At 43.7% G+C, this 55927-nt stretch overlaps 6 protein-coding genes and 1 non-coding gene across 8 annotated transcripts in view; 3 read left to right on the plus strand and 4 right to left on the minus strand.

Moving 5' to 3' along the window:
- Positions 1 to 6615: 6615 nt before the first annotated feature.
- Positions 6616 to 7635, plus strand: LOC133914499 (transcription repressor OFP12-like). The gene has a single exon (XM_062357601.1). The coding sequence runs from the start codon at positions 6712 to 6714 to the stop codon at positions 7303 to 7305; it is 594 nt and encodes a 197-aa protein (XP_062213585.1). The 5' UTR covers positions 6616 to 6711; the 3' UTR covers positions 7306 to 7635.
- Positions 7636 to 16987: 9352 nt separating this feature from the next.
- On the minus strand, positions 16988 to 18370 carry LOC133916885 (uncharacterized). Its single transcript, XM_062360764.1, has 2 exons — positions 17870 to 18370; positions 16988 to 17609 (listed from the first exon to the last, which is right to left on the minus strand). Exons 1-2 carry the CDS (start codon positions 17928 to 17930, stop codon positions 17356 to 17358), a joined length of 315 nt encoding a protein of 104 aa, XP_062216748.1. The 5' UTR covers positions 17931 to 18370; the 3' UTR covers positions 16988 to 17355.
- Positions 18371 to 19832: 1462 nt separating this feature from the next.
- Positions 19833 to 26656, minus strand: LOC133916886 (uncharacterized). The gene is made up of 3 exons (XM_062360765.1): positions 25854 to 26656; positions 21762 to 22069; positions 19833 to 20667 (listed from the first exon to the last, which is right to left on the minus strand). Exons 1-3 carry the CDS (start codon positions 26579 to 26581, stop codon positions 20315 to 20317), a joined length of 1389 nt encoding a protein of 462 aa, XP_062216749.1. The 5' UTR covers positions 26582 to 26656; the 3' UTR covers positions 19833 to 20314.
- Positions 26657 to 30136: 3480 nt separating this feature from the next.
- On the minus strand, positions 30137 to 33396 carry LOC133914500 (probable serine/threonine-protein kinase PBL16). The gene is given in 6 exon segments (XM_062357602.1): positions 30137 to 30834; positions 31105 to 31228; positions 31501 to 31637; positions 31966 to 32101; positions 32231 to 32547; positions 32973 to 33396. Coding segments are annotated over 6 exon segments (1125 nt in total). The 5' UTR covers positions 33040 to 33396; the 3' UTR covers positions 30137 to 30490.
- Positions 33397 to 40172: 6776 nt separating this feature from the next.
- Positions 40173 to 44264, plus strand: LOC133914870 (subtilisin-like protease SBT3.18). Its single transcript, XM_062357854.1, has 10 exons — positions 40173 to 40259; positions 40348 to 40439; positions 40882 to 40979; positions 41102 to 41263; positions 41596 to 42266; positions 42445 to 42512; positions 42616 to 42858; positions 43012 to 43126; positions 43313 to 43526; positions 43621 to 44264. Exons 1-10 carry the CDS (start codon positions 40173 to 40175, stop codon positions 44262 to 44264), a joined length of 2394 nt encoding a protein of 797 aa, XP_062213838.1.
- Positions 44265 to 50417: 6153 nt separating this feature from the next.
- Positions 50418 to 54780, plus strand: LOC133916887 (YTH domain-containing protein ECT4-like). Of its 2 annotated transcripts, none has more exons than XM_062360766.1 (9): positions 50418 to 50771; positions 51140 to 51222; positions 51333 to 51453; positions 51633 to 51706; positions 52098 to 52643; positions 53041 to 53628; positions 53714 to 53926; positions 54017 to 54163; positions 54272 to 54780. In XM_062360766.1, exons 1-9 carry the CDS (start codon positions 50672 to 50674, stop codon positions 54485 to 54487), a joined length of 2088 nt encoding a protein of 695 aa, XP_062216750.1. In that variant the 5' UTR covers positions 50418 to 50671; the 3' UTR covers positions 54488 to 54780. The 2 variants fall into 2 exon arrangements, with proteins under 2 accessions (XP_062216750.1, XP_062216752.1); XM_062360768.1 differs by having other exon boundaries at positions 51336 to 51453.
- Positions 54781 to 55854: 1074 nt separating this feature from the next.
- The window catches only part of TRNAL-CAA (transfer RNA leucine (anticodon CAA)), an 84-nt gene continuing 11 nt past the window's right edge, over positions 55855 to 55927 (minus strand). Inside the window, exon 1 of the tRNA in view lies at positions 55855 to 55927. This exon is cut by the window's right edge and continues 11 nt beyond it. This is a non-coding gene — a tRNA (tRNA-Leu).

The raw sequence follows: 55927 nt of genomic DNA on the forward strand, positions 1-55927 counted from the left end.
TTCATGTGCTATACCGCACAAACTTACTAGCTTGCAAATTAGCGTCTTGCATCTTGGAGGTATTTCTCTCCTCCCTTCCTTCTTTCTTTTGTATTCTCTCGATGATCAGAGAACAATTACTCTTTTATGTGCTATGAGCATTTGCCTTTATTCTATTGCTTATGTGCTAACTATGTATTTTTCTATGCTGCAGCACACATATATATACTTGATGTGCATAAGCTTCAAAGCCCTTTACGTTTCATCTTGCATGAAAGCGAACATTAATTGTTCAATTGTTATTATGTGAAATTGAAGGGTTAATATCCACGGCCAGCATTAAGACCTCTTTTAAACAATCTAGTAAAACAACCATTAGCATTTAGTGCATGCATGCAACCAATTCCATTACAAATGCTTAATGCATTATGTTTTTCTTCGAGAAACATGCACAACATACTGTTAGTTCTTTTGAAGGGAGAGGAGAGAGTATTTTTAACCTCATGATTCTCATTCTTTAAGTCTAGTAATCATCACACTAAGACCTTTTTCATATAAAAACCATTTTTTCTTCAGTAATTACATGAGACATTTTCTAACATTCTCCCACTTGGCCCATGTGATGACTTGAGTAATTAGATAAACCATAAGTGCACATTTTTCATCAAATTTATCAAGTCGGCATTAAGTTGAAAATGGGCGATTGAATCATGGCAGTCACAAGTCATCGATAAGATTCCTTCCATGTATTATAAAGCGACCCAATTCAAACCAACTTAGGGAAACAAATATTGTTATCACACCTCAACCATAATTGTATACATATTCATGTGGATAACATGCAAAATAAACTTTTATTGAATTCGTGTAATAGTACAAGCAACAATATTCATGTGTACACATCATACTAATAAGATTTTATCTATAATGTCCATCCTTTCTACGTGGCCAATGAAAGTCTTGGGCGTCAATCTCTTTGTTAGTGGATCCGCAATCATCAGATCTGTACCAATATGCTTAATTGAAACCTTTCTCTTTTGTACTTCTTCTTTGACTGACAAGTACTTCAAGTCTATATGTTTTACACCCTTCGAGTATTTGTCATTTTTAGAAAAGAAGACCAAAGAGGAATTATCACAATATATCTTTAATGGTCTGAAAGCACGCCACAAATTCTGCCTCTATAGTGGAAGTAGCAATTACATATTGCTTTCCACTCTTCCATGAAACTGCTCCTCCAGCCAATAGGAACACATAGCCGAAAGTGAATTTTCTTGAATCCACACATCTGGCATAGTCTGAATCCATATAGCCTACTACCTCCAAATGGCTTGACTTCTGATACGTGAGCATATGATCCTTGATTCCTTATAAACAACGAAGAGTCTTCTTTCCAGCTATCCAATGAACTTTTCCCATGATTACTTTGATAACGACCAAGCATCCCAACAACAAAACTAATATCTGGTCGAGTACATGTCGAAGCATACATTAAGCTCCCAGCAAGCGATGCATATGGAATCGATTCCATTTCTTTACATTCCAAATCATTTTTTGGACATTGCATTTGGCTAAATTTATCCCCTTTTTGAATTGGAACCAATCCCACAGAGCAATTTTCCATTCTAAACCTCTCTAATACTTTGTTAATGTAACCTTTCTAAGACAATCCCAAAAATCCTTATTTTCTATCACAGAATATTTCTACTCTAATAACATAGGATGCCTCTCCCATATCGTTCATTTCAAAATTATTGCAGAGAAACTTTTTTACATCATGCAACAAAGACTTATCATTAGTAGCAAGCAGAATGTCATCAATATACATGACTAAGATAATGAACTTGCTCCCACTGACCTTTATGTCGATACACCGATCAACAAGATTTGAGCTTGATGGTAAGGAGGTATTTGTATCCATGGTTGAAGTAGAGGATGAACCACATTTATAAGCAGCCGCCTTCTTATGCCGTTGATCCACCTCATACTTATCATATAGCTTATCTAACTCTTTGCGAACATCTTCTATCTCAATTTCAACTTTTGAGGATTCATAAATCCTCCTAAAGCACCACTCAACATATTTCATCTTGTATCTTGGGTCTAGAATAGTAGAAATGACCATAACATTATTCTTTTCTTCCTAATACTTGTTGAACTTATCCATGATTGCAATGCTCATACCCTTCAAATGTTCATTACTATAAACACTTGCATCCCTCAATGCAATCTCGACATTAGCAACGTGAGGATATAATATATTTGAAGTATGATATGTTGAAGTGAAAGTGCATCTAGGCCCCTTGTGGGTTTTGGCTAATTGATGACAAACGATTAAGGGACTAATGAGTTTATCGAGTTTATGATCAGATTTTAGTCCCATTGAAAAGGTTAAAAGAAGTCGACATCCCTCAAAAAGAAAAGAGAAACGGTATGAAAAAACTCATAGGGTTTAATTTATTTTACTTTTGAATTTGAGTTTAGGAATGTCGTACTATTAAGAGGGATGCATCTTGGTAGTCTTGCTAGTGTCTCAGTGCTCAAAGTATCTTGTTAAAATCAAATTTTGAGAGACACAATCACTCATGTACATCGGAAAAAAGGGCAGAGTTGTCTGAGCCTGGAGTCTCCAGGTTAGCCCGGAAACTCCAGATTCTGTTAAGTGTTCTGGAGTCTCCAAGTAAGACTCCGAGAGGAGGTCTCTGTCTGGCTTTAAGTTTGAGCCTGAAGTCTTCGGGTTAGCCCAGATACTCCGGACTGTGTTAGTGTCCCGGAGTCTCCGAGTGAGATTCCGATAGAGAGTCTCTGTCTCGCTTCAAAGCCTGAGCTCGGAGTCTCCGGGTTAGCCCGGATACTCCGGATGCTGTCAGTGTCCCGGAGTCTCCGAGTGAGACTTCGAGAAAGAGTCTCTGCCTACCGAGGGTGCTAAAGCTGGAGTCTCTGAGTTGGTCCGAAGTCTTCGAGTTGGTCCGGAGTCTCCGGGTCCTGATGCTTCCGGACCTTCCGGGCATCCTCCGAAATAGTGTCTTGGGCGTTTTTCTCAAGTGTTACCCGGAGTCTCCGGTTGAACCCAGATATTCTGAGTCAGTGTAACGGCTAGTTCTGATAGGTTAGGTGCATGTGTTCCTGTGCTACCCGGAGTCTCTGGGTTAATCCGGATACTCTGGGTCTGTCTGAAAAAAACAGTAATAGCTAGTTTTGGGGGAAGGGTATAAATATCTTTTCACCCCCTCCATTCAATGCTGCTGAGCTACGTGTGAACCAACCTTCTCAAGAGCATTCAATAGCCCTCCCAAACCCCTCTAGTGATTGGTCTTTGCAAGATTTGAGAGTTAGGGTTTGGGGAGTTAAATTTAGAGCAAGAGAGCAAAAAGCAAACCTTTGAGCATTTGAGTTCTTGCTAAGCTGCGATTTGCGTTCTTTACTCTTGAAGCTTCGTGCTTCTAGACGGCAAGAGGTCACCCGTAGAGCACCTAATCTTTGTGGAGTGCCACGGGAAGTTTGTATTACACGTGATTTGAGTAAGAACTCTAGCTCGATCTTTGTAGTCGCTTGGGTGATTATAGGGTTGAAAAGGACCCGGCTCTTTGTGAGCTCCTCAACGGAGACGTAGGCACTTCTTTGTGAGGTGAACAAACTTCGGGAACAAATCTTATCTCCATTTACTTTCTTGCACTTTACTCGTTCAAATTGTATTTGGGGATTTGCCTCGATATTGTTGCTTGTGAGTATTTGAGTGTAGGTTATTATTGAAAAGGAGCATATACATCTTATAGAGGTTGTGGTAATTCGTAGACAATATTAGACTTACTTAGATTTATTTTGATTTAGAGTTCCTGTATAGTCCGGATAATCCGGGTGAACTCGGATACTCCGGAACCCGAAGGATTCAGATTGAGCCGGAGTTTTCAGACACTGTCTGATCCGCTGCAGAGTTTTAATTTTTAGAAATGACTATTCACCCCCCTCTAGTTGACATCAAGTACTTTCATGAAGCTAAAAATATTATAGTTAGTTCTGCCAAATATCCAAGTATTGGCTAAATTGTTTCAAATAAATCCTACTCTTCATAATTAGGCTCTCATCTATAGTTTGCATCTAAATTAGCATAAGACAATAATGCCTCCTTACAGGCAATGGCTGTTTTTAACATATTGTATGTTGAATTCCACCTTGTCGATACATCAAGTTTGAGCCCCTCTCCAATTTTCAATGCAAGAGATTTACAATTTTTTACAAACTTGTGCATGTGTGATGGAGACTTCTTTATGTACTTCACAGATTCTCTTACATTGCTTATCAAAGATGATATGACCGTTATCCCATCATTCACAATCAAATTAACAATGTAAGCACAACAACAGACATGGACATATTTTACAATGAAAGAAGTTGATTGTCTAGCAGCAAACTTAGCCTTTAAATCCCGTACAACAGCATCATTGTTGGAAGCATTATCTAGAGTGATTGAGATGATTTGATCCTCTATCTTCCATGCAGCAACAGATTCAAACACAATTTGTGCTATCACAGATCCAGTGTGTGCAGGGTCTAACTCGATGAAATTCAGCACACGACCTTGCATATTCTAATTTTTATCAATATAGTGTGCAACTAAACACATACAGGAAAGTGCCTGGTTGGATGTCCACAAATCAGTAGTTAAACTTGTGCTATCCACACCTTTAAAGCTCTTCAAAAGGGTTTCTCTCTCAGACTTAAAAACCTTCATGCATTCATTTCTTATGGTCTTTCTACTAATAAACTCACAAGCTAGATTTAAGTACTTCATCAAGATGTTAAACCATGTGTGCTCTACAATCCTAAATGGATACTCATGAACTATTATCATCCTAGTAATTAATTTTCGAGTTTCCTCATTGTTATACTCACTAGGAGAGACTACAACTGGAAGACCAGAATCACCTACCTTAGATGGAGCATAATTGAGAAGAGCTTGGTTTTGTCTTTTTGCCAACTTGTTCAAGTATGCAACACATTTCTTCATGTGTCTTTCAAAGATGAGAAATATTTTATCCTTGAGTATAAGAATACAATTTATGGCAGAATAAACACATCTTTCTCTGTCTTGAATGGTAATTTGATATTCTCAAAGTTGTTCCAGACTTCTGAAGAAGATCGAGATCGCTTGCCAGCCTTCACCCCTTTTTGTTTCTTACGTCTTGGAGGGATCGAACCATCATCAGAAATATTAATCGAATCTCCCTCAGGTGGTATTGACATAGTATACATGTCATCGTTCTCGTCAAAAAAAATCTTCTTGGTCTTCCTCGTCCAGGTTTGACAACTGCAAATACAAAACAAACATCGTCATTCATCATTGCATAAACAAATTGATTGATGTAGAAATCTGCAGAAACAAGATAGTGAGACTCCAGGACTTAGTTTTAAGAGTTCAAGTCATATTAGCTACCTACTGTTGGAAATTATCAACCATCCACTATAGAAAAAGTCAGAAAGTAAGGTCCAGAACCAAGTAACCCAAAAGTTTAGGTTTTATGCTCTCATCAACACAAGATAATAAGCTAGTGTAAATACAGAACTAAAACACATGTTCATGAGTTAAAGGTGAGGCTGGCTCATAAACACTGAAGTTGGCAAAATCAGCATAATATGAATTAACAAAACTGTTCTGGCTTCATTTGTTTTGAGCTCATGTTTCACACAATCTCCGAACTCATCGGACCCTGTAACTACCAAATGTTATACTATGGTTTTGCATTAACGTATACTACAATTTCCATCCATAATATGTTGCCACATGCACACATCCTAACCGGTAAGCTGGAAAAAATTACAAAAGATATCGCTACAAAAGAGGAATTCATGAAAATAAATAATTCAATCTTAACTCAACTAGCCAAGAGATATCACTGCACACATAAATGAATTGTTTCTAATTTTGAAACAAATAAACTCATAAGTCATAAGCAGTTTCCTACAACGACCTTGCCCAAAATCCCGAATGGTCCATTTGTGCGAATCAACTCTGTGGACACTGGTGTACCTGATCTGTATCGGCTACCAATGAAGAGTCCATCATGGCGCCATATCAGGATGTACCGGCCTTCACAATCACGACAACCTCGGCACCGGCAGAGAAAGCATGCCCCTTCCCTCCTTGCGTGGCGACGGCGACGCGTGAGATGACGCTTGACTGCTGCTCTGGTTCCATGGACTGCGACGGCGCGTCGGCGTGGATGGAGAGGTGACGGGTGGACAACAGCGGGTGGCAGCGGGTCAGCGGCACGACTAGAGTCCAAAAGGGCAGTGGGTCGGTGAATCGATGGCGTCCAGAAGGGCGACAATGATGGTCTCTAGGTTTTGGCAGGTGGCGGCAACGGGCCAACGGCCTTAGGTGGGTGGTCATGTACATCGCCAGGAGGTGGAACCCTAAACACACGCAAAAATATATGCCAGGGCGCTGGCTAGGCTGTGGGCTACGGTCTGATCGTCTGGGGTGCTGGTCAGGCTGGGATGCCCGCGAGCCAGCTCAGGCTCAACTAGATTTACAGCCGAGTTAAGCTGAGCCGTTTCAAATTGAGCTAACTCACCAGCCTCGAACTATATTTACGGCGTACTCACATAGCACCTTCTCACTCCACACTCCATTAATTCACGAGCCTCTTTGTTTCGAGAGGCTCCTCCTTAGTGTTCAAGCCTGCTGAATAAAACCAAAGCACTCGCACTAGTGGCGCAGAGCAGCACACGATGCTTGGTTGCTTCTCCCGGCTGCGGCGGCCGGCGGGGTCACCAGCTCCGGAGCCCATGCCGGCGTCGGACGACGCGTCCACGTCGGCGGCGTCGACCTCGGAGAGGTACACCTCCCCGTGCTCGTCCTCCTCATCGGCTCGCTGCAAGAACGCAAGCAGCTCGCCCCCAAACGGTGGCCGCGACGACGGCTGCGACGGCATGGTGGGCAAGAACCCGTCCGCGCTCTCCGAGCCCGGGCTGTCCTCGGCCATCGCGTCCCGCCGGTTCTTTCTCTCCTCCCCGGGCCGCTCCAACTCCATTGTCGACTCCGCGCACGGCGCCGCCGTGGGCGTGGGCGTGGGCTCGGCCGGGGTGGCGGTGCCGACGTACTCGCCGGACCCGCACGCCGACTTCCTGAGGTCTATGGAGGAGATGGCCGCGGCGCTGCGGCTGGACGCGCGGCGGCCCGGCGACAGGGCGCGCCTCCACGAGCTGCTGCTCTGCTACCTCGCGCTCAACGACAGGCGCGCGCACAAGTACGTCGTCAGCGCCTTCACTGACCTCCTCCTCCGCCTCACAGCCACCAACCTCGACGACGAGCACCACGATTAACTTGCGCTAGCATTCTTTTCTGGCGGTGTGATGTGTACGTTGCAATGCATGCATACGGACAGATTTTGGTACGAAAATCAAAATTCTTTGCAATGATTGGCGAGCAACTTTTTAAGCTCATGCAGATCGACGTTTGAAGACCTAACTGCAAATACGTGCTGTGTAATTCTGTAGCTGAAATCTGTTGGTACGCATAACATTTGTGTGGCCTTTTTTTCAAGGTGTGAGCAGTGAGCATGCTGGTGAAGATAGAATATGTCAGCTTCTACAAACAAAGGTGTTTGCTTGGTTTGCTTTGTGTTTTTTGGCCATCTCTGCTCTTTTACTGTTAAGTCAAAGCTTCTACAAACAAAGGCCTTTGCCTTTGTCTTTTTGGCCAACTCTGCTCTTTTACTGTTAAGTCATTTAGCTTTCTGTTCTCTTTGGGGTACCTGAAGGCTAAGTTTGCTTTTGTGTTCTATAGGAGTGTAGGCCATGCCAAGTATGGTTGTGCCGTGATTGTAACCGTTATGATGTTTTTTTTTGTTTTTTTAAAAAGTGACTTTAATTTTTGTCACTGTGAAGATTATATGAAAACTGACTCCATCTTAAAACACAGCCGACAAAAGTACGAGAGCTAAGGATCAAACCCTTCAACTCCTTGGTTCTCTCCCTTTAGCTTACCAATCGAACATTCGCTCGTTCGCAATAACTGTTATGATGTTCTGTCAAATACTAATATATTTAAAAGTGTAGATACAGTTCCTTGGGGCTTCAACTGCAACTTAGAACACGGGAAATTTCGTAATCTTGCGGGAATTAAACAATTCCGTTGAGATGCCTAGGAAAACCCTGTGATATTCCTGCATCCTAATTACTAAACAAGCCCCAGACATTTAATTGATATCTTTCGGAAGGTTTTCGCTACAATTAGCTATAAATAAGTTGAACTCTCAATCGTGCAGCCAAGCGACAGGATTAAAATTTCGCCAAGATTTTGGTAAGATTTTATAAATTTCGGGAATTTCATATGAAAAAATATTTAATTCTATAATTTTATTTCACTGACACGTGAGACCCAGAAAGCAGAGGATCAAGAATTTGTAGAATTTCGATGAAATTTCGCGAGTTCTAATCTTTTAACCGATGAAAAAAATTGTAAAACAAATTTTAAATCCCTGCCGACAACATCACTCCCTTCTAAACTATCCCATAAACGAGGTCTATTCCCTTGAGACGAGTGAGGTCTTCGGATCCAGCCACAGGCAGCAATAATAAACAGATGCCGTGCAAAACCAATCGGTACAGGACATGGCAGGCTGCTTACACATGGCTGGGGTGCAGCTGGATGGATCGCATCTGTAGAGTAGAGCAACCATCTGTTATTACGTTTTCCCTTTTCATTCAGTAGAAATAGTGCGTGATAAGATTCATGGACACACAAGTCGTAAATAACGAACCACTCAAAAAGAGTCGTACCGACAAATAGCAAAGCAATCAGGCCGTTGAGGGTAGGCATTGACATGGCAACCGCGAGCAAGATCTGCACAGGTCTGCTTTGTTCAGAAATGTTTCGTGTCCAGACGATGGATGGCTGTCACAGCAAAATCAAGCCGTGTGCCTGTGCCCTGACTGCTCCATAATATGGGAAGAAAATTCAGACCCAAGATGAACAGCACTAAGCTTGTGCACCCATGTTGCGATCCCTGCAACACCATTGACACCGTTCGAGAAGCAACTAGCGCAGCATCCTGCAAAGCAGAATCATGATCGAAGTCCACCACCGGCCATCACTATGCTCCAGGCATTGTCACCTGTGACCCTCTCTTTCTGACCGGCAGCGACACCGACAAAATCCTCTTCGATGGGAACGCACACAGCAGGGAGGGATATGATGCCCAGTGCACACGACAGGCAGCATTACGATGTACGACAGACATCAACAATGCAGCACTCACACCGACAAGAGACACTTTGGCACCCTGCCAGTTCCCGGGATGCACTGCAGTCCACAAGAAAGCCAGGTGCGTCGTTCAGCAAAGCACTAGTTACTAGTTACAAACCTTTACGACACCTTTCCTGCTCTGGAGCTCCAACTAGGGCTGGACATGGAGCGCCTGAGACCACAAGTATCTTATTCTGAATAGCGAAATAGTCGACGATGGTATACGGAATATCTGTAGATTACATCCGTATCTATAGTCAGAATGAGAAACTAAGTTAAGATATATCTTAGTTTATCTTGTGGTTTTTATCGATTAGTATATGTATAGTTATATATTACAATGTTGATTTCGTCTAACTAAAGTTGAAAAAAATTTAAGTTTATATCGTTGTCTCGGTGCAGGAAGCTTACACTCACTGGATAGTCCGTTGTGATGATTTTTAACCTCATCGGATAGTCCAGTGTGTGATAGATATGAGCATCAGAGCTTTTCAATGCAGAGACAGAGAAAATTTCATTCACTGGAAGGTCCGGTGTGAGTGAGAATGAGCACCGAACTAATTTTTCTAGAGAATGTTGCAAATATGAAAGTCTGGTGCGGTAGCATCACTGGATGGTCTGGTGTGTACACGGGTGATCACCGGAGGCTTCACCGGACAAAGATTTACAGAGAGGTTGAAAAACTAAGTTCAAGTGAAGATGTACTCACCGGATGTTCCGGTGATGGACGTGTGAACACCGGAGCTTTTTCAGTTTTGAGGCAAATGTTGAGGTATTCATAGGACTATCCGGTATTGAGATTTTGTGATCATCGGACTAATTTTTCTAGAGAGGAATGCAAATCAGGTTTCAGTGGAATTGTACTCACCGGATGGTTCAGTGTTGCACTGGTGTGAACGTCGGACCATTCGGTGTTCACATTTTTGTTACGTTCGATCTTTTTCGTATTGATTTCGATTTAGACTAACATGTGATGATATTATATGTTCTAGAGATGCATGTTTGCTGGTCTCATAGTGTGTAGGTGATGGATGCAACTTAGCAATCGACGGCGAGTAATCGGGGCTAAGCGGGATGCTTGGTACCGGATGATAAGGAGGCCAAGCGGAGTCAAGGATGATCCAGCGGTACATGTGGATGTCAAGCAAGACAAGAGATGAAGATTGATGAAGACGACATTGTCTTTCTGAGTATTTTGCTTTCGCTCAAACTTTGAGGTGCGTTGGGTAATTAAAAATAGAAGAAAATCATCTATTTCAAAAGAAAATATTGAGACGCCTATTCACCTCCACTCTAATCGTCACTTTCGGTCCTATACAAAACAAACACATATTTAAGCTTTCAGTTTTCTTCAAGCAACTGTCATATACGTTAGCACTTTTAAAACAGAAGATCGTTTGAGATCTAACAGATATCTGCAACACTGCATCTAATCTCTATCCAATTTTCATTGCCTACTGTTGAAGTCCCGTTTTTGAAAGGAGGGAAAATGTAGCAATCTCGGAGGATTCAATTTTCATTTAATTTTTTTCTGCCATGACCTTTACAACAAATAAAAGGAACCGAAAAATTCCTAGTTAGGAAGTCCAACCTCATGTTTCCTTACATCATGTCTTGAATTCTTATGTTTTCATGTTCACTGTCCAAATACTTCGCTATAAAAAAAATTCTTTCTAAATACCTGTAGGGTTTGAAGCGATATTTCATGTGTTTTCCGGCCTATTCGAGTCTCCCCCCCCCCCCCCCCCCGGGAAGAACGCCAGTGTGGCTAAATCGCTGCATCTAAAAAATGGTCATGTTACCTCGGGAAACAAAAAAAAGAGGGCCATATTAGAGCAGGTCTTACATGGGCTGTCTCACGGCCTCATGGGCCACGACCCATTGGCGTATGCCACTTAAGCACTGGGCCACTAACTTGCACATATGACATAATCTTATCTCGTGTCGTGTGCGGATCTCCTATTTCGCTTTGACGTGGCAATGATGATTTTTTTTTTTATTGTGAACTAGCAACGGTCCGAGTAATCAGCTGGCTCAAGTAGCACTCGGGAGCTCCAGATTTGATCTTCGAGCGAATGAATCTCGGGACTCTCATGCAGTCATGCATAAAGAGTGGGGGCAACGCTTCACGGTGGAGCTGAATCCAACGAAAATTTGATCCTCTGTTTTCAACTTTAATCCGGGCCTCAAGAAAGATCGTATAAATAGAATCGTACTGTTAAAAAAAGAACAGATATTTACATAGTGAGAGTTCAAGAATAGATATTGAAAGGCAGCTTCTGGTTTATCCAGACAATATGATCCTGGTATCCGACGATTATATGCATAACAAACTGAATAGTATCCTATGCCATCTGGCCAAACAAAGAAATGCAGAGAAGGTAAGAAGAGTGCCACCAAACCCTACCAAGTTTGATATTACCAAAATATGGTTATCAATTTGGCAACTTAATCTTATGGGTTTGCCAAACTTTGGTAAGGAAATGAACTTGAGAGTTCAAATGGAGAAAGGAATCTCACAAAATTTGTAACATTCTAGTTTTTAGCCAAAAACCAAATCTCAAAATCTTTTTAAAAATCAGTTCAAAATTATCTCAATTTATGTTCAAATCAATTTCCCAAAAATCTAAAATCTTTGCTTCTCTTCCTAGGCCAAATCCATCCCTCTTTTCCTTTTATCCCGGCCCGGCTTCCTTTTCTCTTTTCTCTTTTCTCTCCCAGCCCGGCCTCCTTCTTTCTTTCAGCCCGTCTCCCCTCTCTCTCTCTCTTTTATTTCACTCTCTCGGCTGCTCTCTTTCCCCGGCCCAGCTCGCCTCTCTCCCTTCTCCCCTTTCTCTCTTGCGTCGTGCCCTAGTCCAACCCATGCCGCTCCTTCTCCTTCCTCGCGCGCGCCCGAGCACACGCGCTGGACCCATCGCCCAACTGCCAACCGCCGCCGATTAACTCCGCTCTCTTGTCGCGCGATGTGCGCACTCATTGTCGTGCTCGCTCTACCCCCTTCCCTCTCTGCCAGTCACTGCGCGCAGGGCTGGCGATGACCGAAGGGTAAGGCCAACCGTCGGTCTTTTCCAACCACTGTTGTGTCGTTCTCTCTGCGCCTCTCTCTCCTGCTCCCATCGTACCTGTGCGCATGCGTACGAAGCCACTGTGGCGAGTTAATCGCCGGCAACCACATTCACGCCGCCTGAGCCGAGCCATGCCTCGCCGTACCCACCTCTACATCGGCGAGCCCTCCCTCATTCACCTATAAAAGCTAGCGCTTGAGCTCCGCCACACCTCACCGCATCCCACTCAAGCTTGAGGTACTCTATTCCCTTCCTCTCTCTCCCTCCCCGCTGCTCCCTTCCTCCGTCATTTGAGCTCAACGTCGATCCACCTCGGGAAGTCACCACTGGCCAAATAGGCCTCACGGCGAGCTTCACCAAGCCCCTCTCGACTTCCCGAGCCTCTCTCGACCTCCCCAGCCCCTCTGTCCCGCACCTTCGTCCCTCTCCCAAGCCACCACCGAGCCACCATAGCCGTCGGAGCTCCTCCACCATCATCGATAGTCGTGGGTGCCTCTCCGGCAAAACCGAGCACACAGACCACTTCATCACACCACGTGCAAGCTTCCAGTGCTCTCAAACCTGAGCCAAATCATCTCCCCACGCGATTCCCATGTCAACCACTGTCGTCACCAACTCTGACGTGCCACTGGCGCTACTTCGTCCGTCTTTGTCGACAACATGGCCCACCATCGCCTTCGTCATGTCGTGAGGATTACCAAGATCTAATCCCTGTCCCAAACCGACACGGGGAACCACCTGCGGCAAGTTCTCCAGCGAGTTTCCACCGTAAATCCCCTGGCGTCGCTGTCTCCAAGCTAGCCTGACCGCCGTCCGCAAACCCTGTTCCCCGTCGTCGTTTCTCCCTCTCTCTGGTCAAGGGCTCGGCCGTAATGGCTCTGGCCGCCGTAAGGGCTCGGGTTGGGAATGGGATGCCTCGGCCCAGAATTCAGCTTAATTGCTGAAGCCCACCTCCACAAAACCGGCCCACATAAATAGTGTCATTTCTCAATTTCTCAAAAATTGGATTTTAAGAGAATATCTCAGGAATATTCTCCTCTTTTATTTTTCTCGATTCAATATGCCGACCAACTTTCGAAGCCCGTATTTCTTCCGTTTCAACTCCAATTTCGACGCATCTTCTACCAATATTCATCTAAATTCAAACTCTATCTCTTCATACCAGCTTCTTGTTTAGTTCAAATTTATATTTATTTTATTTGAATTTATTTGTGTGTTTGCTTTGTTGTGTGCCGCGTTTAGAGACTGGAGAGTTCGTCGAGGAGGAGTTCGTTCGAGCAGAACACTTTCGAAGACTTCGATGAAGGCAAGTCTCAATCTGTTTCTCTTTTGATCATATTGGACCCAGTTTTGTCACCACGACCCGTAGCAGTCGTTTTTCACCAAATGTTTGCATGAAGTATTACTTGTATAGCATAGTTTAAATTGTTGATCTAGTTATGACCTAATGTAGATTAGCTAGCATGTTTTTGAATATCCTAAATATTATCTTGGTAACCCTAGGATTTTTGTCTCGACTACTTTACTTATGCTAAGATGATTACCTTGTTACTAGTATGCTTAGGATGATAATCGTTACTGTTTCTTCATGCTTAATCACAATTAGTTTTGCAAAATAGGTAAAACCTAGCGCTCAGTGTTGTGTGAGTTGTTTGGATGGGAATATCCATCGGTTAATGATAACAGTTGAGAACTGGTTAGAGTTGAGGTAAATCAGGGTTCCCGTGGGGAATGCCTTGGGAGTTTTGGATGCTGCATGTGTGGCAGGCCCAGTGTGAAAATGTTTTTCTCGACTCGATTAAGGATTGAGTTGATGTGATATCCTACCTAGTTTTTATAGTACAGACACTCGACCCTGTATGAGTAGAGCTTACCTAAATCCCACTAGCTAGTCTATTATCGTCTAGAGGCAGGTGTGCAACGGGAGGCCATGGAGTAGGTGCAGGCTTAGCAACCCGGTTGGAGACCTAGTTTAAGGTCATGAACCCCTAGTTAGCTCCCGTAGGCGGCTAGTGAGGTTGTGTTAGGTAACGGCTTTGTTGAGTTGCATTGCTATGACGGTGATATATTGCTAAACTCATCTTGTGGGTAAGTGTACCACTCTGCAGATGTTAAACTATTCGAATTGTTGTGTTCACGGTCATAGACGAGCTATGATTCGATCACAACAACTAGCATGGGTTGTGGGTGTCCCCTTAGTGTGTGAGTGAGCAAGGTATGCCCATTTTTGAAAAGTTAGGTTCGACCGTGTGCCATAGGTTGCCGTGGATGGGGTGTCTGGCAACAATAAAACTTAGACCCTGGTGATTTTCCATTATGGCCGAAAACCCTCTTCATATAATGATGCTGATATAATATTTTCATAACAATTGTCTTATGAAAAATGAACCTTGCATGAGTAAAATTAGCCTTTCCGCAAAGATAATCCTTCAGTTTATTCCTTGTCTATCCATATGCATGTATTTATGCCCTTGTCGTAGGGCAAGAGTTGAGACTTGCTAAACACTTTTGTACTCACCATTTCTTATGCTTTCAGAGGATGACCCGACTTCACCGAAACAGACGAGTAGGCTTGGTCGTGTTCGCACCTGAGTTGCCTGGAGTGACGTGTCCCTCATATTGTCTCTACGGTGTACTCTGATGTCGTGAACTTTATCGTTTATGCACTGTTGCTTAGTGCTATATGTTTTATTAGGTTGATGGAGTTTACCGCCCATTATGTTATATGACTACGATAACACCCATTATAAGATTTTTATTTACTAATAATTGATCAGTGACTAATATAATAATAGTTTTTAAGCACCGACATAACCCGGACGCTTCAGAATTTTAGTAAGAAACCAAATGCTTGCCAAATTTACCAAATTTTAGTAAGGCAACCATTGGTTTAGAACCATCTCTTTGTAATTAACCTATATAACTCAGACGATTTGTTATTATTTTCAAGAAAAGCACTGGCCATCACATCATCAGAGTACAAGACGCTTTTCTTGCTTGAACCACAGAAATGCTACCAACGCTGCTCATGAAAGCATCTTGAAAACGATTTTTAAGGAGATCTTTATCAAGCATGGATGAGTATCTACTAATAGACTGTGTTTAAATTTAATTTCGACCATGTTTACTTTTAAAAATTTGAGCTATTTTTTACTCCTCATTTATAACCATAGCTAGACTTTATAATAATAATAATTTATAGTAATAGATGGTTAAGTACATCCCTTATGCGCGGACCGAAATAAAAGTATTATTTTTTTCTAAGAAAAATACTGCCTTGACTTGATTAAGAATTGAGTTAATGTGATATCCTACCTAGTCTTTACAGTACAAACACTCGACCCTATATAGGCAGAGCTTAGCCTAAATCCCACTAGCTAGTCTACTGTTGCCTAGAGACAGGTGTGCAACAAGAGGCCATAGAGCAGGTGCAGACGGTGCAGGTCTGGCGATCCGGTTAGAGACCTAGTTTAAGGTCATGAATCCCTAGTTAGTTTCCGTAGGCGGCTAGTGAGATGATGTTGTGTTAGGTAATAGTTTTGTTGAGTCGCACTGCTATGACGGTGGTATATTACTAAACTCAGCTTATGAGTAAAATGTACAACTCTACAGATATTAAACTATTTAAATAGTTATATCCAAGGTTATGGATGAGCTATGGTTCGATCATAGCAACTAGCATGGGTTGTGGGTGTCCCCTTAGTGTGTGAGTGGGCAAGGTGTACCATTTTTGAAAAGTTAGGTCCGACCGTGTGCCATAGGTTGTCGTGGACAAGGTGTCTGACAACAATAAAACTTAGATCTTGCTGACTTTCCATCATGGCCGAAAACATCCTTCATATAATGATTGCCTTATGAAAAATAAACCTTGCATGAGTAAAATTAGTCTTTCTGCAAAGATAACCCTTCAACTTATTCCTTATCTATCCATATGCATATATTTATACCTTTATTGTAGGGTAAGAGTTGAGACTTACTAAGTATTTTTATACTCACTCTTGCTTATGCTTTCAGAGAACGACCTAAATTTCACCGAAGCAGACGAGTATTGGTCGCGTCCGCACCCAAGTTACATGTGGTGTGGTGTGTCCCTCATGTTATCTCTGCGATGTACTCTGATGTCGTGAACTTTATTATTTATGCATTATTGCTTAATGCTCTATGTTTTATTAGACTGGTAGAGTTTATTCACTGCCCTTTGTGTTGTATGACTGCGATAACATCTATCGTAAGACTTTTATTTACTAACGACTAATCCAATAACTGATATAATAATGATTTTTAAGTACCGAGATAACCAGGGCGCTTCAAAATTTTAGTAACAAACCAAATGCTCGCCAAATTTACCAAATTTTAGTAAGGCAACCATTGGCATAGAACCATCTCTTTGTAATTAACCTAGATAACTCAGACGATTTGTTATTATTTTCAAGAAAAGCACAGGCCATCACATCATCAGCCGTTGATTAATACTGGGTACAGTTACAGTACAAGACAAGAAGGCTATGCTTTTCTTGCTTGAACCACATAAATGCTACCTACGCTGCTCATGAAAGCATCTTGAAAACGATTTTTAAGGAGATCTTTATCAAGCGGATGAGTATCTACTAATAGACTCTGCTTAAATTTAATTTCGATCATGTTTACTTTTAAAAGCTTGAGCTATTTTTTACTGCTCATTTATAACCACAGCTAGACTTTATAATAATAATTCATAGTAATAGATGGTTGAGTACATCCCTTATGCGGGGACCGAAATAAAAGCATTCTTTTTTCTAAGAAAAATACTGCCCGTGGAAGCACTCTACAGAAATTGCCTGCTTCGATGAAGACAGGCAATGCTGACATTTTGCTTCGATCTGGAATTGTACTCCACTCCACTCGACTCCTGGGAAACAGGAAAACAGGGGCGCCTACTCTCCTCCTATGCTACCAGGTGCGCCCGATCGATGGATAATACAAAAGTAGCTCGTCTTAGCTAGATGGATTAGGATAAATCCGCCACGTCATGCATCCCCAATGATGCAACTAATTTATTGATTTTTCCTCTCCTTTTGTTTTTCAGCTCCATCGTTCGTTCTCCTGGCCGTCGGCGGAGGTTGATGCCGGCAGCTGCGAGTAGAAATCGTGGTCCAAATAATCTTTCTTGCTGCTGTTGTTGTAGTAGTGCATCAACGCAGCTCCTCCGAGGACGGCGAGCGTGAGCGCCTGGGCGTGCATCCTGGCGTGGATCAGGCGCAGGCTCGTCGTCCTCTGCGGCGCCCTCTTCCGGCTGTACGCCACCGACGCGCCCACCGCCGTCGCCCACACAGCTCCTGCACGCACGCCGCGGTTTCAGAACAGAAAGCAAAGCCGAGATTGTTTTTTCAAAGCGATCGAAATCGAGGATCTGACAGCTTGATTTTGTAGTACATCGTAACGAAAGAGAGAAAAAAACAAATTAATCAGGAGAACAAAGGCAAGGGGGCGGATCGAGCACATGAAACAAGAGGATGTATGGATGGATCGATATGGCGATCAATTTGCTTGCAAATGATTAGCTAGCACTGGTTGGTTGGGTTGCTTAGTTACTCACCGATGGTTGTGAGCTTGTGCTCCTCCACCCAGGACTGCACCGACGAGCTCACCCTCTCCATGATCTCTCTCTTTACTTGGATGGATCGATCTTCCTCTGATCACGCAACAGCAGCAAGAAGAAGCAATCGGATCGGACGTCGGGAAGTCAGGAAAGGCTGTTCCTTTGGATTTGTTGATGCTTGTATGGATGAAAGGGGATCGCGAAGTGATGGGATCGGCAGGTCAGTTTGGTCAAGTACTTATAGCTGTGGAGGAGCAGAGTGTGTCTGCGGTGTGCCCACTGGTTCTTCCGTGCCAGTGGAGAGAAAAACCAAGGGCACCGTCCCAGCCATGAGCCATCTGTTTCTTGCGTGCTCCTGGTTTCCGTGCCTGCTTCTTGTGGGCTCCTCTCTCTCTTGCGGATTAGGTGAAGGTAAGTAGTCTTGACCCAAGGTTTTAGACCCACCTTTTCCACTTGCTGCCGAAATAGGTTTATGTTCCCTGCATACATGTGGACTTAAATAATGTGTTTAGTAGGGATTTTAATTTTGTTTTATAAAAAGACCGAGATTTCATTGAGATTTTGATCACTTTTTGTCTTCTACTCTATTGGTCACATACATAAGTGAAAGAAAATTTTAAAATTACATATTTGATCTCCTAAAAAATTCACACAAAAATTTGATTAGGTGAAGGTAGGTAGGCACCTAAGGTTTTAGGCCCACCTTATCCACTTGCTGCCAAAATAGGTTTATGTTCCCTGTATATATGTGGGTCTTGAATAATATGTCTAGCAGAGATTTTTATTTCATTTTATAATTTTTTAAGTGAATTTGTGTCATTTGTAATACAAAACTACAAGTATTGTGACTAGTAACATAAAATTACAAGTATTGTGTACTAATTTCATATAAAATTTGATTTTAATTGGATTTACCAAAAAAATGGTCTTATATTTCTTCAAAAATCATGAAACTTTTTGTATGTGTTCCGTAATCGATGTGCAACCTATTTTAATTGAATTCACCCAAAAAAACATATGTATAATTTAAACTAAAATTATCCAAAAATGCTACTTTTATAACTCCTATCTTAGGGCTTTTTAGTTTAAATTCTACACATATTTTTTTTGATGAACCTAATTAAAATGGATTGTATATGAATTATGAAACACGTACAAAAAAGTTATAAATTTTTTGAAGAAACATAAGACTATTTTTTGAATGAATTCAATTAAAATCAGATTTTATATGAAATTAGTGCACAATACTTATAGTTTTATGTTACTAGTCACAATACTTATAGTTTTGTGTTACAAATAACACAATATTTGTAGTTTTGTACAATTCACTCTAATTTTTTCTTTACAAAAGATTGAAATTCGCAAAATTTTATTAAGATTTTGATTATTTTTCGTTGTCTACTCTGGTATATTAGTGAAAGAAAAATCTAAAATTACTATTTTGATCTTAAATTTTTTTCCAAAAATTTAATAAAATATTAATTCTTATGCCCGGACGCCATGGCAGTGTTTCTTCGGATTTCTCTATCGTGGCTCCTCCCGTCTTCTCTTCCTGCTCTTTCGCTCTGCTCTCCTCCCTAGATCCAGCCCAATCCCCTCCCTAAATCCTTACTGACTTTATTTTGATCCAACTTAAAAGAGTGATTAAACAAAGTTCTAGAATGTCGGATGGCGCCAAATCGTCGCCGTGATGCACCACCCCACTGGCATGCACCATGAATCCATGCAATCACTGAGCACCATCACTTTCGTAAATCGTAATGCATGCATGGCATGGCAAGACATGACGGCCTCTTTGGATGCGGCGTATGATAGGCACCGCCATTCTCTGATCAGCACTAATTGGCATCTAAGCGGTTTTACCATCTTCATTTTCCATACAAACATATTGCAAACGGGCTCCCGAATATAGAAATCAATATAGTAAACGGTAAGGATGTCCAAGAGCATGGCACCAACCTAGTGTAATGATATACTGAATAGTATTGAGAAACAAGAACTATATTACATCTTCACTGCCAATATTCAATGAACAACGAACCAACACCAAAAAGTAGTGACAACCCTCTTAAGGGAAATGCACCATTGTCTTAAAGTAATATAAGGCATTGAAAAGATCATCTACCGGGCATACTCTACGCAAGACCAACATCACACTTCAAATAGGAAGCAATCAATTATTAGTAACGAAGAAGATAGAACTCTTCCAGATGACAATTCAATCAGTGAGCAATAGACGCTTGCCAGAAAACACACTTACTATAAATATATATATAGTTCCCAGAAAAATGATCATAACCCTCCTAGGTGCAGGTATTATATTCAGGGTAAGATGTCTCGTGCATAGCAGCAGCACAAATCTATGAAATTGGCATCAAAGATAGGTGTACACCCTTCGGTGCAAAGCAAATAAACTGATGAGGTGGGCCTTGTGACAAGAGACTAGTCAGTTGGGTCAAATTCAATTCTGCTCTTGAGGAAAGCCCTTTTTCTCGAATCTGAGTCTAATTCATCCAGGTCTGATGCAATAGCTAGGTATCCATAAAGTATCCTGTTTCTCTCACCTGTTCTATTATCAGTCTCGACCAGTAAAGGGTTCTGATCAGAATCTACAGAGCGTGCGGCTTGTGCACGTGACCAACCTACACGTCCATGATCTTGCCTCTCAAGGAACACAGCAAGACGCTCAGCCTCCTTCAAGCCAGCTGGGCTGTTTGCGAACTTGATAAGTGTCAAACCCAAGTGCCCTTCCTTTCCATACAAGGACTTCGACTTGCCACCAGAAAACCCTAGCTCTGAAAACAAAGATACAAAATTGACACAGCAAATATTACCGTGATATATATGGCATTACTCCATAAACATGTACTCAGATCCATAATTTCATAACTGGGAACAGTACGCTTTATTTCTCGATGTCCAAATATGGATTAATTCTAACTTGCAGACTTGCACACCTAAGGATCGAATGGCACTGCTACTTTGCTAGATTAGATATTTAGTCTAGCAATGAATATGAACCCCACAAAGGCGCTACAGTTCTCCCTAACTAGAGAGGTGGCAAGGCAAAACATTGGCAGAGAAATGTTGCTTCCCAGATCTGACCAACAGGAACAAATTAATCTGCTTGAAGTAGATCAATCGCGTGCCTGTCACACAGACATGACAGGACGTAATCAACCTCCTTGAGGACAGGATGATACACGCCTCATGTTCATGTAACAGAGACCAAAAACGCAGCAAAACATTGTTGCATAGACAATGCAATACCTTATTATCTGTGCAGTAGTCTAGGCATTAGTTGCATTTAACTGCAGTAAATTTAACAGAAACCATCCAATCAAGCATTGGATGCAACTACTACTTGTAGCCTAACAAAGCACTTACAAGTAGAGGACTAGAGGTACCCTACAACCCAGCACTACTCTTTCTGAGGTCAAACTGCACTATGTCACTGAGAAATAAAATTAACAGCAAAATCTTGGCCTTGCTTAGCAAAAGTAGCAATTGTAATAGTATATCACTGAGAAATATTTAGTGTCCTTAGGCCCAGAAGTTTGGTCAGCTATACAATGTCACTATGACATTCCTAAGTTAATATGATGAATTTTAAACCTAACAGAAATGGGTTAGTTTAATCATCTTCCATTGGGCTATGAAAGTTCATGTTAAGAGAGCCTGAAAACATCAGTGCACATGCTAAGATTCCCATACCCCAGGGGTTTTTCTGCAAATGTGTGATATGATAGGAATAGCAACCACAAAGAAATGTAAAACACAGAACTCCTTCATAAATTTATCCAACCACTATAAAGCACATATGCAACAGGCACTTGTATCCAAACACTACTGTTCTCACCACAAGTTAGAGGCTGCAATATAAATATACCTGTCATTTTCTTATCCATGTCTTTGTTCCCTAAACCCTCGAAGCGACCATCTTTCTTCCTCCCAGTAGCAGTATTGTGAATGATAACAGTTGGCGGCCACACGATAAGGTCCTCCCTACTTGCTCGGACAAGGTCACCAGGTAACGATTGGTATTCCTTGGAGTTTTCAGGGACTTTTGTATAATCCCATCCCATAAGGACACATAATGCCTTGTGCAAACCAAGATGATCAACAAATGAATCTGCATTTGGTGGGTTGCAAGCATGCATGACAAGTCCATGCACATCAACAAAGTCCTTAGAAGACCTGGAATTGGGTACATCGACCAGACATAATCACAAATAAATTAAGATCCGGTGAATAGCAGCTGAAAACTAGCGAACTAAACACAACCTTCATTATATATGCAGTATGACAGGATCTACAAACGAGAATGAATCTCAATTGTCAAATCCCCAAAACATGTCCATCAAAAATATAACATAAGAAAGCAGAAACAAAGGGTTCCATGCCAAAGAAACATCTGTCAAGAGAAAAACAATTTTAGATATATTCAGTCACTGGTGTAATGACATACTCCTATAGATTTGCTGGCAGCTCTGGGACTCTAAGGATCGTATGGGATGAAGCAGCCTAGGGGGCACACAATGGATCTTCCACTATACATAAGGTAAGGAATGGATATGAGCTCCCACTGGAAAATATAGTCATACAAGTGATTCTATAAAAGGAGGTCTGTACCAAGGCTTGGATACTTGTTTCCACACCAAATCCTACTGCCAGAGCGGTAACGACTCTCAGCTGGAATTACCTTTACACCAGCTGAAAACTTTTAATCAAAATGTGAACTGTCAAAAGCGGTTTAAGTTGAGGCAAAAAATGGATTTTACCATTAAATCAGGATGCAATTGGCTTCCTTCATCCAGTTAGGCAGCAACTGTACAGTCAATTTTGCTTCAACATGTAGGCATTTATTTATGGAAACAATGGCTGGAAATTTAGATGGGATGTTCCCATGCATACAGTGTTTTTTTTTCTATGAAAGGAAGTGACTCGATCCCCAAATAGCAATTTCATATGGAGTGTGAACATAACAGACGTGGGAGACAAACAACAATAAAAAAATTCCATTGGTATTGCTGCCTCCTTCATCAAGATGTTCTTCCTCACAAGAATCAGGTTTCTCATCCCGACTCTTCTATTGTTCGTTGTATCCTCCTCACAAGCATTGCTCCTACAGCTTTCACCCTTCCTCTCCATTTAGGACCAATATGAAATAAAGAAGAGAAGAGAGGAGGGAAGGGGGGACACAAACCCAATGAAGCTGGTGACAACGGCTGTTAGGGCTGCAATAAGCCTCCTTCCCTCGTTATCGCTCTCGACTCTCCTAACCTCTGTAGTCTAGTCAACCACCCCTGGCACCCACCATTTGGGTGCTTGGATGCCTAGGCAACATTGAGGCAACGTTATGAAAACTATTTAGGGTACAAACCTCCTCACATAACATGGAACTTCAGACATAGGAAACGAAAATAAACAAAGAAAGGACCACTGAAGCTTATTTAGAAAACTTAATTGCCGTGTTTGCAATTGATATTTCTAAGGGGTCATTTTCAGTAGTGTTCGACTAAATAGTGACTTCTGCAGTGCTAAAAGGCTAATTTACAGATGAATAAGTAATTGAGTACGAACACTAGAACAGTGAAACATTAGTACTAGAAGCCATAGCAGGCCTTGTGCCCTTATCAACAATTTAAGCTAAAAAATTGATTCAAGCTCTACATACAAAGCTACCATTAGGAATAAGGTAATTAGCATGCCAATCGATTGACATAAACCATGGAAGACTTTTAATATTGCATAGCATCATGCAAAAGAGACCAACAATACACAATTACAACGAACAACAAAATGAAATAAAGTGGCACAGTTTCAGGAAAACTAAATTATAAAATAGTGTCTGAACTATAGCTTAGGCATATAATATTCCAAACAACCATGATACTGCACAGAATGGCTTCTCTTAAATCTCCAAATAATTTAGATACTACCAATGATGCACTTGATACGTTAACGAAGCATAAAACAATAAATGAATGAAGCACCATACTTAGGACATGAATGAAGTGAATGTGACTCGTCAGTCGCCAAACTTGCTTTGAGATGCTGTGGTCACAGACCAAACATGCATAAGCCCCTAATTGATTAAAATGCTACACAACCACTATCCTCTTCAACTTATCCAGTATATGATGAAAATATGGCAGTAAGAGATGACAGTCCCCAAAGTTGGACTAATCAAGATATTGAACACATGAACATTACAATTTTTATAGCCTTGCCTTAATTGCCACTTCTACAATGTACTTATGAACAATCAACATGACAGCTAGAAAGAGCATACAAACAATTCATGCTTGTGTACTCATGTTAATAATAGAATATTATTGACATATCATTGATCAAATAAGTCCTGCACAATGAGCAGTATATCCAGAAAATGATAAGCATGAAGAAAACTTATGGGCCTACAATATCCTGGTGTACAGTGATAAGCAATATTTCGCATAATATACAGTACTGAACTACTGATGTGCGTAGCAGGCCTTAATATGATGCTTAGATAAAAAGCTAAAATTGACATCTACTGTAAATGGGGAGTCTAGAAAATAAGAACACAACACTGTCAGACATCGATGATGCAACAAAGCATTTTACACTCAACATACACGTGTATGCTTCAGAAAACTGGTGGCCAAGCTTTGATGGAAACAACAATATTCAGATCGTAAACCATGCCAGCCATACAAAGTATGAAAACATGGGGTAAAAGTAGAGTCAAGAATACAAGCAGTTAAGCATAATGTAGTACTCCTAAATTGAGATAAGTTACTTCTTGCACTACATGCTAGACAACCATGAAAACTGAAAACCACACAGCACACGGGGAGATATCGCCTCAATAACCATAAAGATGCATGTGGCTGTCATAATCCGCCTAATGTCCGTATCTAAAAGTACAAGCAAAAAATTCTGCTACAAAATCACATAAACATTCACAAGTACACAATTGCAACAAAGCAAGCAATGAACAATGATATCGATAGCAAATCTACACGATCAGGACTTGCCAATATGTAGAACAACACTGCTGCAAGAAGTGAAGCAGGATATGCAGTTTTTTTTTTTAGAACACTGTTCTTTGTAGTACGCTGAATCAGAAATCCTCACACAACAATGCAGCTCTTAAAAATAATACAAGGATAGTTATATTCCCAAGTTCCAAATAACGACAGCATGGAGTTTCATACTAGATGCCAAAGGTATAGACGAAGGCATTGCAGTTCTCTCTAGACTTCTGATCACACTAGTGAAATACCACTTTACTTCAATCTTAGTGGGCAGTGGGCAGAAAAGAGGTATCAGAAAACATATATATTGGCTGTAAAGCAAGCTCATACAGAGACATTACAAAGTCGAAAGAGACGCAGCAAGCACCGGTAATAAATAGATGGTTCGGTAGAATATGATATATCATTACTCACACACCACGGAAAAGAAAAACCTTGAATAATTCGAAGTAATTTTGGACGGAATGATGGCATTATTGATTATACCTAGTAGCGAAAAGGCAGAAAATGCAGAAAACAGAAACGAAGCAGTGCAGAAAACAGAATTAACCACAACACTCCTAGTACTGAAACGAAGCAATGCAGAAAACAGAATTAACCTCAACACTCCTAGTACTGCTAACTGATATCTAAGTGTTAGTCAGTGGTCACCCACAGATAAGTTCACCTAGATAGAATTCATACAAATCAAGCAACATGAAAAACTAAGGTGAGACCTATTGGCACCAAAAAAAAAAAAAAAAAAACAGAAATGAGATATTGCACTGTGGATTTCTCCAGTCAAACATAAACATAACATAATCAGTGCCAATTTACCTAGATAACTGGGAAAAAGATATATAAGTCAAACAGTAAGAGCAGATTCAACAACAGCAAGAAACCAGCACAAGAACCTGACTACGAACAGTACTAGAAAGCTTGCCAGGAAGAAGGTGGCGAGTAATGCGGGATCGCCAAACCTGCCACAGGCGAGACAAGGGACACGGCCGCCCTCGAGGTAGCTCCGCCTCTGCGCGGAGCTCTCGTTGAGCATCTTGGCGTACTTCAGGAACGCCCTCCTGAGCGCGTGACGGTCCACCGCGGCATGTGGCGGCAGCTGCGGAGGGTGATGCGGCGCGTCGAGCCGCGGCTGCTTGGGGTGCCTCGGGAAGCCCTCGTCCGGGTCGGCGGGGTGCTTGCGCTTCGCGTCGTGCGGCGGCATCGGCATGTGCGGCGGCTGATGCGGCGGCCAGAGGTCCGGGGCGGCGCGAGGGAGGAGGTGCGGGAAGGGTGGTAGGGGTGCGGGCTCGAAAGGGTAGTCGTGGGGCAGGGCGAAGTAGGTGCGGACGGTGCCATCGGCGAGGAGCATGGTGCGGCGGTCGAGGTTATGGAACCCGTAGGGCGGCGGGGGAGGGGTCTCCCCAGGCGGCGGCTGAATCTGCGGCGACCGGAGCGCGGCAGCTGCCGCCGGCGACGCAGGGTTGCGGGCGAGCGGGGAAGGCACGGGAGGAGCCGGATGGCGCCTGGAGTCCGCTGAGTGAGTGGGGGTCGGGGTGCGGGCCGAGGTGGACGCGGCCTTGTCTCCGGCTGGGGTGGGGCCGGCAGTGGCCGGCGGCGGTGGACCCCAGCGAGACTTGCGGGGTGCCATGGCGGCGGGGGGCTTGCCGGCGGCGGGGGGCTTCTGGGGACGAGGGTTAGGGTTCTTCATCGCTTAGCTGGAGAGGCAATCGTGCTGAATATTGGGTATCTGGGGGCATGGGATTGGATTTGGAGAGAAAATTTACTGTTTTGACAGTGCAAAAGGTGGTTTTCAATTATTGAATCTTTGCTATTTTATCTAAATTAATTGGTTTTGATTTTCGTTTATCTATTTAAGACTATATTAAGTGACTATTGTACCCTCTACTCAGTCCTCCGAGGTCTGGACCCTAAGGCCAACCAAACATATTTTTACATGAGGCGACAACTTGGTGAGGGGCACGAGGAAGGTTGGGAGCGTCGATGGTGAGCGCCGGCCAACCCCACCGCTGTCGATGGCAAGCGCCTCCCCTCGTTCCCTATTTCTCGGACGCCGATGGCGAGCGCTAACCACCGCAACCGCCGTCAATGGCGAGCTCCGACCGCCCCCACCGCTGGTGATGACAGATACGACGCTCATCTTTGGCAACCTGCACCCTTGCCGCTTCTAGAGCTCGGGGTTCAAACCGTACCTCCGGTGAAGATAGCCGCCGGAATCGCCTGCTTCTACGGTTGGCTCCCCTCCGGCGAGCGCCAAATCTTAGGGAAACCCGCTCCTCGATGTTGCGGCGACCACCAACTCCAGCTAGCTTAAAGCTCCGGGGCTTGCTCGTTGCTCCCGTCCTCCCTCGCCCTCTCTTTGGTATGTCTCAGTTGGTCTCGGGTCTGGGAGACCGTTTGGTGGAGAGCTCTGGTCGAATCAATGGAGAAAAGTGAGGTAAGGGGTAGAATAGTCATTTGACATGGCCAGAATGGATGAACAAAAATTACTCCCCTGAACTATGGCCAGTGTCTGAATAACCTATTGAACTTTAAAACCGTTTATTTAACCCCCCCCCCTCTCGGGAACTTTAAACACTGGATCATATAACCCCTGTAGTGATTTTTCTCGGTGGTTTTGCTGATATGGCGGCGGTTTCACCACGTGGCAACCCATGATGTCATTTTTGCTAACATGTCAGTGTCTGGTGGTGGAGGGAGTGGTCCAAGTGCCATAGGCGACAGATGGCGGAGGGAGTGGTCGCTGACGGCGAAAGAGGCGATGGCATGCTCGGCTGTGGGTACCCTAGGCACCCCCTGCACGATAAGTATTCCATTCTTGGGGTCTTTGGTTGGTAAGCCCGACCAGAAGACAACCATCGGCGAATCGTAGGGAGGCGGCAGCACTCAAAGTGCGCGGCAGCCATACTGGTGACAGGGCAAGGTGGAAATGACGCGTGCAAAAGCTATAGTTGGGAACAACAAAGCTCATCGTGTCATGGACCAGATGGAGGAGCTACCGCAGTGGTGCATCGATGGAGCACGGCAGAAACTGCTTGTCAGAGTTGGAGAAGAAGGCGTCGCCTAGCTCAATTTGCTTAGAAAACATCGAAATCAGGTCGAGCTCCGGCCGGAGAAGCTACACAGGACCTCCTTCCTCGCTTCTTTGTGCTTCAGGCTCGTGGATCCGGTCTCTGCTCCCCGAATTCAACCAACAGTTGCAGGACAATGTGTGTGGCGGCGCTGCTGCTCTATGGCCTGAAAGAGAGAGTGAGGGAGAGGGAGAGGAAAGGGGCAGAGAGGCGCTAGGTGGGGATAAGGTGGAGGGGCGAGGCCAAGCTGCATGGCACCGCCCACCATGGGCTATCGCCGGCAACCTTTTTCTTTGTCTTTGACCACCACCCGATCCACCCTCACCATCGAGCCACCCCACCGCTACCTCTTCGCTTCAACCAACCCCACGGCGAGCTTCCCCTCGCCCTCCTCCTTCTTGTGTGCGCGCCGATTTGGCTCTAGCCCAATGTTAGCACGCCTGTTCGCGTGAGCCGCCCGTCGCCACCCCTCTATGCTCGACGTCGGCCACCTTCCGATTGAGCCCCACCATAATGGGTTTCCCGCAACGCTCTCTTGCTTTTGGTGTCCTCGATCTGGTCGATTAGGTCACCGCTTGCTGCTAGTGAACTTCGTGTGCGTGTGCGTGCGTGTGCACATCACTCCGGCCAACACACAGAGCCATCACCGCCAGCTCCCTCCATCTCCTCCTCCCCCCACCGCTTCTCCACCTGCGCGCCACCACTATCTCCCCAGGCCGACCACCCTCCGGTCAGTTGCCCCTCTAGCCATCCTCCTCACTGGCGCGGCTCTTCCTCCCCTCTGGCCTCTCCCTTCCTCTGGGAGCCACATGCACACCGAATGGCAACTTGCCACGTGTCATCGGGTACTGCCATGTCAGCGAAAATGACATTATGGGCTACCACATGGCGAAACCGCTGATATGTCAGCAAAACCATTGAGAAAAATCACTCCAGTGGGTTATGCGATCCGGTATTTAAAGTTCAGGGATTAAATAAATGGTTTTAAAGTTCGAATGTTATCCGAACACTGGCCATAGTTAGGTAGTAATTTGGACTTTTTTCAAAGCAATTAATTTGGGTAAAATGGCAAAGAATCAATGTGGATATAATTTTTAGTGGTAAATTGTTAAAGCCAAAATTTTAGATGGTAAATAATCAAAGCCCACCTTTTGCTATGTCAAATAGTCAATTTTCTCGGATTTGGATTGTGTGGGAGACCACAGAGCAACGTATCAAGCAGCAGGTTAAAGGGGTTGATGACGAGGCGCTGTTTCACTTGTAGGTGCATGCACAACACTTCGGCTTGAAGGTGTATCCATAAGTTCACGCTAATCAGGCTGCAAGGTGTACTTTTTTATGTGATCGGCCGGCTCTACATGCTTTGGTCTATACCAATATGGAGCTTGTATTATTTCCTTGATTACAGGATGAAGCAAGCGTGATCCATTAGTGCATCTCCTGTTATAGGATGAAGCAAGTTCAGTTCGTGAACATTAAGGGTGCAACTTTTGCATTTTCTAGGTTAACAGGTTGATCTAAAACTAAAAAAAAATAAAGATTCACTCCTACCTAATTAATTAAGAAAAACATGAACTAAATAACAAATTTAAAACTATTTTTTAATACTCACTTACATCTCTAATGGTTGGAGTCGACGAGCAACAACATTAACGTGGTGAACTGGATGAAGCGATAAACCCTACCCTAGCTAATATATTATTGTGGTGTTGCCCACTAAAGTTGTTGCCAGTAGGCGATGCCTAACACCAATGACAAATGGGAACCACACAGCAGTTAGTGCATCTAATTTTTCCTTTTAGTCTTTTACCTTACCAAATTTTATTCAACATGATCATACAACCATGCTTTCCGTTAAATGCCAAATATACTTGCACTTGATTGAAAAAACATACTTGCACTTTTAATCTTTAGAGTGAAATCGTATGACGAAACAAACTTACAACCAAATTTAGCCACGCTATTGCAAAAGAAAACGAGGGTCGGTCGTTTGTCTTGCCATCCATTTCACGGTAGACTCTGCTTTGGTGACCCGTAATGCACATGGAAAAGCTCGACATCCCTCTGCCTCGCCATCCTCTTCGTGGCGGCACAAACAAAAAACTATTTGATTTTTTCCAACAATGACCATAAACATGTGATTTTTATGTTAAAATAAATATTGTTTTTTCCACTCTTTCTCTTAAGAAAAATATATCAACATCACTGAACATACACAGATCATGAGCTACACAATGGTCGGTTACAAACACGGTGGCAGGCAAAGCTTCCCTGGTGGGCAAACAAGCATTGCAGAGAACACAGAACCTTCCCACATCCAAAATGTCAAAACTTACCATGCCAAGACTAAATACACAAACGAACCTACGGAGATATATACTAACTTCCTGCTCAGCAAAACTCTTGTCTCCATGAATTAAAATAATTAATAAATCATCTGCATATCAAGAACACTAGCCAACCACTATTATCACACATATGAAGTACATGTCATATCTGTGTTCTCTGAGCTGTGTGAAGTGAGCACTTCAACTGCCACTAGCCACATTGTCACTGGGGTTGTCCTCTAGCTGCTGAACAGTCTCCAAGGTGGCAACAATGTCGCGCATCAGCAGCCTAGCCTTTGGGTTGCGGTTAAGGCAATGGTATGCCAGCATTGCTGTCTTCCGCACCGCCTTCACTGGGTAGTCCTCGACAAGCCTGGGGTCTACTATGCCAAGCACCTTCTTCTTCTGTGTCAGCAATGGGGATGCCCAGTCTGCTAATGTCTGTTCCCTGACCGGTCGGGACTTGTCCAGCAACTTCCGCCCTGTCAGGAACTCGAGGAGTACAACACCGTAGTTGTAGACGTCACTCATCACCGTGAGATGCCCTAGAGTTGCAAAAGAGCAACAAATTGGTTATTGATCTATTATTGAAGTTTCTTGAACCAAGGATCTAGTACTGAAGTTAGAAGCCTAGCAATCTATGATTTTCAAATGTCAATCCCTTTTACGTTTCTGTAAAGTTTAGTCCCAGGTTATGACCACAAGGGCTGGAGTAAGCAGTTGCATTAACCTAGAGTGACTAGCCACAGTTTTTGAAACTCGCTTCATGGTAGTTAGGCTTATTCTTGAGTTAGAGAGCGTGAGGAGCAAATTACCTGTCATGATATATTCTGGTGCTGCATAACCGTATGTACCCATAATATGAGTTGAAACATGGGACTTGTCGCCAACTGGTCCATCTTTTGCAAGCCCAAAATCAGAAAGTTTTGCATTATATTCCTATAAATAATATTTTTGTGGAACCAAAGAATTGTTGGTAATCAAGAAACCATTGAAAATGATAGTTTAGCTAAAGTGAAATGGTTTGTTCTTGTTTCAGGCCCATTAGAATAATTTTAGTTGACAAACTATAAACAGAGATGAGGGCACAAGTGAATAAGAACAAAAAATATTACAACAAAAAGAGTGAATTTTCCCTTTGTTTCTTGCATTTTAATTTACAACAACTGTTATTGGCATGCAACAACATCAAATATTTAAACTGAACCAACCTCATCTAGCAATATGTTTGATGTCTTGAAGTCCCGATAAATGACTGGCTTCTCTGCTTCGTGCAGAAAAGCAAGTCCTTTTGCAGCACCAAGCGCAATTTTCATTCTGGTAGACCATGGAAGTGGCATCATAACCCCTGCATTATAAGTGCAAATACTTCAACAATTCAACAGAATACAGTGGCTGATCTCAAATAAATGAATAATAATATGTAATTGACCACATAGTCATGCAGAAATCAATAATACTGCCACTTGAGGCAATGCAGAAGTGCAGTTAAGTTCTGCTAGCTCAGGATAGTATAGTGTGGACAGTTTCATGTTCTTTTGAAGGGATAATACTTTTCAGTTCTCAATATGAGAACTTTGCATGAATGTCATGTAATCACAGTTAATGTAAGGACAAAATGAACAAAAACTTTAACGAACCAAGCAACGATCCGGCAATAATAGAATCAGACTTACTTGAGAACATATGTGACTCCACACTTCCCAGTGGCATGAACTCATAAACGAGAACCATGTGGTCGTCTTCACAACAATACCCAAGCAACTTCACTAAATTTGGGTGAGAGAGATGCCCAAGAAATATAACCTTAGCCTGCAAACATGGCATAAAAAATTTTATATCTGACAACAGTAAAGCAAAGCATGCCAAAAAGAATTGAAGACAACAATTGAACACAAGCATGCTTTTCGCAGTATATATTCAGAAAAGTAGGCTAATCACCAGCCACTCCCTATGGCCTTGGTAGCTATTGTCTCCATCATGGACCTTAACTGCAACTCGCAGGGGCTCTTCTATCTCTAACCCTTCGCAAATATCTTTGGTGATGTACCCTTTGTAGACTCTGCCAAATCCACCAACCCCTATTAATGAATCTTGCTTGAAATTTTTGGTAATTCTCCTGAGCTCCTCAAATGTGAATGCTATCAAAGGGTTACGACCCGAATCCCTTCTCAGTGCCTCCACCTCTTTTGGGTTGGATGGAAGCTAGCTGTCTTCCTTTTCACTTCTCTCTGATGGACTCTGAATTTTTGGAGATTCTATAACAAACAAATAGGCAAGTCATATATGCCACAAGCTTTATGGAGACTGAACTATAGGTTGCAAATGACTCAGAATACTTTGTGAAACAAATTATCAAGATGAACAAGAATTTCATATGGCAGAACAAAAACCTCAGATCATTACATGGAATAGCCATAAAATCAAATGTCAAGATAAAAGAAGAATAATTGAATTGGATCAGATTAAATCTTCAGTACTGAAATATCCGTAATTTGATTAAGCATGCCGACGAGCATGTTGATTGACGTCTATTAGAGATGAGAGAACATTTTTCTCTGCAAAATTAGCAACAGTTTTGCAAGTTCCTAAATTGAGGGATCAAACAAATAACCGAAATTTCTGCATCCTACAGCCGCAGCTACACAATCACAGAGATCAAATCAAGAAAGATGAGTGATACCTGATTTGGTTGCTTTGGAAGAAACCCTGTTAAAGTATGGATTCCCCCTAAACCAGCAATTGCCCATAGTGCATAATTCCTAAAGAACAAACTCTGCCTCTCCTGTCTCACCAGGAACAGAAAAGGAGGCAAAAGAGTGCTTCCAATGAGCTGATGGGTTGATGGTTTGCTTATTTAGCACAGGAAGAACACTAGAAAAACAGAAAGACACCAACATATACTCCCAGAACTATATATCATGCTCAGGAATTGAACCAGGAACAGGCTTTCTTGAAGATCAACCCTAGTTATCAGTAATAAAACGAAGGAAGAAGAAAAGAACACCAGTAGGAGAAGGTTCAAATTTCAATTCTCCTGAAAGCTACACAGAAGGCACAAACACAAAGGAAGGCCTCAAGTGAAACATTCCTTTCTCTATTTATCACGAGATGAGGAGAAAAAGATACTAAAACGCCAAAGAGGGAAAAAAAAAAGGAAAAGAGACCAAACAGTTCAGTTCTGGTAGACCGTTTCCTCTATATAAATCCTTTATAACAATGGCATAAATATTTCATTTAAGAAGGGTATGGGAGATTTCTCTTTCTCAATAAGACACCAGACCACTAAGAAGAGGGAGCACTTGAGTTTGAGTGGCGCAATGGAGGTTGTAGTTTTTTTTTAGGTAATGGAGATTGTATTTGTGGCTATCTCTGTCCCTCTCCCCTCCCCTCCCCTCCAATCCTAGGTTCCATTGTCTTGTCCTTGAGGCCCTTGACCCTAGTTGCTTTGCCCTCACTCCTTTCCAAATTGATTTCTTGGTTATGGCTAGGGGTGTTTGGACTTGCAAGGGATGCACTTATCTAGCCTCACATGCTTGATCTTTCAGGGATATGAAATGATGGGGTTTCTTGGTGTAGCAGTGGTGGTGGTCCCCATCCCACATTCTCACTAGCCAGTTCTCAACAAGTGCAACCACAGGTAAGACTAATGACTGCACTAATTCCCCCATTTCTTTCCTCCAAGAAGTAAGTAATTTTCTTGCGGAATTCGCTTTCTCCCCCCTGTGTTGATTAACCTTCGTTGCTGGGCAAGTGGATGTCTGAATCACCGTGCCAATTTTGCTATCTCCAACTACTTTCCTCCACGGGAGATGTTGCAATCCTTGCAGAGTTGTGTTGCAGTGGGAATTTGCTTGTACGACTCACTCGCCAATGCTCTTTGGCTGCTCTTTTGGCTGAGGGAGTGAGGGGGGAAACATGGACCAGTGCCAGTCTTCCAAGTCCAATACCCACCAACCTTTGTTCCTTCCCATCGCATTAGGTCAGAAATATTTACCCTTTGTCTAAGTTGGGAGTGTCAACATCACAATCTTCATCCTCCCCTTTCCCAGCCAATTGCCGTGCTCAGGTTAGGCTGATCTCCTCATTAATTAAGATCAAGAAAGGTTCATGGCTTTAGATTACTTAGAAATGTGCTTCATCTGGGCTACAAATTATAACACAAAGGCCCACCCACTAGAGGCAGTTACAGTTATGTTATTCCTACATGTGAATGGTATAGTTACATAAAAGATTCTTTTTTAGTAGTAGTTAGTGATCCAGCAGCTGCATTCTCTCATATTCTTAGTCTTCTGAGTTCGCAGACTTGGGGAGGTGTTTGCCATTCATGTCCCCTTGAGGTTTAGCAGCACAATGTGAATTGCTTGTTTCCATGAGCATAAATAGTTTCTCATTCATTCCTTATCGCATTGTACCTTAGCGAAGAAGTGAGCAGGTCAGTGTGATTGAAAGGTTGTAGGATCAAGGATACCGACTAGGGGGGTGAATAGGCGGTTTTAAAACTAATAGACATGTAATCAAGAAAACTTGCGAAATTAAACTATTGATCACTAACAATAAAAGGGGACAACTAAGAGCTATGACAAAGGTTTGTAAACTAGGGTGACATGCAACAACTTAAAGACTAGGAAAATAAATTGCTTGAAGTAAATTGCATGAAAGATAAATAGCTCAACAATAAAGTAAATGCTCAAGGAAATACAAAGGATTTTTCCCGTGGTATCGGTGATTTGCCGATCACCTCTAATCCACGTTGAGGTGAGTTCAAGCTACAATCCGCTTCTCTATCAAGTATTCAATTCTCCAAGGAGAAAATTCTCTCACAGAGCAACTTGATCTTAAACCGAAATTGACAAGAACTACTCAAACCTCTATTTCACTAGTGATGCACTTTGCCACTCCGGCAAGGCGTGCTCAAATCTCTCACAACCACCACCGCGGCTTCTTCACAATCTTCTTGAAGAGCTCAACGGTGCCACAATCTTCAAGCCGTCTAGGAGGCGGCAACCTCCAAGAGAAAAAAGCCGATGTCGCTTGCTTGAAGAATCACTAGTGCCCAAATGCTCAAACTCTTTAAATTATGCACTAAATGCTCTCAAACCTCTCAAGGATGCAACACTAAATAAAGAGAGGGAGAGGAGAAAGTCAAGAGCTCCAAGTGTGTGTATTGAATGACTAGAGTGCAAGAGAGAGCTCATAAGGACCAGGCAACCTCATATTTATAGCCTTCACATTAAATTCGATCATTACAACCGTTCTGACACACACGCAACCCTGGCGGTCTGACCGCAGGCAAACTCCTGGTCAGACTGCCGGCTTCCCAACGGTTATTTTGACTTCGAACATAGGGTGGCGGTCGGATCGCAGACCTTCTTGGTCGGAACGCGGACCACCACAGTCAGACCGCGGACCCGATCGGTCGGACTGTCACAGCCTAAAACCTTCTACGCCAGGACGGTTGGACCGAGCTACACGGCCGGTCAGACCGACAACCAAGAAAGTCCGACAACTCTATACAGCGATCAGACCGGCTGGAGGCACGATCAGACCACCATACTGAGATACAACGGTCAGACCGCCTTCAGGTCGGTCAGACCGCCAAGAACCAAAAACTCAGAAGCAGCCATATCATGGGGTTCTTTAGAAGCTAAGAATTTTCAATCTCTATATGAATGCAAGTTTGAGCAAATTGGCACTATAGAGATCTCAAGTAAATATACACCAACCTCTCTTTATAGTACGGCATTTATAATATCAATCCGGTCATTTTCTTCTCAAGACACCTTTGATCGGCAAAAATAAAATGCCATACAAAAATACCTTTGTTGAGCTACCCTTTTTATGCCTTTCACTCATGCATTTTTCTAGTTTCGCAACATCTTCGTGCCTAACCTTTTACAACTCAAATAACAAAGTTAGTACACAAAGATATATTATCATTAATTATCAAAACACAATTTAGAAGTCTAGATGCTTTCAAAGGTTAGAACTCATTGGTTTGGTGTGGACTGTCTGCTTGAGGATAAGCTTTGTGCATCCACCACATGTTCGATTGATTGCCTGTGACACTATAAGGTGCCAGGCTTTGCATATAGCGGGTAGCCGAGTAGTGCGCTTTTAGGGTGCTAAGTTTTGGGCTCATGAGGGCCTAAATACAGCTTAAATTTTTAGTGTTAGGACTTTGTGAGATCCAGCTAGTAGAACACTACTATTGTCCTGTCCATTTTATGTTTTTCCTAACAATGTCAACGTTGGTTGTTGTGATGTAAGAATTCAACTAGTCTTTGGATTTTGTATGACGACATGCACCTTGAGGGTGCCGACAGATTTGTCTGTAACCGGTGCGGAAAGAAGTTACTTGACTAGATTGGCTATACTGTGGTGTGACATCTTGGGAATATTTTCATTGGGTTAGAATGTTGCCTGTAGCAGGTCATACTTGACGTTTTACCAAATTGTGCATTTTCATAGTCACACGTCAAGGAAACAGGCTTCACTTGGGCTTCCTTAGTTGTCTGATCCTAGAAAGCCCTAAAGGTAACCTAATTTGTTGGTTGCACTGAAAAGATGATTGTCTAGATTCCCCTACAAGGCAGCATGCAAAAGTAGTGTTTGTGAAACTTGTCATTTGGGAATTAAAATCCTATTCATTTAGCTCTTAGTTGTCTAGTATTAGTACTGAGGATACTGTTTTGCTTTTTGTGGTCCTGAATCCTGATTATAACCTACAGGCTACAATAGTCTGGTCCATTCTTCTTTCGTTTTGCTCCTACATCCCTTCCATGTTATAAGACAACTTATCAACCTAGGTTTAAAAAAAAAATCATTCAGTGAATGAGTTTTACCCTGTTAAATAAGTTTCGAGCACACTCGGTTAGCTTTTGAGTTTGGAGTTTTGACTGAAATTTATTGATTGAAATTATATTGGAAAGATTCAAGGTGTTGATTGCAAAGTAGTTGGTGGCCTCTGGTGATTTATTGTTGGGTTGGTCTGATACTAGCTTTGTTGTTTTTTCGTTTCTATTGTTTGTTTATTTAAAAAAAACTCGATCAAAAGGGAGAGACATCCTGAAGGCAATGCATTAAGGTCGAGAAAAGGCTACAAAAACCGGTTACAACCCGTACGCTATCGCTGAGCAACTGCGCAACGACCACGGGGAACACACATCAAGTGACCTTTTTTTTTTGCGAGAACCAGGATTCGAGCCCTAGTTGATAGTCTCACACCTGGAGATCTTACCACCGTGCTATTTGCACGTTTTGTTATTTGTTTATTTGACTTGTAAAAACTTGTTTCTTTCCACCTTAATACAAAGATGTAACCAAATTCTTCAATCTATCTCGATTTGTCTGAGAAATAATGCCATTTTCAAGATATATGGACTTTTTAAGGACTTTTGGGGTAAAAACCTAACTTTCTTTTAGGTTAAAATAGCTTCGGGGAAACTCAAAATTATGTTCCCCATGTTGTTTTTCCTTTCTGATTTCTTGTGTATAACTTTGACTAGTCTATTCAAAAGGCTTTTGGAGAGAAAAATCTAACATTTTCTAATGCTACCAAGGATCCTAATGTCATCCTGATTATGTGTGGAAACATCTACACAGGCAGAACGGGGCTCTGCTCATATCCGTTTTTTTATGGTAAACAAAATGCATATTGCAACATCATCCTAGAGGGTGCTTTATTTCGGCTACAATCGTCTTTGCTGCTTTGTGAGGGATTGGGAAAGACAGTTTGAAAAAAGTAAGGAGCTCATACAGTCATAAAAGGAAGAACTTGTGTGCACTTAGCCATGCAAATCCTAGTAAGGAGGTGTTATTGCCTGTTTTGGTTTTCGTGCAGCCATAAATAAAAACTTATGCGCGCCATGCAAATCCTTGTGCAGCAGATACGGAGGTGTAATTGCCTGTTTGATCTTCAGGAACTCCACAGAAGGCGCATTTACCATTGTCAATCCATCCTCCGATGAGTAGTTGTCTTCTCCTGGTTCTGTTTCTCCCATGAAGCCAAAGGAAGATTTGGTATACGGAACCTTGGACAGTGCACAATTGCATCAAATGTGCAGAGTCAGATGAGTAGCACGCAGTGTGGCAAATTATTATGGCGAGTCTGAAAACAGGTACTCTTTGAGACTTTGATGAAAACCACAATTCAGAGAGAGAGAGAGAGAGAGAGAGAGAGAGAGAGAGCCAGTACTATGTATTCCTCTCAGTTGGGTTGACCATAATTGAGTTACATGGATGTAAGACAGCCACTGAACATGTCAGCATGGCAAACCAAATACATGTGGAAACCATTTTATTTTTTTTGCTTTGTGCAACCAATGATGCAAATTTAAATGTAATAATGCATCTAAAAGATGAAAGATTGATGGTCAGTGAAGCATGCTGCGGGAAATCTTTTTTGTGAAGTGAACAAATATGATGAACCAAACTCATGCCAAGGGGAGTGTTTAGTAAGCTTCATACTGTATGTTTGATACAATTTTTCTTCACCTGCAATGATGTGTCTTACTGAATTATAGTAAACCTGTATCTGCAGGTATGCGATTCAATATATCTATCACACATTCGCACTTAATGTTCTGCTAAAATTGTACCACACGATTAATCAGGTTTCCTTTTTCCTATGCATCTCATTTGTAATACCTTCCTTTCTGTTCTTGAGAACCATGGTAGCATGTACAAGGATCTTGTCCATCTCACTGTTGCTTTCTAAACATTATATTCATTATCAGTTACAGATCAGCACATAATGGAATAAAGTTAGCTCTGTGAGCATTCTTGTTGATTGTATGCAAGACATACCCTGGATGGGAGGTTTACCACTTACTATGATGCATGCTAGATGCGCACAACCTATTGTCTACCAGTTAGCAGTTACAAGCTGCTGAAATGTAGAACTTGATAAAGAGTAAGGTTGAATGCTTACAAAGTAGGGCGCATGAAGGATGAAACCATAATTAAAGAAACGTGGTCCATGCCAATTAAGTATTAGTGTTTCCTGTAAAACACGGGTGTTCATAATTTGTGAGATTGCATTGCTTTTGAATATTCAGCAAATGCATAATGCTTGCACGGAGTGTAATGGTTAGCAGCAGCAACATGCCAAGTAAACTTTCCTCACATAAGCTGCACTATTTTGAATTTTACTGTTGCTAAAACATGATTGACAAGATACGAGAAAATCCTTTTCAGCTTTATTTCATGGGAACACTGCTGTATATTATAGATTTTATGAAGATGCAGTACAAGTTGTCACTGCAGTTTGCTATAACCTGGCTACTAACGGTAGGTATAAGGTTTGTCTTGTCACTAAATTAGAGTTTTCAGGCATAATGATATGAGAACACATGTCATCTTCATAACTCAAGCACTTGCATATATCTTTGAAAGTCTAGACCTTTAATCTTGGAGTTTAGCCTTTTGGTTATTTAGGTTGAAAGCCTGAGGTTAGCCTTTAGAGAATTTCAAAAGCTACAACATTTAACATGTCTACAGGCTATAGCTGATAGCTGGATCTTGCCTCTTCTGTGTAGGACGTAAGAAAAAACACTAGATCAGATGATTAAAACACGAGGCTGGAAGCTTAGGTCTGTTAATTATCTTGCACATTGTACAGTAGCTAGACTCTGTACTTAACTTGATAGGCTTAATCATCGCATCAGGGATCTACAGACTAGATCACTAGATGAACAAGGCAGAGGCATGATGTAGCCATGGAGGCCTGTCAGAGCCAATTGTAGCTTTGCAAAGCTTGTCTTGCAAGCACCCTACAGCATGGCACGAACACTTGCCCCTACAGTACAATGTGTTACGTCCTTTGTCTATCTCCCTATATATATGCCCCTGCCATTCCATAAAAGTCATTGTGTGAAGCACAATGGCTGTTTTTCTGCTTCTGCTTGCTGTTTTCTCTCTTACCTTTGCCATTTATCCCATTCAATCCACTCCAGGATCTCATGCAGATGTACTATTTTTCATGGATTTTTCAGTCCTTTTATCTTTTGATCAAATGATGTGTTCAGATTATGTATGGTCTTTCTGTTATTCTCCAGGTTCACATTGTGTACTTGGGCCACAACAATGGCCTCAGTCCTTCTCTAACTTCACGGTTTCATCTGCAGCTTCTATCAAGAGTCTTTACAAAGTAATTGATTCTATTTTTTCCTACCGTAATTGTTGGTGTAAAAATGAAGGGAAATAACAAAGTGCATGCTGAGCTTCTCGTGAAGTTGACATTACCATGTGCAGAAACTCCATCCTTTAACATCATCCTTTAACAGTTTGCACAGTTCTAATGTGAATGTCCTTGATCAATTATGTTATATTGCTGCATATGTCAGATAAACAGAGGTAATACTTTAATGAAATAAAAATTAATGGAAGCTTAACTGTTCCTACGTATTTGTATCGTAGTATACAACTATTATGTTTGTTTCTCATATCGACTCAAGTGGTGCAGCATGCTAAATTGAAGCAAATTAATTACTGCTTTAGAGAATTCAGACCCTCAGTTAACATAACTTAGGCATGCTTTTCTTCCTAGGAAAAAAATGTGACTAGTGACATTTTTGCACTCAACATTGCAGGCCGGATGAAGCTAGAGAAGCTATTCTGTACAGCTACAGCTATGGATTCTCTGGTTTTGCTGCTCTGCTCAATTCAACGCAGGCTGCCACACTGTCTGGTATGCAGCTAATTGTATCCGTTGTTTGTTATCAGAACATGCATGCATCTACCTTGTTATGTTTAGTTCATTATTGCCATGAACTGACAACTTACAAGAGAGCTCATGACCATTTCAAGCAGAAACAGAAGAGGTCATATCAGTATTCAGGAGTAGGATGCTTCAGGTTCATACAACAAGGAGCTGGGATTTCATGGGCCTCAGCCTGCACACGCAAATGGAAAAATCATCCCAAATGCATCTGAAATTTGGAGGTGATGTAATTGTCGGCGTCCTCGATACTGGTACTTATCCTCTAAACCCATTGCACTCGGCTGTATCTGCTGCTCTGTCTCGATACATGAAAAGAGGAGTTCACTTGATGATCGTCTAGCCTGAAAAATATGGTTTCAGAATATTCATCCACAAAGTTGCTTGAGAGAATTGACATCTATGCAGATAATTGAGCAGTCTTGATATGAAAGATAGAATGATTACTATGATCCTTGCATGCCCTGCAACGATCTGAAGTTAAAAAAAAAAAATCCTAGCACTCATTTTTGTTAGTTGTTACAAAGTGTGGTCCTTGACATTCCACTTGGATGCTTGAGACATCGATCTTTTCATGTGCCCTCAGGAGTGTGGCCTGAATCCGAAAGCTTCAGGGATGACCCCCACTTAGGCCCCATCCCGTCGTCATGGCGGGGCACGTGCGTGGGAGGCGACCAGTTCGACCCGGCCACCGCATGCAACCGCAAGCTCATCGGCGCGCGTTACTACCTCGCCGGCTTCGAGCACGAGCTCGGCCCGCTGAACACCAGCGGCGGTTCGGAGTACCGGTCGCCGCGCGACCGCGTCGGCCACGGCACGCACACGGCGTCCACGGCCGTGGGCGCCGTGGCACCCAACGCCAGCTATTTCGGCCTGTCCCGCGGGGTCGCGCGCGGGGGCGCGCCCAGGGCGCGGCTCGCGGTGTACAAGGTGTGCTGGTTCAGGGACCTCTCGGGCCGGTGCAGCGACGCCGACATACTGGCCGCGTTCGACGACGCGCTGCGCGACGGCGTGCACGTCGTGTCGGCGTCCCTCGGCTCGCCGCCGCCGCTCATGCCGCTGTTCGAGACGAGCACGGATATCGGGTCGTTCCACGCGATGCAGCTGGGCGTCGTGACGGTGTTCTCTGCCGGGAACGACGGGCCGCACGCGGCGATGGTGCAGAACGTGTCGCCGTGGGGGATCACCGTCGCCGCTAGCACCATCGACAGGAGGTTCCCGACGGTGATCACGCTCGGGAACAATGCCTCGATCGTGGTGAGTTTCGTGCTGCAGTGACGTACGTACGTGCACACTGCACGTTGACGCTTTTGTGCAGTGTATATATGGATCACATGATGTGCAAGTAGCATGGGGCTTGCAACAAAGTTTGATCTGCAGTCCCTCGCAAAAGAAAAAAAGTTTGATCTGCTGATAACCATGGGTATTTGCACAGGGAGAGAGCTTCAACGTGAAAGACATGAAGATGGATTTGGTCGAAAGCAGTAGCGTCTTTACCGATGGGTAATCACTCTCTCTCTCTCTCTCTCTCTCTGATCAGCAGGAAAGTACTTGTTTTAGTAGCACAGTAATATGCATCTGACACGTTTTGCTTTTGTGGACGAAGGACATGCGCCTTCGAGCAGCTGATCAACCGCACGGCCGCGTTGGGCAAGATCGTTCTTTGCTTCTCCACCATGGGGATGGTGTCCAGCGATGACGCGGCGCTGGCGGTGTACGCCGTCAAGGGCTCCGGCGTGATCTTCGCCGACACCATCACCCGGAAATCGATCCAGGACAACTTCCTGCCCACCGTCCACGTCGACCTTTACCAGGGCACCCAGATCCTGTACTACATCCGCTCATCCAGGTGCTTTACTTAACCACTGACCAAGTGCGCTCGATCTCCGTCCGATCGCAAATGCGCGCGATCCAATGGCCAATATCGCGCGCATTTGCTCAGCCGCTCTTGCTGTCAACTTTCTAACTGCAGTACAATTAATCCCTGCGATCGTGCACGCAGCAAGCCGACGGTGCACATTTCCCCGAGCAAAACCGTCGTCGGCAAGACTCCGGCGCCGGTTGTGGCATACTTCTCATCCAGAGGGCCGAGCTCCGTCTCTCCAAACATCCTTAAGGTACTCTCTCCTACCTCACCGCACTTCGCAGTTCACACACGTACAGCTGAGCAAATATGGCCCCGGCAGCCCTTCAAGCTAGAGTCGACTTCGCCGTGGGTTCAGCCCATGTTGAAGCTTTGTCGTCGCACATGAGGATTCTTACGCTAGTGTGCTGTGATGCGTTGCCCCGTGATTATGTTGCAGCCTGATGTCACCGCTCCTGGAGTCAACATACTGGCGGCATGGCCGCCCACGTCCTCGCCGACGGTGATCCCCCTGGACGGGCGCTCCACGAAGTGGAACTTCGATTCGGGGACGTCCATGTCGTGCCCGCACGTCTCCGGCATCGCCGCTGTTGTCAAATCCGTGCACCCGACCTGGTCACCGGCAGCCGTCAAGTCTGCCCTCATGACAACAGGTTTCTACTGTGCTGCGCATCTTAGTCGCTAGTGGTAGGTTGCATCGAAATACTCTGTCTTTGTAATCTTATTTTCGTGTGTGCTTCCCCGCAGCGTACGTGTACGACGACACGTCGGACGTGATGCTGGCCGGCGGGACGCTGAAGGCGGCAGACGCCTTCGACGTCGGCGCGGGGCACGTGGACCCGCTTCGTGCGCTGGACCCGGGGCTGGTCTACGACGCGGGCGCGAGCGACCACGTGCTGTTCCTCTGCAGCCTCGGCTACACGGCGGAGCAGATCCGGCAGATGGTGCTCCCGTCCCCGGCGCTCGACACGAGCTGCCCCGGCGACGCGGCGACACACGCCGACCTCAACTACCCGGCCGTCGTGCTCGCAGACCTCAACGCCACGGTGACCGTGAGGCGGACGGTGACCAACGTGGGCGCCAACAGGGACGCCGTGTACCGCGCCACCGTCGTGAGCCCGCAGGGCGCGCGGGCCGCCGTGTGGCCGCAGGCGCTGACCTTCTCCGCGTACCACGACAACAATAGGGCTTCCTACTACGTGACCGTGACGCCGGCGAAGCTGTCGCGCGGCCGGTTCGACTTCGGCGAGATCGTGTGGTCCGACGGCTACCACCGCGTCCGCACGCCGCTGGTCATCAGGGTGACCAACCTGCCGGACGACGGCGTCGGCACCGTTGGGCAAGCCATGGGTGACCGTGACCATGGCGCCATTGATTTACAGGCTGCATAGCTCCGGTTCTTGGCAGCGCACGGTCTCAGAACTCGTTCAATTTTCAGATATTTCGCGTGTGTGGATCTCGTCAAACATTTTTTTAAGGCAAATGAGCCATTAGATGGAGATCTAAGGAGCAGTAAATGTTGTTGTTGTTTTTTGTTTAAACGGGGCCGCAAAACAGGCCCAATGGTCTGTTAGAATTGTTAACTGGTCCGCCAAACAATCCGTTAGTTTGTTTCTATACTTAACCGGCGCACAATGAACCCGTTTATGTTTCTCAGCGAAACAGGCCCCCCATTTACAGCCCAGTACCAAACGAAATTTGTATTGGGCTCTCTTCAATAAAAGCCCAAGACAATAGAGTTTTTTATTTTTATATTTTCTAACATAAATATTTATTAAAATATACTCTAAATAAAAAAATTTACGAAAATATACTCACTGAGAGAGCGGTAAGCAGCCTCGCTCAGGCCACAGGCCCTTACAACCCCTGAAAGGACGGTTAGACCCATGCATAAACAGTAACCCATGAGAAAAGTAATCGATGACTTCAATTTCAATTATTAGATATTATAAAAGTATATTTTTTGGAGAATTTAAATTTAAATTCTATATAGTCTTTTTGGGTGAATTTAATTAAAATATGTTGCACATAGATTATGAAATATGTAAAAAAAATTCTAAAATTTTTTTAGCACAAGAAGACCACTCTTTTGAACAGAGAAGATGAGAATAAAAATTGAAGCTACCGAGTACTGTTCCCACTGGTTATTGTACATGCATGGGGGCTAACCGTACTTTTAGGGGTTGTAAGGCCTACTCACCTCATAGGAGGGCCGTAAGGGCCTATGGCATGGGCAAAGCTCCTTACCACGTCTAACCTCCGTGATTGGACTAATCTTTTTATTAACAACACATGAAAACATACTTAATTTATTTAATTAATATGAAATTAATGGGCTCTCTTATTGGCTAGGGGAGCCAGGGCCCTGCGCGCCCCCTTCTCAACCCCTGTATGCAGTGCATATATCAACCCGGGGGCCATGGCTAAACGGATACAGGAACCAGTAGAACTGTAGAAGAGACTTGAACCTGCTCCACTCGTGAATGAAAATTGGCTCATACCCAACCCCTAATAAAGGAATTATTACCCGCTTGGTTCCGGTGACAGACCCATTCCTATCTCTAAATCTCTAATCCGTAGAACGCACAAATAGACGACCTCGGTGAGGCATGGAACGTCAAGCCACGGCTCAAAAGCTCCAGGGTAGGGAGCGAACTTTTTTTAAGGAGATCCACACTCATATAGCTGCATAAGAGTTGTACTAGCGTATTCGAAGGAGCGTCAGAGCTTGAACCCGAATCGCTCTTCGGAGAGCTGTGTCTATGAATCAGTTGGTTCGGCAGCTAGCTCCTGTGCAGGGAGCGAACCTGGCCCTCGATTTCGTCAGGCACGGAACGTCTACTGGTGGTGCATGTCCTTGGCCAAAATTTGCCACAAATTCCAGGGTGTTGCTGTCAGTGGATTGTAGAGTACCCCAGCTTCTGCAGGGTCCGGTCAGAGCTACATGCACGGATTAGTTCAATTATTTCACCTTAAGTTTTGGGAGCGTTGATTGAGAAGTTGAGATGTGCCTCTTCGTTTGGGGGACGCGAGGAGGAAGGGAATTTTTGCGAGGCACGGCAAGCCGAGCTGAACCGAGCAACTTTGTTTACACTCATCTTCTGCATCAGGCAGAGTGTAGTTTAAAAGGACAGAGAGTATTTTCACTTGCCAAGTAAGATCAGGTCAGTTCACCTAGAGAAAACATGTGTATTTTGCCAAAGGGAATTACTATATCGTAGTAGGGTATTTCTTCCCTCCCTCCTTTTTCAACTCCTCCTTCAATTCCGGTGACTTCTAATCCTATCTTCTCTATCTTCAATCGGCTCCAATTTATCTCCGACTCTAGCAAGGCTTTGGTGAGATTAGGGTACGGGATTCAGCATGTCTCCACATATTAAGGGAAGACGAAAGAGGAAGGTCGATCCGACATTAGTCATGAACAGTGGACTATCGCTGGCCACAGTGACAGAGTATCGGTGGTGGGTGGGTTAGAGAGGGAGTGAGGCTCGATGACAGCTCGTTGGAGCTAGGAGTAGGATGGCATGCAGTGGAGAAATTTGCTAAGTAGGGAGAACAAAATTGGAGGGAAAATAAACATTGAGGGATCATTGGATCGAGATCCAACAGCCTAAAAAATTGAGTGTTGCGGGACTTAAACGCTCGAGTGCCGTATAGACCCGCATGTAAGCATGATGCAAAACGGGTAGGAACAAACTTGATCCAATCATTCATGTATGAATAAATCTCCGGTCCTTATCAACGATGTCCACTCTGCCGCCTGACAAACGGTGATGTATGCGTATCCTTTCATAACCCATTAGGAGTTGTGGTGATGTATCCTCAGTATAATGCTATATACGCTCCATATTTTTTTGTTGGCCCGAAAGTGACTAAAGCGATCACGTACGTTGCTTTTTTTCCTGGCTACGGATACACTTGTTATTGTTATCTCGCTCGGATGAAGCGCCGTAAAGCTCTGTGTACGCCTTTGCACCGTTTTGATCCGATCTGTTCCTCCTATCCGGAGAACTTGTCAAGAATAGCACAGTACCATGTTGCAGAGAGCTTCCCATTAGACCCACAACTAGCATTGTTAAAAAGAAAAAGAAGAAAAGATCCACAACTAGATGTGGTGTGGCACCTCAAAAGGTCTTCAAAAGAAGGCGGATCGCGATCGGACGCGACGGCGCCGTGCGCCTCTTGGATCATCAGCACGGGGAGGGTCGACACACAAGCCTAGCCTTATCTGCCGGCTGCCCGCCCGTAGCGATGAGTCGATATCTGGCGCCGGAATCTCACGCGAAAAGACGCCACCAGAACGGGAGCCGGCGAGCGCAGACTCTGGCGACCGGCCGGGCCGGGCGACTGGCGAGATCCAATTCTGGGACGCAACTTGTTCCCCAGTCCTTGTACGGGTGATTGGTTGTCATAAATAGATTTTGCTTTGGTGTATCTATATAATTTTTTAAAAAATATGTTTGGTTATTAATATACATTATTTTAATTTGGTTTGAAGAATGTAAATATACGTCCGTAGTCTAGCTGTATCTTCTTATGCAGTCAGATCCACTTATGAGTATTACATAATTATCTTCGAGCGAATAACTAATCAGAATCTCAGTTTTTTCATCTGCTCATACAAACTCAGATTCAGTCAATAAAACAGAAGTTCAGCTCAGTTTATCCAGACAAATACAATCAAATAAACATTTTTTTTACAACAAACATAACTTCACTCAATCTATTTTCTCTATACAATCTAATCACAATCTTAATAACTTTAACTTCGTGGGGGCAGAGTGGGTCTCGCCCGATCCCAGCCGTCTGGTAGGCAAGCAAGGGCAAGTTGCATCTGCAGCCCGTGCGACATCTTATCTTCACTTGTTTTCTTTGTGCTTGGAAACACGTCAGAAAAGAGGAGTGGTGGCGGAGGTAGAACCGTAGAAGAGCGCATCCACCCGCTCTTCTTTCTCTTCTCAATCTTTCTTTTCATCTTCCTCTCTTTTATCTATAATAAAAAAAGTAAACTACACAAAATTATAAATATTATATCATTTGTAATATAAATATAACTATTATGTATAGTAACATAAAAATATAAGTATTATGTACTAATTTTATATAAAACATGATTTTAATTAAATTAAAAAATAGTTTTATGTTTCTTCAATAATCCTAGAACTTTATGTATGTGTTCTATAATCTGTGTGCAACCTATTTTAATAAATTTTACCTAAAAATCTATGTATAATTTAAACTAAAATTATCTAAAAAGATTATTTTCATAACTCATAACAAGTGTTAGTCTTATATTTAATGTACTAACAATTATTAGTAGTTATAAAAGTAACTTATCTGAATTTTTTTAATTTAAATTATACACAAAATTTTTAGTAAATCTAATTAAAATAGATTGCAAATGCATTATAAAACATATAAAAAAGTTATATATATTAAAAAAATATAAGACTATTTTTGAATAAATATAATTAAAATTAGATTTTATATGAAATTAATGTATAATATTTATAGTTTTATATTACTTAGATATAATACTTAGATATAATACTCGTAGTTTTATACTATTCATTTAAAAAATATTAAGAGCCCTATTGGCTGCCCCGGGATCCGCACCTCACGAGAAAGGAAAGCTGGTTGTCGCCTGCCGCCGAGAGAGAGGAAAAAAAAGGGCTTTGGGCGCCTGCTGATGTGCTGGGTTCATGGACCATAGGCGACGGACGTGGCTGCCTGCGTGCGGCATGCATGGATGCACTGGAGCCGTGCAGTGCTCCAGTTAACTCTTGTTTTTTTCTCTCTCATTCGCATGACTTTCTTGTTTTCCTTTTTTTTTTAAAGTTCATGTAAACTGTGATAGTGCTGGAAGTGTGTTACCTGGACTGACCGGAAATGCTAGAGACAATCAGGCTGGTGATGAGCGGATTTGGACTCATGTAATTATTGTTAGCCACAACAGTGCACACCAACTCACTGCAAGATCACGCTGTACTGTTCTCCAACCAAAGGATATGAGTTCACCACCCTTCCCCGGTATAAATTTTCATATAATTTGCCCCGGAAACATGGTCATTGACCGAGTTTGGACCAAGAATCAGAGGGGAAAACAGCTGAAAATTAGACAATCAGAGACGAACAATTAAAAACCTAACTAATAATATTAGGGGACCAAGGCCCCTTGACCCAATAAAGCTCCGTCCCTGCTGACCATGGTAAAAAAAAGGTGTCACCAAGATAAGGATGTGAACACGCAACAATATCGGTCCCAAAATAAACAAGTTACACTCAAGCCAAACGCCAGAATTATGCCTAAATTAGCTATTAAACTAATCACTCAATAACCCAAATGAAACCAAGAAAGAAAGAAAAAGATAAAAGAAATGGCAGAGAGTTAGTAGTTATTTATCTATCGACAAAAAAGAGGAGGAAAATCTGTCAAATTTCATACCTTATAATTTGTATGGAGATTTGTGCACGTCTTTCTTTTCTGGTGAGCTCTCATCCTCTGCGACTAGGTCTCCTTCTCCGATGAGCTCCCATCAAGTTAGGGTTGAGGGTTTTCGAGGTTAGAGTTTGGGTTTTCGGAGGCTGTCGCCTTACAAAGAGACCCGGGGATGGTGGACGGTGGGCGGGATGGTGAGGCGGCAGGGGCACTGCTCGCCGCGATGGCGGAGGACGCCTGGTGGGACGGGTCGACGGCGGGGGCGTCAAAATGAGAGGGATTAGCGAAAGAGCGGGTGGTGAAGGTGGACTCGACGGCGTGGAGCCGCCAAAGACGCGACAGGAGGGTGGGGCGAGTTCGCCGGTGGCTGTGAGATTGAGTGGAGTCACGATGGGAAGGAGGGCGCTAGGAAGAAAGTGCGATGGAGGAGGAGGGGGCAACGGAGGTGGGTGGGCCAATGCTCGAGATCATAGGAGGGAGAGCGATGGCGCCACTGGTGCTTAGGAGTGGATGAGGTTGGGCTGGCGCTCGCTCGGGAGGAGGGAGGTGGATGGAGTGAATGAGATAAAACTAGATAGAGTAGTTAAAGAGATGAGATGTGAACCTAGACCGTTAGAGATCTATCGAATAATCTAAAATGTGGTAGATTTAATCAATCTAAATATGTCAACAGCTAACCACTCCTGTAAAAAAAAAAAGGGAGCTGAGGGAGTATGATAAAATAGTCTAAGGTCTATTTGTTTGTGTTTTTGTTTCTGGCTTCTTTGAAAAGTTGTGCTTTTAGTTTTTTGAAAAAATATTTTTGGATTTTAGCTATTAAATTTTACAATAATTTTTTAGCTTCTCAACACACTGCTTCTTAAAAAAACTACTCTCAGCTAGCTTTTTAAATTATAGTTTATTTTAGTAAACTTTTTTATTTAGATTTCTGATAGAAGTAAAAATCAGAAATAATTGAAACAAACATGCCGTAAGACAGAAATGGATAGAAGGGGAGGGGAATCCAACACATGCCCAAGCACGGCGCGGCGCGCCCAGTGAGAGAGAGAGGAGAGCCGTAGTCCTCTGGAGTTCCTCCCGCTGCTATATGACCCCCACACCCCACCCAAAACCTCCCCTCTTCCCTTCGCACTACCTCTAGCCGCCTCGCTGCTCTGCTCTCCTCTCTGGTGGCGGCTCGCGCCTCCCTACCCTATCCCCACCCGCCGCCGCCTCCTCCCCTCTCTCTGCCCCGAGCTCGCTCGCGCGTAGCTGCCTAGCTACGTACCTATCAGGAGGAGAGAAGGGAGAGGAGAAGGCTCGGACGGGCGCTCTCGGATCTCGCCGCTGCCTCCCGTTGGGATCTCGCTCGTTCGCACCATGGCTGCCGTCGCGCCGCCCCCGGCTCCGGCCTCCGCGCCCGCCCCGCCGGCGTCGGCTGCCGCTGCTCCGGCTCCTGCCGCCGCCCCTGTCGCGGATCGTATCCTTTTGGTTCTGGTTGCTTGCAAGGTTTTGCCTTTGGGGTGTTTGGTTACTTGTTTGGGTCGTGTGTCTTGCTGTGCCGTCTGTGGTGGCTATGTCCTCGCCGCCGCCCGCCCGCCCGGCTCCGTGTCCAGTGCCTCTTGTCTGTCCTTGCCGGCTCCTTTGCTTGGCTTGTACAGATCGATGTGTTTTACTGTTCTAGGCATCTGTCTGTTGGCTGGAAGCTACAGTGGACCAAAAATATACTTTTTCCGCGGTTTTGAGGTTGGTTTATCGCTACTGCTCGTTAGGATTTAGTAATTTGCAAGCTTCTGGGATCTGAATACACCGTTGTGACGCCTTAATTCATCGATTTGCTGTGCAAAGAAACCACGGATCTGCTGCAGAAGTTGTCGCTGGATTCGCAGCCCAAGGCAGCGGACGCAACCGAGCCCGCTGGTACCAAGAAGGTAGAGATACAACAGTAGGACTGATTGGTTTCCGTTTTGTGTACGGTCATGATTTGCTCCAGGTGATCTGCGATTCTGATTTGTTTGCTTGTTTATGCTGTTCAATTCAGCAGGGTACTGCAGCCAGCCAGCCGCTGAGCGTGTCGATCCCGCCGGAGCGGTCCATCACGCCAGTGCTTCAAGATTTTACGGATCCCAACCTGTTTTATCTGCCAGCATATTACTATGGAGGTGAGGGGTCGTGCAAAAACTCTTATGGTGATCATGTCCTAGCTAGCTTAAGTATCTTATCAAATTGTTTGTTGCTTTGGTATTCCTAGTGGTGTACCTGATAATAGAAGCTGGATCGCTTGTTTGTTTGAGAATTCTGTGCTTATGCTGACTGAATTGTGCTGGTGCTTGTCTTCCAGGCTACGATGGTTCCATGAGCGAGTGGGATGATTATCCTAGATATCTAAACCCAGATGGAGTGGAGATTGCCCCAGTAAGTTATCCTATAAGATATTATCCTTTAACTGGTCATGTGATGCTTCCCACGGTGATTTGCAACCTGCGTCATATTCTTAATGTAGATATGGTCAAATTGTTTGCTATTATTGTCTACCGATAGCTGTGCTGTCAAGTCTATTGTTGGACATGTAGTAAGTGGAAAGCTATTCACACTATTTTTAGGCATGGTTTGTGTTTTAGCTGGTTTTCTCTTTTCCTTGTGGTCTCCACACTGTTACCTCTCGCTCAAAAGCATTTTTCTCTCTTGTCTGCCACGAACATCTTGTCATTAGAATTTTGCATCTTGTATCTTGATGCTTCTCATATTTTTGCTACTTTCCGAAACATCACAATTAACTGTTTTTTGGGTCTTTTGAATCTCACAGGCCGTATACGGAGATATTTATGGATATGGGTATGCTCCTTATGGTGCATACTCTCCTGCCAGTTCCCCAGTTCCAACAGTTGATGGTCAGATGTTCGGCACACAGCATTATCAGTATCCAACTGCGTATTTTCAGCCTCCTACACCGGTTCCTTCTACCACTCAAGGTGACCTGCAGTCTTCTGTCAATCCTGAAAAGCCAGCAGCTAAAGCAGATCCTGCCAAGGCAACCACAAATGGTGTTCCTAATGGTACTGCACACAGTAACAGTGGAACTGTACCCCTTGCGTCAAGCCACCAAAATTCATCACTGACGCCTGATGGAACTTATAGGGCACCTTTGCTAGGTGGAGTTCCTTCTGCTGGTTACCTGGACTCAACATATGGGTATGACAGCACAGGAGCACACTTTGCATGGTATGATGGCTCTGCTTATACAAATGGACAGCAAAGAACAGCTACAACTAATTATATGTCGTCCTCGACATTCAATGGTAATGGTTCTTTAGCAAGAAATCAGAACAAGAGCTCGACAACGCAGCAGATGGTGAGTTCAGAAAAAAAATGTTGATAATATTGTTATTAATATGAAGTTGTGGCATTTTATACTAGATTTTCTGCTTATGCATGATTCCTGCTAGGCTAATCACTCCACTGTTTATCTGTTACAGTATGATAGATATCATTTCACTTTCATGGCTGCTGCTTAGTTTAAGCCACTTGATGGGATGCATAATCTTTTATAGAGTTCCATTTGCTTTAACACTTCCAGGACACATGCAGATTGTGAAATAGAAGGAATATTTTCTTTCTGATCGAGTAGTTTACGAAGTTTTACCTTTTGCCTTCTTTTTTGAATTGATTATGAAGATGCAACTTGGCTGTGCGGAGCACTTTTTCTTTCAGACTGAATCATATGTTTGCTCTGTATTGTCTTCATGCAGGGTATGCAGAACCGAAGACCTACAACTACAACAGGATCAGCTGCTCCTACATATCCAAATAGGATGTACCCGAGCTCTCGACCTTACACCCAGTATGGGAATTCAATGAAAACTGGGCTTGCTTATGGAAGTAGTGGTTACGATTCCAGGATATATGGTCAATGGGGACTTGGTATGGATAACAGGTACAGGCCTAGGGGCCGTGGTAACGGGTACTATGGCTATGGCAATGAGAGTCAGGATGGAACAATTGAGTTAAACAGAGGTCCTAGATCTGGCCGTTTCAAGAACCAGAAATTATATGGTCATACTGTTACTATTGCTGTGAAAGGGCAGAGCCTTCCTTCTGGTGAAAGCAAGAATGATAGTGCCGTACCTGATAGAGCACAGTTCAACAGAGATGACTTCCCTGTTCAATATGATGCTGCAAAGTTCTTTGTCATTAAATCGTACAGTGAGGATGATATCCACAAGAGCATAAAATATAATGTGTGGGCAAGCACCACCAATGGAAACAAGAAGCTTGATGCTGCTTATCAAGAAGCTCAGTCAAAGGGCTCTGCATGCCCTATATTCTTGTTTTTCTCGGTAAAACTGTTTTCCACCTTTGGTAGTCCTTTAAGAATGCTAAGTTAGGCTTCTTTTCCTGATGTCCTTCATGGTGAAATTTCAGGTGAATACAAGTGGGCAGTTTGTTGGTGTTGCTGAAATGACCGGCCCCGTTGATTTTGAGAAAACTCTGGAGTACTGGCAGCAAGACAAGTGGAATGGTTCCTTATCTGTCAAGTGGCACATTGTCAAAGACTTGCCTAACAATATTCTCAAGCACATCATTCTAGAGAACAATGAGAACAAGCCTGTCACAAATAGCCGCGACACACAAGAGGTAAGCATTGTTCATGCTCTCGTGTTAAGTTCACTGAAAAAAATGATGGCATCTTACTGTTCTCCCTTCTTATCCTCGTCAACAATTTAGGTACACCTTGAAAAAGGCATTCAGATGCTTAAGATATTCAAGGAGCATGTCAGTAAGACCTCCATCCTGGATGACTTCGCCTTTTATGAGAGCCGCCAGAAGTTGATGCAGGAAAAAAGGGTGAAACAGCAGCAGATCCCAAAGCAGGTACATTTGAATCTGAGCTCAGTCAATCATCAATTTCAGATTCCGGGGCCTTGCCTACTGTTTTATCCTTTTTGTAATACCTCTGGGTTGGTTGTTGTAATCCTGTAGGTCTGGGACAATAGGGCTCCCAATTCTGTCACCGGAGAGCAACAGCAGGAAGTTGCTAACGGGAAGCCAAAGCTATCTGTACCTAACAGCATCAACGGAGAGCTGAAGGTTCCTGCAGAGAATGGCGGTGCTCCCATTGCTACCTACGCCGCAAAGGTGGCCCAAACAGCAACCGAGAAACCTGTCCTCGCCAACGGAGTTGCCAAGACTTGTTAGATCGTTCGCATAACCGATGTTCCCAAGCTAGCCGTGAAGATGGACGGTCCGGTCCAAACTCAACTGAAGTGCGGTCCCAAGGAACCGGTGATCTAGTAAGGCTACCTGTGGAACTGGCAGCATGGCCCCAAGAGCCTTGCTTCACTGCGGAGCACCTGGAGAGCAATTGGCTAGTTATTAGTTTTCCCCTAGATTCTCTTTACTGTATTCCGTTTCAATTTCAGCTTGCTTAACTCGAAGACTCCTTAATAGCAGTATCATCAGAATGCCAGCCTCGTGGCTGGACAAAAGAATTGCGAAGGCCGTCTGGTTGGGAGCGTGTTGCGTTATTCGGTCGAGTATACCCCGTCTCGTCGTTATATCGAGTGGATCTGAAAGTGGGTTAGAGTCGAGCTTTACTTTGCTGGTATATTATAGCAGAACCACTTGCTTTTTTCATTGTCTGATGATGCTGAATTCGGTTCGGTGCTCCACTAGGGAGTTGTTGCAAAGATGACGAAGCAAAGCGGCTGCATTTGCCGTTCTGCTTTGCTCGCATCACTTGGTTGCTTGAAGTTATCACCACTTCCAGGTCTCTCTGCCTGTCGGCTGTGGTGCAGGTGGTAGCGTGGTGCCTGCAAGGCTGCAAGCACAATCGTGTCCGTCTCACAAAATGACAAAATAGCTGTGTCTTGTGTGCAAAGGGCAGAGCGTTTCGTCTGCGATGGAACGGTTGTAGATTGGGGGCATTTGCTTTTTCTGCCATCGGAGACTCTTGAGTAATATCTCATTTGCTATCTTATTTCACATGCATAGATTTAGAACGATTCGAATGTTATTTTTAGTAGTAATTATCACTCTTTAGATGATAACTTAGCAATTATCTTGTTGTACATGAGGCTGCTTCACACGGTCGGGGAGAAGCTCCGGGCGATGAACCGTTTCACACCAGGAACGCACAAATCCGTTTGTCAGTCCGTCGTTGGACGCCCCGAGCTGTACGTTGACGACGACGCTGGATCGGGGCGGGGGGCGCACACGGTGCAGTACTGGCGCTCGCTACCCCATGAGACGATCCAGTAGCCGGTGTCTGTGCAGGGACAGGGAGTTGTCGAGGGCAGAGATCCAACCGGGGGGAGAAAAAAAAAAGCCCTGCCCTGGTGCCTGGGTAGCGTCGTCGACCACCGGATTGAGGGCTGCGGAGAGTGTTGACGGTTGAGCCTGCCCAGGCTACGCAGAACGAGCAGGGCAGGAATGCAAGTATCCTCTATCGACTTCCATGATTGGAAGCCCCAGTGCGTTCTTTTTTTGTTTCAGATGACAACGTCGCTTTGCATATCGGCAAGGTAAAAAGTCACGAAATTTCCAGAGAAAAAGAAAAAAAAGGATGTCAGAAGTGGGATTTGAACCCACGCCCTCGTTAGAGGACCAGAACTTGAGTCTGGCGCCTTAGACCACTCG

This window comes from Phragmites australis, chromosome 4 (genome assembly GCF_958298935.1).
Source record: "Phragmites australis chromosome 4, lpPhrAust1.1, whole genome shotgun sequence".
In the NCBI taxonomy this organism is placed as follows: domain Eukaryota; kingdom Viridiplantae; phylum Streptophyta; class Magnoliopsida; order Poales; family Poaceae; genus Phragmites; species Phragmites australis.

What these genes read in the sequence shown, in the direction of transcription:
- LOC133916886 (XM_062360765.1), bottom strand. Translation starts at nt 26,581, where the DNA reads ATGAAGAACCCTAACCCTCGTCCCCAGAAGCCCCCCGCCGCCGGCAAG. An exon ending in CCTTGTCTCGCCTGTGGCAG is followed by an intron (nt 22,070 to 25,853) that starts GTTTGGCGATCC and finishes ACCCAATTCCAG; the next exon opens with GTCTTCTAAGGACTTTGTTG. An exon ending in CATGGATAAGAAAATGACAG is followed by an intron (nt 20,668 to 21,761) that starts GTATATTTATAT and finishes CTTTGTTTTCAG; the next exon opens with AGCTAGGGTTTTCTGGTGGC.
- LOC133914870 (XM_062357854.1), top strand. Translation starts at nt 40,173, where the DNA reads ATGGCTGTTTTTCTGCTTCTGCTTGCTGTTTTCTCTCTTACCTTTGCC. An exon ending in CTATCAAGAGTCTTTACAAA is followed by an intron (nt 40,440 to 40,881) that starts GTAATTGATTCT and finishes TCAACATTGCAG; the next exon opens with GCCGGATGAAGCTAGAGAAG. An exon ending in TGTCGGCGTCCTCGATACTG is followed by an intron (nt 41,264 to 41,595) that starts GTACTTATCCTC and finishes ATGTGCCCTCAG; the next exon opens with GAGTGTGGCCTGAATCCGAA.
- LOC133914499 (XM_062357601.1), top strand. Translation starts at nt 6,712, where the DNA reads ATGCTTGGTTGCTTCTCCCGGCTGCGGCGGCCGGCGGGGTCACCAGCT.
- LOC133916887 (XM_062360766.1), top strand. Translation starts at nt 50,672, where the DNA reads ATGGCTGCCGTCGCGCCGCCCCCGGCTCCGGCCTCCGCGCCCGCCCCG. An exon ending in CGCCGCCCCTGTCGCGGATC is followed by an intron (nt 50,772 to 51,139) that starts GTATCCTTTTGG and finishes TGCTGTGCAAAG; the next exon opens with AAACCACGGATCTGCTGCAG. An exon ending in CTATATTCTTGTTTTTCTCG is followed by an intron (nt 53,629 to 53,713) that starts GTAAAACTGTTT and finishes GTGAAATTTCAG; the next exon opens with GTGAATACAAGTGGGCAGTT.
- LOC133916885 (XM_062360764.1), bottom strand. Translation starts at nt 17,930, where the DNA reads ATGGAGAGGGTGAGCTCGTCGGTGCAGTCCTGGGTGGAGGAGCACAAG. An exon ending in GCACAAGCTCACAACCATCG is followed by an intron (nt 17,610 to 17,869) that starts GTGAGTAACTAA and finishes GCGTGCGTGCAG; the next exon opens with GAGCTGTGTGGGCGACGGCG.